Here is a 69,627-nt window from a genome sequence, read left to right as displayed (position 1 = left end):
AAAGCCCATTAACAGATTGTTCAAAGCCATCAACAAGCCATTATGTGACATATTATTTCACGATCTCACAATCATCATGAAAACGGCACCTTGAGTAAAATAAAAAATACTCAAAAGTAAATTGATGGTAAATAAATAGGCCTAAATAAATAAAAAGACAACTGAAATCCCTCCTGCGTTTGTCAGCCAATGGTAGCAAAGGAGCGCAGTAAAACTAACATTGTTAACCAATCAGAAGAAGAAGGGGGCAGGCAGTGTTGCCAAATTGGGTTGTTTCCCGCCCAATTGGGCTGCTTAGGATGGCTGTGTGCGGGTAAAAATGGCATTTAGCAGAGAAAACCAGCCCAATTTTTGCCATAGAAATCAATAGAATTGGGCGGGATTTTGTGCTTCTCGGCGGGTTTTGAGCATTTTTTGGGCTGGAAACCATCACCCTCATCTGGTCCGAGCAAGATACCAGAGATTAAGGGCGTTCATGACAGCGTCTTTCCTGCGAGGTTGAAAATTTGCTAGGCAGCGAGCATGCTCAGTGTGTCCGCGTGAAGGATCCTGGTTAGAATTTGCCGTTCACGATGCAGTTGAAGGGAGTGACCTCTGCGCGGCAGTCGTGTCACATGGCGTTGAACCATCGCGGGAACAAAAGTTTTGTCAAGCTGCCACGCAGTAGCTGAAACCAACTGCGCTGGGCAGAAGACCTCCTCCATGATGTGAGGAATCTGCCGTGATTGGTGTTCATAGCTCATGTGATTCGTGTGTGTGTAGTTGAACGTGCTTCATTTTCTACATGCTGAAATGCATTTCATGCTCAAATGCAGCATACTCAGAGTGGTATCATCCATATGTATGGTCGCACAACCCACTTACAACAGAAAAAAAAAAAGAAACAAACCACCCTGTCGTCAGATGCTCCATCTTCGCCACGTTAGGAGTGTATGCCGTAGGTTACAAAACCAGTATTATTCCGCGGGCCGCCTACTCGACGGTTAGAGTAGTGGTTGCGCGCCTGACTTCCATTCATGAGGTCCCCGGTTCGAAACTGCACCGAAACACGGGGAGGCTTTAGTTGCTGATGGTTAATGTGGAAACAGACCAGTTGCGAGAGACTTATCTTGTCTTTTATGTATGAAAGTGCACGAAACAGAGTGGCCTTTGTGGTTGGCGCGCCATGGTAAAGCTACATATTGAACACCTGGGTTCAATCCTCGCAGCATGGGTTGGCGCTGTTAAGTAATTTTAAAACGGTCCTATCTGAATGACGACTTTGGTCCCAAAACACAAAATGAATAGCCTAAAGTGAGCACTAATTAACTGAATTATAACATGGAAGTGAAGCCAAATCATCACAAATTTAACTAAGAGTTGTACCATGATTCACCGAGTAGTAACCTGTGTCTCTACCTCAAGACCATCCGATTTCTCTCCGAGAGGCAGAGAGTCGAGGATTTCACAAGCATGTGCCGACATTGGTAAGCACGTCATGGAATTAGTGCCATGATGATTTAATTCCACGAGAGGGCGCCCTGGTACACCCGCTGTCAAAAAAGGTAGATCCACCCACAGACCTATAGATCCACCTTCTTTGCCGCTGTTGAAATCTCGTCGTCCTGATGTGTCCAGCTTGATTGCGACGCAGTTATCCCCTCCTTTTTATGACCAAGCCAATCACGTTTTGATCAAATCTTTTGCTGCGTGGTTGCAAACGAGCCTATTCTTTAAGTAGCACGCTTTCCTAAGACCTGCCCCCTTCTTCTTCTGATTGGTTAACAATGTTAGTTTTAGTGCGCTCCTTTGCTACCATTGGAGGGACTTCAGTTGTCTTTTTTAAAATTTAGTTATTTACCGTCAATTTACTTTCGAGTATTTTTTATTTTTTTAACCCGGGCCGGAGAACTTTCATCCCTGGGGGCCCCTATCTCCCTGGGCCCGGGACATTACCGGTATGTTGTCCCCCCTGTCGGTGGGCCTGGTAGTTGTAGTAGTAGTAGTAGCAGTAGTAACTAGTGAGGTAGTTTTTACCCGTCATGTAGCATGAAGATGATGAAACAGCCAATGAGAGCAGCAAGACCAGAGTCCAATGCAGCAGAGCAGGTGCAGCCATCTCTCTAACTCCACGTCTGCCTGTGGTGACAACCAAGATGGTGGAGACTCACTTTCAATTCTGACCACTTAAGCTCAACAAATTTCATGTATTGGTCCACTGTGCAATTTTCATAGTTTATGTCCAAAATGTATGCGGCTCATTCACAAATCTGATCTTTTTCATAAATATTGGGCTTTTTTTTTCATTTTTGAAAATAGGGTGCTGGGCCCATCGGGAAATGCCTGCTATGCCAGATGGCTAGTCCAGCCATGACTGTGAGAGTGGAAATTGATTGGCTAGAGAGATGTGGATAGATTGTCCCTCCAGCATAATGGTACGGCACAGTAGCCCACTGGGCCACGCCGGCATGGGCAGAATTTCAGAATGGGCAGCATAACTTCTTGAGAAAAAAAAAAAACTTAACTAAATTACCTTCAGTGGTTCATTCAGCTATATTTACTGTATGTACCGTCTTGAAGTGCAAGATATATATATTTTTTAAATATAAAAAGTGAAATGATGTGTTCAAAATTCTTAAGCTATTTCAATCAAAAATATCATACAAGTCAACTTGCATTACTAGAGTTGTAGCTCTTAAGGGCACACACAGGTTTTACAGATAAAAGCAAACTAAGAATGGTTTCTGACCAATACATACAGTACATCAGATTAAGAGAGCATAAATACCATTACAAAGCCGCAAACAGGTAAAGCAGTCATTAGAAGCTGCTGGTACTGTAGCTCTGAAGTCCCGTCAACACCATGGAGTAGTTGTGTAAACCTTTTATTTGGCCAACCGTTAAGTTACCAAAGCAGAAAAGACTCCAGTGGGTCTAGAGACACATGAAGACCACATGCATACATGTAGGCTACCGTGCATCGGTACAGTATTTCTTGCAGCATGAGATGGCATTCATTCGCTTCCTGTCGCTCTTCACTATCCTATCTCAAATAAAAGGCGAAAAAGCCCATTAAAAAATACATTTAAAAAAATGATGCCATTATACAAATGATGGTTCTTATTTTTCTGTCGTGGAGGAAAGTGGTCAGTCATGAACTGCACATACAATACTTTCCAAACATTATCTTCACAGTTTTGGGTACCCTAAAGAAGACAACCAGGCCTCTACCCATGGTTCGGCCAGCCCAAATCAGTAGGCCCACTCTGCCACCCCTTAACTAATGTCGTGTCGCAGTCTTATTAGGAGGTGGTGGTCAGACATTCACCAATCCACCACTCCATTAACCTGGATTATCCAGGGTTGCAAGGGCATTTAACAGTGAACAAGACCGTTTGACAATAAAGACTCATATGTGAGAATGCTGTTCATTGACTTCAGTTCAGCATTCAATACCATAATACCACAACAACTCATCAGAAAACTGGACAAACTAGGTTTCAGCACCTCCCTATGCAACTGGCTGCTGGACTTCCTGATGCAAAGACCACAAGCAGTACGGGTAGGGAACAACACCTCGAGCACCCTGACCCTGAGCACGGGGGCTCCGCAAGGTTGTGTTCTCAGCCCCCTGCTGTTCACGCTGCTGACACACGACTGCACAACGACCCACAGCACTAACCATCTAGTGAAGTTTGCGGATGATACAACACTGGTGGGCCTCATCACCAAGGGCGATGAGACTCACTACAGAGAAGAAGTAGACCTGCTGGCCAGATGGTGCAAAGACAACAACCTCCTGCTGAATGTCAACAAGACCAAGGAGATTGTTGTCAACTTCCAAAGGGTCCAAAAACAACTGCCACCACTGACCATCGACGGCGATGCTGTGGAGAGAGTGAGCAGCACCAAGTTCCTTGGAGTGCACATCAGCGACGACCTCTCTTGGACCACCAACACTACATCACTGGCGAAGAAGGCCCATCAGCGTCTCTACTTCCTGCGCAAACTAAAGAAGGCAAGTGCTACACCCTCCATCATGACAACATTCTACAGAGGAACCATAGAGAGCGTCGTGTCCAACTGCATCACAGTGTGGGGAGGAAGCTGCACGGAGAAAAACAGGAAGACACTCCAGCGTGTTGTGAACACAGCGAAGAAGATCATTGGAGTACCACTCCCCTCCCTGCAGGACATTTACACCACACGCCTCACCCGGAAAGCACTGATGATCATCAAAGACACAAGCCACCCTGCACACAAACTGCTCAGCCTCCTGCCCTCTGGAAAGAGGTACAGGCGCCTCCGTTCCCGTACCACCAGGCTGGCGAGCAGCACAATGCACCAAGCGATCAAGATGCTGAACACTCAACCCACTCTCCCTCCACTGTCAGCCTCTAGCCAGCAAGGCCACTGACAACGCTCCCCCCCCTCATCCCCACCACCATATCTGCGACTGAACATTCCACCTGCACTACTATACTCGTGACTGAACTTTCAACCTGCACTAACTCAAAACATGCGCACACACACACACACAACACACACACACACACACACACACACACAAGCACACTGCACTTTCTGCACTAAACCCAAACATACACACACTGACACACAACTCATACTCACACACATACACACACACACACACACACACGAACACACACACAAGACGCACACCGCACCTTCTACCTGCACTAAACACATATACACACACACACACACACACACACACACACACACACACACACACACACACACACACTGCTGCTGGTGTACTTGACAGACCTTTTTTAATATTTATTTTCTTCAAAATGCTACTATTACCATGTCAGAACGCTATAAAGGACTTTTTTTAGGAAAAGCACAAAAGCACAACAGATACCTCTTAATGTATGTCCTCTACAAGTCTTCTGTTGTCCAGTCTTGCACTTTAAATGTCTGTATGAGCACTGTCTATGTCCATACTGTCTTAAGTCCATGTATAAGTACTGTCTATGTCTATACTGTCTATGTCCTTACCTAGATTAGTCTATGTCTAATGGGAAAGCAAGAAATGTAATTTCAAATTCTTTGTATGACCAGTGCATGTAAAGAAATTGACAATAAAACCTACTTGACTTGACTTGACTTGACTTGAAAAGATGGATGTTTTTCTATTTCTATTCCCACTGGAATCGTTTCTGCTTGTGAGCTGCATTGGTTAAGGATGGCCCAACAAAGGATTTATTCATAACTGCACACCGTAGCTACAACTTGCAGTTTGTGGGACTCCAAAGCTACCAGCAGCTTCAAATATCACTCATTTCACCTGGTTGTGGCTTTTTAAATGGTATTTTTAGCACGTTCTGTTATTTTGATGTATTTATCTCACAGAATCCTTTCTTCGTGTGCCTTTATCTGCCCAAACAGACACACATCAGCTACACATCCAGCAGGGTAACATGAACCATTAGATGTTTTTCATTTAAATAGATTTTAATATAATAAATTAAGACCTGTTAATGAACAAATGACTGTTTTCTTTTCTTCACAACAATACAAACTCTATCAGCATAATCATGTGGAACAGTGCATTCCAAGTTTTCATTTTCTGAAGAAAAAAAAAAAAACATTGGAAGGTTCATTCAAAACTAAGCATTTAATTTGTACCCTATTGTTTGATGGCTTAAAAATTATGATGGCTGTCTTTCCCCATGGATTATTTAGGGAAAGCAGTGAAAAATGTCATCTGCATAGTAATTTGGAATGTGGTGAATGGTAAAAGCCTAGATTGAAATGAAGATGCCGCTTCAAAAGTTAAACAAGAGATAAACCGCTGCAATGATTTTCTAAACGTTCTCGTACCACGGTAAAATATATATATATATAGTATTAGGGCAGCACAAATAATCGCGATTATTTTTTTCCCCCATAATCGTGCAGCCCTACACAGTATGTGGATGTGGGAATTATTAATTGCAATGTGACTAATAATTGTATTACTTATAATGATACCAACAATCAACTTGCAGAAATGCTGAGCGAGAACTCATTTGACAAGATCCATAGCAGCTTACCTTTAGTTTATCAGATGTACCAGTGCCGTTACACTGGATCCAAAATCTAAAACATTGGCATTGCCCATCAGCCTTATATGCAGTATATCTGGGAAAAAAATGTCTGGGAAAATCTGCTACAACTACTATGAACTTCTAAGAACACACCCTAAATAAAAGTTCTGCTTCTGTATTCCACAAAAAAGGAACTTAGACTGATTAACTGCTTCCAAAGGCAACTTTTTAACAATTGCAACATTTATTGACATTTCCAAAACAACAGTGCACTGCCTCACCTCTTACCCCATCCAAACAAGGATTTCACCATCATTTGACATTTACAATGTATTAGCTTTTCTTAACCATATTGTGTCATACAAAATCATAGGGGGGAAAAATAGCAGCATATTTTTTTCTCATTCACTCCAATGAGTAAAAGACATCAGAAATCATTTCTGAGATATCAGTTGGTGTCTGAGAAATCAGAGACATTTCTGAGACATCAGTGGATGTCTCTGATGGATGTTCACTTGATGATGACACGGCTTTCGCATGCCTTTTTGTCTTCTGTGCTTTCACCATGGGTGAAGGTGTACAGTCATCAAGAAGCCCCTTCAAAATTTCAGTCCATGTTTGGGTGATATTTCTGATGGTGCCTTCCCCAGTGCTGAACAGTGCACCAAGATGAAAGTCCTTGTAGTTATGCCTCATTTTCATCAGCGTCAGAAACACCTGCTCCTCGACACTCACACTTTTCACTTTCCAACCAAAGCGGTAGTTGAAGCGGTCAGAGCTTTCCAAGGCAATGGCGCATTCGACAATTTTATAGAAACACTCCCTGTCCGGGAGGGCCGTCTCCATCTTCAGCACCTTATCGCTGAGTCGAGAAGGTGTGTACTTAGTCTTAAAGCTGCTCAGCTCCTCCGTCAAAGCCTTCGTCTCTTCCCTGAGCTCTCTCAGCTGGACTTGCAAGAGAATGTTCTGAATACGCTGGAAGTTTGGAAGATCTGTCTGAGTGGCGACATGGGTACTTCGTAAAGGTGTGGGAGCGGCGAGTGATGATGACACGTTAACTGTCTGCGCTGGGAGGACAAGCTCGGTGGCCACGACTGATATGTCAGGATAACTGTGATCAAGAATGACCGACTCTGCTGGAAGTATGACCAACTCTGCTGGGCAGTGATCGCTGTCTGTGAATGACTGTGAATGGAGACCACCGTCTGCTGTCATCACGGCGGCTTGAGGATGATTAGTGGGGATGGTTGGTTGTTTGCGTGGCTGACTGAGAGTGGTTGATTCCGGGTGACTGCCTGAAACTTGTGCCGTCTGAGCACAGGGGACTTTGTGGTCAGGGCAGATATCCCCATCTTTGTTGATGAATAGAACAGGACCCCTTTCTTTCCCTTCTGGAAAATGACAGCTGCAGATTCTAGAAATGTTGGTAGGTTCTCGTTTATACCGCCTGAAGAACAAGAAAACAAAATGCAAACAATATTACCTTATTATCTTATTATTAACATGATAATATTTTTTTTTATAGAGGCGGTAAGCATGGAAGGCAGTTGGAACTGTTGAAAGTGTACCCACATCATTTTGACTCTGATTAGCCTAATCTTCATACATTCAAAAGAGCTAAATTCAGATTGGCTTTACAGCGATAGGCTACTGACCCGTAGGCCTACAAGCTCATGTTACACATGTCCTCCACTTAAATAATTGACTTTCACTTCTTCTGTTCAGTTCAGACATTCTCTTAGTCTGGTGATGCCTGCTACTTAGCCTATAATTATAAGATATTCAATGTCAGTGTCATTGTATCTGAAGGTAAATGTCCACTGCACAGCCTGACTCAGAACGGCTGGGAGTAGGCCTAGAGAAGGGAGAAAGGCAAAACTCCATCATTTAACTCAAGACCAAGCGGATGTGTAAAGGTTCCAGAAAGGTATTTCCAGAAAGGTACAGTATCGCTGTCATTTGCCCTTTAACTTAACGTCGTTTTTTAAACTTCTCACACAGTGAAAAGGGTTACTTGTCCTGACGAGCACGCGGATACTATCCAACCACATTATGACATTAACAACCAACTAGCACACATTTTAGTATAATCTCACCCTACTACACGGCTCCATCTTCGCCTCTTCAAGTCGTCGGCGGGAAATCGGTAAAATTTGCAGTCATCTTTACTACTGGAATGATGGCAACACGGTACAAAACACCAAACCATGCCAAACAGGAAAATACAACGCTTCTAGAGGTTTTTTCTTCGTATTCCTCCTTAACTTGCAACAACACCAGCAACAAGCAACAACAATATACGCATGCTACATCCTCATCCGGCCCTGGCATGGCGAAGGAATATTTCACACTAAAAGCCTAGAGCTCTATCCATCATTGTGCGTGAAGTCTCAACCTCTCTAGAAGAGCTTGTCGTTTAATTAGCATTTTTATTTGGTTTCCATGAAGGGAATCAATCTGCAAAGGCATAGGAACAGTAGGCCTACCAATGAAGGACTTTATCGTCTTTATTATTATTATTATTATTATTATTATTATTATTATTATTATTATTATTATTATATTGTGTTTTCTTTTATTTTTTCTTCGTTGTATTTTTTTCCCTTGAGTATAGGCTACTATGTAAATTCAAATGGAGCACACACACACACACACACACACACACACACACACACACACACACACACACACACACACACACACACACACACACACACACACACACTGTGTGTGTGTGTGTGTGTGTGTGTGTGTGTGTGTGTGTGTGTGTGTGTGTGTGTGTGTGTGTGTGTGTGTGTGCTCCATTTGAATTTACATAGTAGCCTATACTCAAGGGAAAAAAATACAACGAAGAAAAAATAAAAGAAAACACTGTGTGTGTGTGTGTGTGTGTGTGTGTGTGTGTGTGTGTGTGTGTGTGTGTGTGTGTAGCACATGTGCTAGTTGACAAAGCTGTAATGGCTTGATGGAATTTCACATTCTCCTGTTACTAGAGTGTGGCTTTTACATATCTGCCACTGTTGCAAAGCTACTGATGACATTGCTACATCACATGGCAGACATGCACACATTCTGCCTAAACAAACAGCTCAACAAAAATGTCACAGGCTCACAGCCAAATATGATCATCAGCCATTCCACACCTATTTGCACAATCTGTTTCCTACAGGCATTGCACTAAGCAGTCTACCAAACATATTTTGTACATGTGCTGTTTCTAGTTACATTATCGCCGCCATTTTACAAAACGCAGACGATGAGCTATAAAAACATCCAGTCACCTTCTTCTAAAACAGACACAGAACATTCATCATCTGTGTGGTGAGTATGCCATTATAGACCTCTTCCTCAGTGGAGTAGTCTACCATTTTTTGTGATGGGTATACTGTATATTTAAGCATTTTCTGAGGTGTGTATACTGTATATAGATACTGTATTTGTGCTACTCTAAATAATAGAACCATCAATTTTAGGTGAGTATATTGAAATCACAGATATTTTGAGGTGGGTATACTGTGTATACCTGCGTTCTACGTAGACTACACCACTGCTTTTCCTGCTTTCCTATCATTTATTCTTTGTCAATCCTTAGCTTTTCCTTTTAAACTGTGCTCTTCTTACTGTCCATAATATGTTGTGTATGAGGCAACACTTAGACCTCCGTTGTAGTTGGTGTCTCAGAGAGATAGATTTACATTGGTCTAAAGGAAGACGCAGGAGATGTTTGTTGACTAATGTTTTGATGTTACCACATCTTTTATATAGTCACTCACACCAACTATCTTGCACCAAAATGTTTAATGATGAAATGCTTTAACGTGCACGATCGTGATGAAGCAGTCCTGCTTTTGCTAGGCAGTGGGCATGCACACTTTGCCAGTTTGATGCATTCTGGTAAAAAGTTTCCTCCCTTTTCCTCCCTTTTGACCTTTGACCTTCTGTGAGGTTAGGTACCTGCCAGCTGGATGAGGCATAGGCTGTGTTCGTGACGGCGCATAAATGCGAAATTACGATGCATTCTGGTTTTAAAAAATTGATTCTAGCCAGAATACACTGAAATGGCGAAGTGCATGCACACTGCGCAGACTGCTGCTTTGATTGGAGCCTAAGATCTGGTACCCTCACTGAGGGATAGAATTTACATCCATGCTGTGTTTCAGAACGATTGTGCAAACCCAAAGCAGCGTGGGATTTACCTTCCCAGGCTACACCTTGCCTGAATTCGCATCCCATTTTACAGTTCCACGGACCTCCATTCATCATGTTGCTGCTGGGTGGCCGTGCTAGTCAGATGATCGTGCTGCTCTGCTCAGCGGCCCTTTTGCTGGAGACAGTCAGAGCAGGCTCCAGTTTTCTCAGTCCTGCAAAGAAACCTCAGGTAAGTTATGGCTTTTTGTATCTGATACCCTATATATTACTGTAAATGGCACCCCGTGCTTCCTGCATGCTAAGTTCATTCATCAGAGCTCAGTGACAAGTCAAAGAGCTACAGCAGCCAGACTTGATTTTGGCTCAGTGGTTGTTCAATCCAACCATGTACAGGCCTTTCCTGGTTTTCATGACTTTTCATGACTTAGCCATTTCAATGCATTCTGGTTGAAATGGCAAGATGCACATGCGCATGTAAATGCTTTTGCACTTTGAAAGGTTTTTTTTTTTTTTAAAATAAACACCTACTTCACAATGATACACTGTAAAGTCCAAGTGTCCAAGTGCATGTAATGTGAAGGACGGAAAGTTGATGTTGAAATGAGGAAGAAATGATGTTGAAACACATGGATGTCTCAGTGCAGGGGAGAATTGGGCAAGTTGTGTCAAGGGGCAAGTAGTTCCACTACCTTTTTCTAGAGAACCAGACAGAAGAAATGGAAAAAGGTCATATCAGGCTTCCCATCCAACATGGACAAATAGCAGTGTCAAAAGCCACTGTGGACTGAAAAGAAAGAACATGAAATACAAAACCATGCCAACTGAGAGGGTAGCATTGGAACCATTTCTAGTATATGTATTACGTTCATTATGGCTAACTGTTTAACTCAACACTTTAGATTTTCTTTAATTTAAGAAATGTAAAAGTTTTACTTAAATCAATGGCACAATTTACCTCAACAAACTCTCTCTCTTTTGGGGCTTTTGTTGTGTCTTTACTGATGATTGGACAGTTGAGAGAATGAGAGGAATAGAGTGGGAGAGAGAGATGGGGTGCCAGGGCCAGGGTTAGCACATGGCCGGGGCCAAACTCAAACCTGCGTCCCCATGGGCATATGCAAGCCCATATGTGGGGTGCATAGTGCACTGCGCCACAGCGTCCAACAAATCATATCTAATGGCACAACTTATCCTGCACATGGGGCAAAAATCTTGTTTTTCCAGAAACCTATATTTCTTCAATATACTGTATGTTCATAATGGCTTTGGAAGAATCACTATCTTGGTCGCTGTTTAAATACACTGTAAGAAAAAAAAAACGGACACGTCTTACTCCACTCTCCCCTACACATGAGTATGGCGGAAAGTAATGTGTTGCTATAATTCCACATACAGGGGAAAGGCAAGCCGCCAGCTCGCATGGGACGCAGAGATGTGATTGCGCAAGGCAACCCACAGGAGGATGTCCACTCCCTGGTAAGTGCACACACGCACGCACGTACACATGCACAAGTATTCACCATGACTAGCCGGGAAAATAACACTTTTCACCTTTCACATAAAAAGATGAATCTTCTCTGCGCTCGCCATTTTGATTTTCCATTAATGGATATCTTTATCAGCAAAACATACTGTAGTTTACTATGGTCAGACCACGTTTATTTCTTAATAGGCTAAATATTCATGAAAAGATCAAATTTGGGAGTGGACAGTATAGTTGCAAAGAGCAGCATCGTTGCAATGCCTACTCTGATCCACAATACTACACGCTCTACCTTTATTTCTTCAACTTCCACTTTGCAAATACCACACATGATAACAGGTTAATCGTTAGTATAATTCCATTAATTAGTAACAGTATTCACCTGTATGGTGAATGACTCTCATTTACATTTTGAGTTTGTGTATGTGTACCTCTAGCCTAACCTGTCTATCTGTTCTTCGACTTCCACTTTGCAAATACCACGTCATGGCATTAATAGCTGAGTCCTCCATTTCGGCTGGGCGTGACCATGACTGCTGCCGAGTACGAAGAGCATGGCCCAGGCCTGCAGAGGATCCTCGACACCATCCTGGGGGACACAGCAGGTCAGTAGCATGTGAAGACCTCAAACCCAATAATGAGTCCCCTGACACGGCAGGTCAGTAGCATAGCCTCATCATCTTCAAGTTATGTGGGTTGTATATAATAATGTACACTACCGTTCAAAAGTTTGGGGTCACCTTCATTTTTCCAGTTATTTGTTTGCAATTCAAGTCGCAAACATCTTTTGAATAGCTTGAAATGGAATAATGGAAAGTACTGAACAGCCACATGTGCAAAAAGGTTTGATTACCCATAAAATTGGTTAAACTGGACAGAAGAGTGAAATCTAACCACCATAAATTTTCACTCATTTATTACATAGAAATACGTGTTCTAGTCCATTTTTCTACCATCATTTCTTTGGTCTATCAGAGAATGCATGGAACTATTGGAAAGCTCAGTGTCTGCCCTTTCCAATGGTAGGTGTATGTTGAGTTGCCACCTCGTCCACAAATTCAAGTCAAAGTAGCTGCATGATTTTCTAGCCATAAGAATGAACCTACTTATGAATGTACGATCCATTGCCTCAACAATGTTTTAGTGTGCAAGCCAGTGCCATACATCGTTGGAAAGTGTAGATTCTCCTCTTTCAAATTATGTGTATATCATCCGGCATTGTATGAATTGACAGGAGCAGACATCAACTTTTGCATGCATGGGGCTCATGGGCAATTCTGGACCTCATCTCATCCAAGGAATGAATCTGTAGAACCGCAACTGGCTATTATTAATGCCAAAGGAGTCTACACTTTGATTAGTACACCAGACTAGACACTACCTTAGTAAAGGTACACTTTGATTAGTCAAAAGTTAGTGATACATTTTGGTTTGTCTATACAAGTAAATCCATTCAACAGTTACTTTTTCCAATATCAAATTGCTTATTTATTGCATGCATTATTTTCAAGGAACAATTACTCTATACACTGATTTTATACCAGAACTGAAATTGAAAAGGAATAAGCTTAACTGTCAGAAAGAAGCATTGTGGGAGGAAAATGTGGTGACCCCAAACTTTTGACCGGTAGTGTATGTATGCATGTATGTCTGTATATAAACCTGTGTCGTTTTGTTGTTGTCAGTTGTGCAATAGTCTTGTGATGTGATGTTATGTGTATGTCCTGTCTTAAATAAGTATTGCTCAGGGACGCAAAATGAATTTCAGTGAAAACTGACAAAGTCTAATCGCATTGTATCGTATGTGAAGACCTCACTCTCAGCCTCACCCAAAAATGATTCCCCTGATGAAGTTGTGCTATTGTGATTGGATGGGGGGCAGGTGAACTGAACTGAATAAATTGGCAAGTAATATATATAATAGTATTCACTTGTATGGTTATATGGTGAATGATTCCTATGTACAGTACATTTCCTATGTGTGTGTGTGTGTGTGTGTGTGTGTGTGTGTGTGTGTGTGTGTGTGTGTGTGTGTGTGTGTGTGTGTGTGTGTGTGTGTGTGTGCGTGCTAACCTGACTATCTGTGTCACAGGACGTGTAGGCCCAGGGGCTAGGAAAGCCAAACTCAATCCATTAAACTCTTTTCCCCTCCAGATTGATGTTACACTTTGCTTGAAGAAACACGTTACAAGAGGCTCCCGGCAACAGCATATCAGAAAATAAATCATCAATAAAAAAATAACACATGCATACAATCATCACCTGTGCCTGTATCTTGTCTTTCCCTTTCAACTGCAGCTACTGTGTGTTGACACCTGAGAGCAGATTTCAATGTTATGCTGTTCTAACTTTCCCAAAAGAAATACTTTTCTGGTCATTTCACTTCACTCCCATATCTCTCCCAAACAATTCTTGTCTTCTCTGCTCTTTCCCATCAAAATGAGGGCTAAAAAAGAGTACCACACTGCAACTGCGCTACACTATAGTACATGGCTATTCAATTAGAATTTCATCTGGGCCACATTTCGAAACCAAAAATGTTTAAGTCGGGTCGCACAAACACAGAAACGACACTTCAAGTCAGTACTCTACAAACAATTTTTAAACAGGTTCCTCTAACCTAAAACTTAACCACATTTAATGTGAATATACAAGACAAGCAGGAGATTCACAAGAAAATCAAGTGTTGTACTGCGGTATCAAAACTGAAATGTATACTGCTACAGTTGGGGGCCACGCCTGGGCCGTATGTGGACTGCATCTGGGCCACATGTGGCCCTCGGGCCTCCAATTGAATAGCCCTAGTAGACATTTAACTACTCACTTGGAAACATCCCTACTTGAAGCAAATCCCTCCACATTTCCTGCTGTAAGCAATGACAACACCACATGGAGGAAAATGGACAAAAGACCTGAGAAAGAAAATCACGTTTTATCCCAGAAAGGTCAATTCTATGAGAAGAACATCAAAGCTCTACTTATCACTCCAAATACTGCATCTAAAGTGGTTAAAAACATCAATATGCCGCACTGAGAGTAATGCCGATATGTAGTTGTCACAAGGATGTCTTACTTACTGTAGGCCTCATCATTGAGTTGTCCACATAAAAAAGCCTCTCTTAAAGCCCATTCTGTCAAAAAATGAGGGCTACATCAAAATTAGGGTGTTGCAAAGATTAAAACCAAGAAAAATACAGTGCCAACAGTGAAACATGGTAGGGATAATGCCCTTATGTGGGGTTGCTGCTGCTGTGTCAGAGCTGTGTTTATCATGTAATCATGAATACATAGATGTATCAATACTGTATGGATACCAAAAATGTCACCATCACTGTAATCCAGTGTTTCCCAACCAAGGGTACGTGTACCACTAGGGGTACACAAGCACACTGCAGGGGGTACTTGGAAAAATGTAATTTTAACAAAGGCATGGAGCATAGTCACACTGGAATAGAAAAGGTGATGTAAAACTAGGGGGTATTCATGGCATAACGAAGAGGCTTAGGGGGTACATGAGTCAAAAAAGGTTGCCTCAATGCCCTTGAGTATGATGTTCTTTTCCAAATCCTAAACACAAACCTATGGGCACTGATGATTTTCTGAAGTGGTGAGAGTGATCCAGTGATTCAGTATGAGACCGTACAGTGTATCTGCACTCATTCTAACATCCATAGGGAGTTTTGAAGACACAAATTGGGCATCGCTCTGGGGTGTACTCATTTTGCACCATCATACTTCACAATTGAAGAATTTCACAAAAATGAAAAAAAGTAGTAGAAGTTTTACTCTTAACCTTAATTTTCTGTTGTAAGCTCCAACTGATGTTGTATTTAACACTCTATACACATTTTGAAAATGTGTGATTAATGAAATAATGTTCAAAATACTATTTTTCAAAAGCGGCGTACTCCTTATTGCTGGGCACTGTACATATGTAGAGGTATATATTAGTACAACATGTATGCCGGTGGACACCATCATTTCCTTTGGGATCGATAAAGTATCTCTTCTGCACAAAATTGCCATACACACATTAAAAGCTGTAAATTAGATTGACAGAAGCCCAGATAGAGATGAGAAGAATGAGAAGGCAATGATAATGATTACCGGTACACTAATTAGCTAAAATCATGACAGACTCTGCTTGCAAAGCAAGACATCCATAATGTAAACCAGGCGAGGGGAACCTGTATATCAAGGGCCTTTCACAGTTCTTGAAGTTCAAGCCGTCTTATCCAGCCCCCAATATAATGTTAATGTTATGCAGCATCACATGAAATATGACATGTTTTGTAAAGGAATCTTATAAGTTGCATTTGCAATACAATTAAGTTGTATTTCAGGGGGCCTAAAGAAGGCCTGAGGTGAAGGGGAAAATCCTGGTTTGTGTTCATAGTACAGTACGGCCCTCGGAGGACTTTTACAGCCCTTGGAGGAATCTGAAGTGGCCCTTCGAATGACAAAGGTTTCCCAACCCTTGCTGTAAACCCTTAATATATTTTACCAAACAACACGATTCTAACGATTTGTTGCGAAGTTTTGAGTCCCTGGTAGAACCAAACATGGTAGTCTAGGTCCCTTCATGGAATCTTCAACGATAATCATTGTATCCTGCTGCTAGTATGTCCTTTTCAGAGTTAAAAAAAAAACATAGTGGAAACACAGATATTGATCTTTAATTTACACATTATAGTATACAATCATTATAATACAAATGTATTCCAATTTAGCTATTAGGATATCAAGCACCGTCAGCATTTTGCGCTAACACTAGAATAAAATGATCTGTCAATCACACCAGTGGTCCACTAGTGGCCGAAACTAGGAGATAAAAAAATAATAATAATTACAATAATAAAAAACAACAACAAAGCATATCAATTTCTCCTGTTTAATAAAATAAAAAAATAAAATCACAGCAGTGACAACAGATTGACCATAACATTTAGAAATGGTTCATTTTCCTTCTGAAGTCAATTTTAATGATGAACCACTGTCTTTTTGTTTGTAACAACAGTTGATCCCGGTGCAGACAGCGGTCTGCGGCCATCAAAGGTCCAAGCCATAGATTCTAGTGGTATTCTCACGGACCGTTTTCGAAACGGTGGCGAGAGATTCACCTTTCAGCATGCTGATCTCTTCTAAGATGTGCTTACCCATTCCCGGGTGGGCGAATCCACACACGCTTTTGCTAACCTGAGAAAGACAACAAACATACAACAATTGTTCAGAGGAAAGCTGCACTCCCAACTGTATTGCGTAACTGATACACCCTGATTTGTGTATCTAACAAGTCCGACAGGCAGACAACAGATGCGTCCATTAATACCAGTTAGCTCCACACCAAAACTCACCTCTGCCACCTTGTGGACACTGGAGGGAATTACAATTGCAAAACGCACCACGGACCAACAGACATGCAAAGCCTCATATCGAGATGCGTGGACAGACACATCTAAAAACTTTCATGCATAGATGGTGAGAAATTTTTCGATCTTCTTTTCAAGTGGCATGAAAATCAACAAACACTGGCACGAACTCACATATCTTGGCAAGAAGTAGGGAGCGTCTGTCTCCATGAGAATGCGATCCAGAGGGATTCTCCTCACCGCGTCACGGACCTCCGACACCCTGGAATACGTCACCAGTCCCGTGAAGCCCACACACAGGTTTGGAAACTCTGACAGAAATGGCTCAATCACTGAGAATTTATTTGTGAAGCAGTGCCTGAGGAGTAAATGCACACAAGCGCACACGCACACGCACACACACGTCAGGGAATGGATTTAGGCATTTTCCCCAGCAGTTTTATTTATTTCACCAAGATGGTGGCCAAGTGAGGTATAAGTACTTTGGTACTCCTCACCTGTGTATTTTGTAGTCTTTGGGGACGTTCTTTTTCATGATCTCCAGCAGGTGGTCGTCTGCGTCCCGGCAGTGGATCACCAGGGGCTTCCCCATGGAGACGGCCAACTGGAGCTGCCTCTCAAACACCTACAGCAATATGGACACACACACACACACACACATTAAAAAACGTACACACTCTGGCCCTGCTGTGGCCATCTGGTAGGGCACTCGCCTGCCATGCGGCTGACCCGGGTTTGATTCCCCGCCCGGGTCCTTTGCCGACCCCTCCCCATCTCTCTCCCCATTCGCTTCCTGTCTCTCTCATGCTGTCCTGTCCATAATGAAGTCTAAAAACACCAAAAAATATCTATAAAAACTAGGGGTGGGCATAGATTATTTTTTTAAATCTAGATTAATCTTACTGTAATTATGAAATTAATCTAGATTAATTTAGATTAATCTATATCAAAATGGTTCATTCAGAGTAGGCACGCTAGCGAAATAATGACAAAAAAATTGGGGGTTTCTTAAAGGGACACTGTGGAGGAAATGGTCAAAAAAAGGTACTGCAATTATGCTGCTCATTGAAACTGGGCTGCCTATTGCCAAATTTGATCTTTACATGAAAGTTTAATAAGTAATAAACAAATATTCCCTAGTATGGTCCAAGTAGAGTCATTTTTGCAGCTAAAAATGGCTATTTTTGGAAATTCAAAATGGCGAACCGTGGAGAAGATCCCCCTTTTCATGTATGAAAAGTGCAATTTTTCCAGTCATAATGAATACTTATAATTTGATGATGGTGGTAAGTATTCATGAAAAAGGTAACATTAGTGAATGGGCAGCATTAATTCTGGAAATAGACAACTAAAAATCTCACACAGTGTCCCTTTAAGACAGATTAGACCAGAGCTCATCTCTTTTTTCCAAAATGCATCTCATCTTCAACCAAATTGTCATGTTGATACTTGGTGTTGAAAAAATCACTGCAATATTTATAAAGTGTGTTGAATATGTTAGGAAGCATTCACAGTCACATACTGAAATTTCAAAATGAACAGCGCTATAAGTTGTAGAGGCAAATACAGATCTATCAAACATTTAGGCTATTTAAACAAAATGACCTCAACAATTCAGCATTTCTAATGGGCAGAGAGAGAGAGAGAGAGAGAATCTGCCACTGACTGTTAAAAAGAGCGGCGTCTCTCCCTTAAAAGAGGGACGGTCTGTCTGCTCACAGCAGAGCCAGGCTAGAATCTACAGCAGTGGCCCACAGCGATTTGGCCCAAACCTGACAGTTGTTCTCAGAGTTATAATGCCAGAGGAGTTAGTTACAACTCAAAATAAATTCAGTTTGCAAAAAAAAAAAAAATCAAGTCCGACAACTGCGAGGTTTATTACCGTCTGACATCTGAGTCGCAAATGCGCAACACAATTGCAAGACAAGCATTCAGCGACAGTAGATATTGACAGTTTCAGTCTGACATATCACACAGAATAATTTGCCATTAGTGCACAGGCAAGATTTCTGGAAGTTGTTTTCCATGCAATGTGTGAGGAAATGTAGGCAATGTCAGGCTGTTAGGCTACTCACACACAATAATGTCTCTCTTTGCTTCACCTCAACTAATAACGTCTCTCTAGTCTACCACTTATGAAAAAGCACACAAACAACACCAACCACGGCAGAGAGATTAATGTTTTCAACGTGCAAACACTGTTCATATTTAGTAGGTCTGCTGAAGCAACAGGTGGAGAGGAGAAGCGACTGGAGCGCAGTCTGAAAGCGTCTGTCAATCAAATACTATGGTGACGTGCATACCCAAAGTCCAAACCCATGTTTTGAGAATAGATTAACGTGCGATAAGAGTCTAACATTATCGCAGCACGTTAACGCCGATAACGGTCTACCACTAATATAAACGTACACACTCAATATTTGTGTTTCTCAACAGGGGCTCTACAGCTCCCAGGGGGCGTTGGGGAGCCCTATGGGGGAGTTGAGAAGGATGCAGCTGACAGATGATAGTGGTACTTTGTTGCCATTGGGGGCCATTTGTCCAGTTTACTCAAATGCCAAGGGGGGCGTTGGTAGGCCAATGATGAGGTCCAGGGGACGTTTATTCAAAAAAGAGTGAGAACCATTGCTCTATATGATGTTTTGCATATATTTCCTTTTGACGTAAGGGTCAGTGACAAATGAGGAAAGTGAGGAAATTGCAAAATGCATTCAATACATTATTCTAAACGCTTCCATCAGGTTTGCTTAAATGTACGTTTTGTACTCCTGTGTGGTTCATGCAATGTCAAATGGCTTTGTAACAAGCTTCCTCTTGCATCCAAAATTAATCCTGTTGGTTGTGGTTCATCCTTCTTGGTGGTATGCAGACATCACCTTAGATACCGTGGCTCTTGATGCATCACAAAGACTTGCTGTCTCGGTCACAGATGCACCAGTCTCCTTTTTGAGCTCTGATGTGTCACCCATAATGTTGTGTTGAACATTTTTGAGCAAAACTGTGCTCTTACCCTGCTTATTGAACCTTCACACTTCACCTTACTGGTGCAACGTGCAATTAAAGAAAATTGGCCAACAGGCTGGTTGACGTAAGCCATGAACCTTCCCACAATAAAATGACAGGTATTTCAGCTTCAGCCCTGTACGTGCTTGTTGTATGGGCTGCTGGGACAATAGATTTTTTTCCTTGAATAAACTCCATCTAATGTAATGTACCGGTAATCACATTCTGTTGTGGCCCCATACCTCTTTCTGTTTGCTGGACTGCGTGTTGTTCTTGTGGGAGTAGTCGAGGCCGATCTCTCCAAAAGCGACGGCCTTGGGGTGGCGCAGGCCGCGCATGATGATCTGCTCGTGCCTATAGTTAGGGGTGGGCGATATGGCAAATATGTCATATCACAATTTTTTTTATTCACGATCTTCCATCGCAAAAATTAAAACAACAAAAATCTGTATTTTATAAAGCAAAAATGGGTATTTTATATACTTGCAATTTATAATTTGCAATTAATAAAATACAAACACACTGATGACACTCTCATAAAGTGCAAAACTGGTATACAATAATGTAAAGAATAAAAGTGAAGACAACATCACCCTGATACTGATCCTGACTTTAAGACGATCTATACGATTTTTCCACTTTGGCAGATTCAAGACAATCTCGTATAGGGCTGCTGAATATTGAAAAAAATCAATATCACGATATTTTCTGCAAATATTGACATCACGATATTTTAAGCGATATATACGAAATTCCCAACCCCCGCCACTATTATCGTAGTAGAGTAGCACGCATAATGGCTTTCTAGTTTCTAGTGCTTTCTAGTAACATAATGTCTAGTAAGTCTGCGTGAATGTAGACTTGAGGAGAGTGCGAGACTTGAGAGGCGTCTATTTTTCTAGACATAGAGCTAGTTCTGATGTACCATTGGCTGCCATACTGCACTGTAGCGTTGCAAATGACAAATGACAAAGTATCACGATATATGAATTTTGATATTGATATCACGATATATGATGAATATTGATATCGCGATATAAATATTGCACAGCCCTAATATCGTACTCGATTTCATGATTCACGATTGAATATAGTCAAATCGCCCACCCCTACCTGTAGTTGTAGCTCTTGGAGAAGTGCGGGTGGCACCCGAACGCCCCCCACACCATCTCGTCCGCCAGCAGCCCCTCCCACAGCCCCTCCACCTCCGTCAGGCGTGGGTTGCAGAAGTTGGCCACGCAGCCGCGGAAGTCCGTCGGGAAGCTGCCGGCATAGCGGCTACGGAAGCTCTGGAAAGTTCCGTGGAAGCCCAGCTTCCCGTAAAGCATGTCCAGGTGGCAGTGGCTGTCGATGAAGCCCAGGGACTCCGAGACCCCTGATGACGACGTCCTCACTGGCGCAGTGGCAGCAGCAAGGAGGTCTGCAGAGCACGTGGAGGACACCGTTGGCGCAGATGATGACGCCCGGCTGCTGTTATTGAAGTCTGAGAAGGTGGAGTGATAGAGTCGCGTTGAGTTTGGGGAAGGGGTTGTCGAACGTAATGCAAACGGGTCTGGGGAAAAAGGGGAGCACATGTTGGGGTACTGTTCCCAGAAAGTCCACCAGGGCATCAGAGAAGGGGTCAAGGCGGGCGCAGAGGAGGAGGAGGAGCCGTTCCCCAGACGGGTCCCATCGCTACTACTCCCTAACCTCGATTGTCCAAGTGAAGGTGTTGAAGGACTCGTCAACTCGTCGTTTCCTGTCCACGGTTTCCAAGAGCTTCTACCGTCGTCCATCCACGACTGACAGGTGGGTGATGGTGTTGAAGAGGTCTGACGATATCCTGTCCATGACTGGTTGTTGTTGTTGTTGCTGTGTGATGTATTGTTTCCACGCTGTGGCTGCTGGGTTGATGGCGTTGGAAGACTTCCTATGCGGCCAAACCAAGTCTGCTGAGGTGAAGCGGTGGTAGGAGCGTACGATAAGTAGTTTGGTGGTGGACAAAAGTTGAGAAATTCAGAGACGGACACATCGGCCGTAGTGGTGGTTGACTGTTTCACTGTGCTTGCCACTGTTGGTGCCTCTGCCTTGCTTTTCTCTGTTTCAGTGTGGTCATCCTCCTGTGAGAGAACGCGGATCTCGACCTGGTCCTCCGCATCTGACCACTCGGGGGAGTTGTCACCGCCACGAACCTCAGTCTGAAGGAATATGGGAAATCAGAGGGAGTTCATGTAATTCCGTAAAATATTAACACAGGATTAGGGGGCCGAAGGCATTAAAAATGTCGATACACATTCAAATAAAACATTGTGATGATGGCCCAGCCGTAGCTTAGTCGGCTGGGCACTGGACTGCTACGCAGGCGACCCAGGTTCGATTCCCAACCCGGGTCATTTCCCAATCCTCCACCGTCTCTCTTTCTCTCACTCATTTCCTGTCTCACTCTTCACTGTTCTGTCTAAATAATGTTGAAAACCCCTCCCAAAATATTTCAAAGATTGTGATGATATGATTTGAACAGTACATAAACTGTTGAACACAGTAACATTCAAACACTTTCCATTATCCAGACCGCGGAGGTAGTTTAGAAGGACATTTTAATATATGGTACAACTGAAGTCTACAAAACGACCACCAGTACTATAAGATCTAATAACCAAATTAGAAGCACTGCTTCTTCCCACTCCTTCCTGTTTGTGTTGGGTAGATTTTTTGTTTATATCGTCTTGTTTTGACTTGGAGGCTGTTTATTTCTAGCCAGGCTGTGCCCTCCTAGTGACGCAACACTTTCAGCCTTGCAACTAGTCAGGTAAAGAGCAATGCAAGTACTTTCTGAATTCCCGAAAATACTGGAACTCCTCCCACTTTGTCAGTAAGCAAACAACCATAAGCAAGCCACGGGAGGCGGGTCAACCATGCCTTTTGGGAAATGTTAATTGTTATGGTCTTGGTCAGACCAAGTCTCGAAGAGATTTGAATGTCAATGATAAGGCTGGTTTATTTCCCCTTGAAACATCAGAGATAAATCAAATCAAAATCTCTGACATCATCATTGTGAAAGAAAGAAAGCCCATTGGGAAACTCCGACTCCCATTGTCATTGTGACACAGCACTCCACAGCACACAAGTGAACACACAAGTGAACACAACAAAATTGCAGTTATGCCTCACCCGTGCAAGGGGGCAGCCCTCAGTGGTGCCCCATGGGGAGCAGTGCGGTGGGACGGTACCATGCTCAGGGTACCTCAGTCATGGAGGAGGATGGGGGAGAGCACTGGTTGATTACTCCCCCCACCATCCTGGCGGGTCGGGAGTCGAACCGGCAACCTCTGGGATGCAAGTCTGACGCCCTAACCGCTCACCCATGACTGCCCATCATCTGTACAAAGTCATAACCTCACCTTTTTGCATCCCTCCGGTTCGCCCCAGTCGTCGTCCTCAATAAATAACAGAGGGACAGGGCCGCGGTTACTCTGGCCCTCCTCGGCTCTGGCGGGGCGCGACCCTGATATCCCCGCTGCTGAATGCTGCCCCCCAGTGGCCACTGCAGTAGGGTGCGGCTCCAGACTGGTCACAGGTGTAGCTGAGGGTTTTGGAAGTCCAGAGGCCTTCCTCTTATGTCCCCCACCTCGGGGACTACGCATGTTGTTGCAGTCCTTTGACCTTCCAGTGGGTACCGAGGAGCCAGCCATACTTGGTCCCATCTACAGTAGCGCAAAAACAAAAAGAGGAGGGTAGAGTAGAGTAACATGTATTAATCCAGGAGGAAATTGAGGTGTCTAGTAGCATACATAAATACAGAATACACAAGACATAACATACATTATTGCATTTATATTAAACAAATAACATAGCCTCTTACATACATTTAGCCATAGGCAGTTCACACACACACACACACACACACACACACACACACACACACACACACACACACACACACACACACACACACACACACAATCAAATGTATAAGCAATTCCCATGTCAGTTGCTTACAGTGCGTTCATATCTACTGAGATAAGGAAGAATTGAAAGGGCGAGAGTATGGGTGCTGAGTGCTATTATGTTCATAGAGTTGGAAAAATGAGAAAGCTTGAAGTGGTGTATGCCTTTGGTCACATTATGATACAGGCAACAAAACAAGGCCTGGGCATCTTTGCCATTAAGACTTCTCTTTTTTTCAGTATTTTTTGGGGCTTTTTGTCCTTTATTACTATAGGACAGAGTGAGAGTAGACAGGAAATGACTAGAAGACAGAGATGGGGCAGGGTTGGGAAATGACCCCAGCCGGACTCGAACCCGGGTCCCCGTGGGCAATGTAAGCCAAAATGTGGGGGGCTTAGCACACTGCGCCAAAGCGCCCCCCACCATTAAGACTTATCTCATACACATCTGCTAGCCATCATTACAGTCACACATAGACAATCCACTGTCAAGTAGATGTACTGCATCAGACAACTTAAGCGCTTCTAGCCTAATAAAAAGGCTGTGAAATTGATAGGGACCAAAACCTCTTTGGCCAGGTCAGGTCCTGTCCCGCGTTGACTACTGAAACTCACTCGACAGGTCTACCTGCTAGTGCACTAAAACTTCAGCACGGTTGATATTCAATCAACCCAAAAGGACCCATGTTACTCTTCTATTTATTGAGTTGCACTGGCTACCGATTGCTGCCCGGATCAAGCACAAGGCATTGACCCTTGCCTACAAAACCATCTCAGGAACGGCCCCATCTTATCTGAAGGACCTACTAACGCCTTAAGGCCCATTTATACCCTACAGAACCGGACGAAATTCGTCTTTCCGGGCCAACCATTGCTCCCGGAGTTGCATTCATACCTCCGTCCGTAAAATTGATGTTACGTAATAAATCCTCTAGAGGGCAGAGTCGGTTGGCTATGAATGGACAGTTGCTGTGGCAGATTTGTGTTCGTTTCACAAATTATTTAGCCCAAATAAACCTAGGATTCACGGAGATAACACACTGAAACAACTTTAAGATTTGTGTAATGAAGTTTAAACAAATCAAGGAGGCTTCGTGCTGGCCATTTAGGCTTGTTGTTGGGAAAACGAACGTCCTCGGAGCCCAAATGTAAACAAATGAGGCATGTTTTTAGCTTGGCTAGCATGGTAGTGGAAATATACCCTTTCACAAACTCACAGGTTATTTAATTTACTATTTGTATCATTTTTAGATGTGAAATACTTCTCTTCTTCGTTGAGTTTTGAAAATTGGTGTCTTTTTCACTATACTGCCACCCACGGATTCCTCTGGTATTGCTCCGTTTCATCCGTAGTCACCGGATTGCTAAGCACTCGACCAACGGACAAACGGACAAACTGACGGATGAAACGACCCCCGGAACCGGGTGAAAGCGTCCGTTTCCGTAATTACCGTAGGGTATAAATGGGCCTTTGTGTTACTGGAAGAGGACTGCACTCATCCAGCACAAGCCGTCTGGCTCTGCCATCCAGTCGCTCTAGGTACTCCCAGTCAAGATTGTTCTCCGTTGTTGGTGGAACGGTCTCCCAGAGGCAGCAAGACACATCTCTAGCAGCCTTCAAGAAACAAGTAAAGACCTTCCTCTTTCGAGAGTATCTACTAGACTAATGCTTGAGCTGGCCTAGCCCCAGGGCAGACTCTTGACATGATGTTTAGTTTAGTTTGTGTGTGTGTGTGTGTGTGTGTGTGTGTGTGTGTGTGTGTGTGTGTGTGTATGTGTTTGTGCGTTGTGTGTGTACTTATTTACTCTTTAAAAAAAAAAAAAATCTAATCACATCTATTTCTATGCTTTAACAGTGATACGCTTTAGGCATGGCTGCGTTGTGTGTGTGTGAGTGAGAAGAGAGGCCAATGCATGCATCACATGAGCTTGCCTCAGGGTTGTTGTCTTCTTTATCCTTCTTAAACAAATCCAATAATTTACGACTCTTCCTCCTGAAGCCCCGCAGCGATTTTGGAGTGGTGTTGGGTGGTGGTGGTGGTGGTGGGGGAAGAGCGGTTCCCCCGTCACGCTGGCTGTGGGTCTGTGCTCCGAGGGGATCCGCTGCAGGGCTAGTCACCCTGATGCTGGCCACTCCACCTGGGCGAGGAGAGACGAGATCAGAAGGGTAAACTAGGTTAGGTTAAGAGGTAAATAATCTAATAGATTATTTACATCTATTAGATTATTTTAAGATCTGAGATTGTTAAAACAAGATCATCCATTCAATGTGCTTCACAACAGTTAAAGAATAAGAACACAGCAAATTAAATAACAATTAGGCTTAAGGCTTAAAAATGAAAATCGAGTAAAAAAAAAAGAAAGAAAAAAAGGGGGGAGGATAGAAAACCTAGACTCCTGGCACCGTCAGGGCTGCCCTCGTCACCCCACTCTGTGGGTCTGGGTGTTCCAGAGTTACTCTTCTTCATCTTTCGTGGCGAGGGACCGCCAACTGTGCGCAGCCAACCAAACTTCAGCAGTTTGCCTTTCTTGTTGTTGTTGTTGTCGTTGAGGCTCATTATGCTCTAATGGGAAGAAGAGCAACAGGCTGATAAATAAATATTATTAATCAGGTAGATCTGGGGCCACTGGCGTAACGCAAGTACTTCAGGCCCCCCTGCAAGCTACCAAGAATGGGCCCCTGAACAAAAAAAGAGGGCCTAATATCATGTGGAGGGGCCACGCTTCTTCAAGTCAAGGGCCAATGTGGGTCCCCCGCCTCGTATGGGACCCCTACCTCGCGGGGGCTGCAGGGGTATACTTAACGCCCCTGTCTGGGGCCTATACTAGTTAAGAGGTATATCATCTAATAGGAGAGCCTGGAGTCCTCATTTTCTTAAGAAAAGCTTTTGTATTAGATGATTTACCTCTAAACTTAACCTTAACTAATCACCTAATAACCTTAACTAGCCAGCTTTGTAGTATTAGGCCCCAGTTTATTAGTGAAATCACCTGCCATCAAGACATCAAATAACCCTACACTTGGTCTGCAACACACCTCAAATAACAAACAGTACTATTATTTACAGTATTATATTATATTGTATTATATTATATTATCAATGCATGTATTTTTTGAGGCACACAACATTGAAGATAGCCTAGGCCTACTGTCCATTGTAAAACGTTTATCCTGATGGAAATTAATTTCTGCAATGAAGCACACAATACAAATTTTGTTGATTTGATCCATTGCTTGGTAATGTTCCTTTGACCCCTTGGTCATAATATTTCAGTGTATCAGAAAACATGTATCAAACTGCCTAAATGTGTGGTCGTGGCATTGAGTAGGCTACACAGCACGTTAGGTTAGTAACATTGTGTAGATCATGATAAAAGTGTGTTGTTAAAAAAAATAGCCAATAATGAAATAAATTGATTAAGGCCAAGGGAGGGCACAGTGGTGTGGTCTTCCAAGTGGCGAATATAGGAATCTTTTGGTATGAACGATAGTGATTAAAGGTCAATTGCCAGCCACACTGACAGCCTGTCCATTGAGTTATTGACTGATCTGCCTGCAATGGCTGCTGGCTAGAATCTGGAGCTACTCCGTAACGTAGCATAGAGCCCCAAGTGCATTCAACGATAACACTTCAGTTGACGTCCATGTGCTTTTTGATGGGTCAGAAGTTACAAATTAAAACCATAATACGTCATTGTAATACAACTGCAATGGCAACTCTAGGGGAATAGAAGTTATTAATAGTGACTCAACTCTTGCTAGTTCACCAACTGGTTAGCTGACTAGCAAACGTCGGGTTTCAATACTCAAAATAACTTGAATCACTAAAGAAGTTTTGAACTTTGTTTTACATAACAACGTGATATCGTTTACCCACTCCACGAGAAGATTAATTTGGTTTCACACCACTTACCGTTGAATTTTAGCAAATTTCCGCTTTTTCAGTCGCCCAACCACGTGAACTTCGAAGTCCACCGCGTGCCAATCATTGTGCATACGATGATAATCAACTCGCCTGCCGCAGGCCTAATGAATGAATGAAAAGTGCATGGAAGGAACGATCCATTTTTTGTATTGGATCAGTTTGGTGTTTCAATGTAACGTGTTCTGTCAAGTGATCAACCATTGTAGACATTACATAGATAAATAGCCTATTTGCAGATTTCCAAAGTACGGCTGACTTACTGAGAATTACAGTCCTAGTAGTGCAATTTTAACCCAATAATGTAGTCAGTAGGTTTGTAGGCAAAGTCTGGTGATAGCAACACATTCAAATTATCTTGCATCATTGCATCATTTCTTAAATCAAAGATAAAGAAAGGAGACGGTGATTTTAATCAGGCCTTTGATTTTTTTATTTGGTTATAAATGTTTTATATAAAGATAGACCTACAATAACATACATTGTCAACCATACACATATCTTCTCAGTAGGCTACAGTTTCAACCAATCACTCAGTCTCATGTTATAGCTCTTTCTCTCTCTCTCTCTCTCTGATTGTGCTTTCAAGTGCTCTGGTCACTTTTATATTGTCTCTTGCAGAAGTCTTTGCTTCGTAAGTCGATGCTCTCGATAGACGATGTTTCTCTTCTCCTTTTCTTTCTCCATGTGTGCGCACACACACATATTCGCGCGCACACACACATATTCGCGCGCACACACACACACGCGCGCGCACACACACACACACACACACACACACACACACACACACACACACACACACACACACACACACACACACAGAGAGATCTCATGAGCGCTCGTGTTGACTTGAGTGCACACACACACACACTCGCTTGCACGCACACACACACACACACAGGCCGATCTCATGAGCGCTCGTGTTGACTTGAGTGCACACACACACACTCGCTTGCACGCACACACACACGGGGCATCTCATGAGCGTTCGTGTTGGTGTTGGCTGGCGTGTTCTTGCTGCCTCTCCTGCTGTCGTTCCTGCAGCAGCCTCTGCTCCACGCGGCGTGCGATGCCCCGCAGGTCCCTCTGCAGGCTGGGCTTGTCGGCCAGGTCCTCCTGCAGCGTCTTGGCGATCTCCAGACGAGGGAAGTCCTCCGCCGACACATACTTCCTCACCACCTGCAGGCACCGCTCCCGCAGGGTCAGCACTGCGCGCACACACACACACACACACACACACACACACACACACACACACACACACACACACACACACACGCGCACACGCACACACACACACACACAGAAAGGCAAAGTCAAATCAAAGTACAAAAAAAATCTATGTAAAAGGGTTAACACTGAAGACTGAAATTGTGTTTGACCAGTCTCCAATGTGCAGTTAAACTAAATATATGTAGATAAGACATTGTGCATTAAATGCTAACCTACTGACACACACACACACACACACACACACACACACACACACACACACACACACACACACACACACACACACACACACACACACACACACAGTTGTTCTTCGAGCTGTATGCTACTAGAAATCACCTAGAGATCAAACATCTTGCAATTCTTGCCTCTTTCTATTTACATGGAAACACGATCATTTTCAGCTAATAGGTCTTCCCACAGTATGGGGTCAGTAGGATTTGGTGTAGCGATCAGAGTCCCAGTTTGGTACCCCAAGGGCCGGGTTTGAGGATCCGTGGGGCAGCTCTATTCTCCTTCGCTATAGGCTAAATGTCATTTCCATCACCATGTCTGGATTTTACCCTGGGCACAACCAGTAGAGGAGACTCTGAAGACCAGACTACATGCACACAAGAACAAGAATTACTTGTTTGGTAATCAAACCTAGTAGGTACCGGTAATCAATTTTACCTCTTGTCACCACACACAGGTTAGTTTAACTCGTGTGTGGGGCAATTTTCACTAAATGGGAATCCATTGAACACTGTTTCTTTGTCAAAAGTAGTCATGTCATGTAAAACAAGCACAAACCTGGTAAGGTGATGTTGACGAGTGACATCTGTGACCTGGCGTTCTGTTCTCGTGGAAGGTACAGCTCCTTCCCATTCACACGCATTGGATCATCTGACTGAGCATCACGGAACATCCACGGATGACCTGGGGACAGCAGTCAGCCATAGTTACAAGCTATCTCATTCCTATACTATATAAGAAGCTGGTTCAGGAGTAAACCAGGTTATGTTAAGACAGGGGTGGGGATCCTTTTTCTGCACTTACTGTGTTTAAGTTGGGTTTTTTGTCAACCTGTCTTCTTGTCCTATGGGGTGGGGGGTGGGGGGGGGTTGTCTAATGTGTTCTTGTTTATTGTAATGTCTTTGCGATTGTATCAGATGCACTGAAAATGGCACAGGACAATTTTCCGAAAGGACAAATAAACTCTATCTATATCTATCTATCTATCTATCCATCCATCTATCTATCAGTGCTTCATCATGAACAAGCTCAAGATCATTTTCAATTAGTTCTTCTGAACAATCACTGTGGTTCTCACATCTGGATAACTAGCCGCTGCGGGGAAACCAGACAGCTTTTCACTCCTGCATTGATATGACTGTATGACGTTTTGGGCTTTTGGGCTGACTTTTTTTTGTTTTGTTATTTGCTCTATCAACAACTGATCCCGAGTGCTCAGCTTGGTCCTTACAAACAACTTGATCGTCACGGGACTGTGTGTGCACACAGAGTCTATTTCAAGTCTGTAGCTACCACAACAGCTGCCTGGAGATGTGGTTGTGTGTTCCAATATGTGACATTGCGTCCTCCACTTGTGCTTGTGGCCTCGCCCTGCCTCCTGGCCCCTCCTCCGTGGAGAAAACAAATAAGTTTCCCTGCTGTCAGCCTAGCCAAAACAATTTTTGGGGGACTATTCTTCATTCACCATCCAATTTGCAAATGAGAAAATGACTTTACAATTGAGCTTTTGTGAGATATTGAAATGTAATGCTGTTGTCAGTGATGTCATCATGACATATTACTTCCTGGTTCAAGTTCACAAGCACAAGTGGAGGATGCAAGGTCACAAATTGGAACGCACCCATAGTGGTGTGTTCTAGGGGTGTGGGGAACATGGGTATGAGTATTGGTTTTGTGTACAAGGTTTCTGGATGCAGGTTGTGTTGTGCAGAGTGCTTATGGAATTTCTTCCCTTACATTTGGGAGCTGCTGGGCTGTTCTCTTTGGGCCTTGGGCCAAGAACACATTACAAAGACAACAGGAGCATGTCTGCACAGAGTCAACACAGAGCATGTGAACACAGAGGCAACATTAGGCTAGTTAAATAATTGTCCTCCTATTAGCCTGCTTTGAGAATTATTTGTTTTATGCCTAAAATGTGCAACGGGGCGGTGGTGGCTCAGGTGGTAGAGGAGCCGTTCGGAGGTGTCCTTGAGCAAGATGCTTAACCTCAAGTTGCTCCTGGTAGGGTGGTACCCTGCGTGGCAGCCACTGGCACCAGTGTGTGAATGTGAGTGTGAATGTGTGAATGTGAGGCATACAATGTAAAGCGATTTGAGTGCTCGAAGGAGTGGAGAGACCCTATATACCGGTACATGCGTTCATTTACCATTTTCTTACCAATGCACTATATAGTCTCCTCTGAGCATGACCCACTTGCCTGCATTGACCAACCGCCACTCTCTCCACAAGACAACCCCTCACCCCCACTGCTGCCTGCAGTTAACATCAAAGTCCTCATCCTAGTCTAACCACAAGCAACCTTGACTATATAACGATCAATTCAACACATTTGGTTGCAATTCAATGCTTTGAAAAAGCTTGCCTCCATTTTTGGGATGCAGCAAGTGCACATGCTTATTACACTGTGTTCAGAAGGCAAACAGGCCTGTTGACCCTATTGTTATTTATATGCATATTTTCCCAATTCCAACGTGTATGAACATGAACTCGTATTGGATTTCAGCATTCCAGGTAATGCACATTTGTGTAATGAGAGAGGGTTTGATCTAGGAGCCCAACACCCTAAATAAGGTGTGCATAATTATTAGGCAACTTTCTTATCCCCTGTAAAATGAGCCCCAAAAGAGATATGGGGTTGGGGAATGTGTATAAATGGACGATATGGCCAAAATACTTCCTTTCCCAATAATTCTGCACAGTGTAATTAACACACTGGGAAATTGCCCTCTGAAAAATGTGCCTCTGACACTGGTTAGATCTTATCTACAGGCATGTTACTGTTTGAATCAGTATTCAGATGGGGGAGCTGAAATACAAGGTACGTTTGGATGTTATTTTTGTTCATCGAGGTCTCGAGGATTTCTATTTGATAGGGGTTGTCTAGTTATTTACACATGACAGTACAAATAGCCTGCCCTACCGTCTGCGTCACGGTCCCCTTATCTGCTAAGACACAGAAGACTTGTTTTTTGGTGATGGATAACGAACAGGACAAGGATTTAAGAGCTATAGGGCTGACATGTCACACTTACCAACATAAGTAGTCATCCTTTGGCCAGTCCAGGGCTGTATTGGGCTGTAAGGCTGCGGTTCGCCGCGAAAGTTGATCCAAACAGGGAGAACAACGCGAGGACTTCGATTGCAGAAAACGACATGGCACGAGATTCCATTTGGCAAAGACCGCACAAGCGGAAGAGACTGCTCTGCTTCTTGTGGCATGACTTTAAATTTCGTTAATTAGGCTACTTGATGCTACACAACACCACAACAGGGCAATAACAACACAACTCAGGAATCCCTACATGACTGTTGATCTGCCAACTGCAACACCAACAGAGCACGAAAAATACAATAACAACTACACGCAGTGGCTATATTTTAGCTGGTCTTGGTTGTCTCTGAAAAAAATAAACCAACGTTTAGATTGAAAGAGTTGTTTCCTCACTACAGGCAGTTAGATTTGAGATTCTCATCAGGCCTTGTTTGATTACCTAACAGGGAAATATTTGTTCTGGAGTGCGAGTACTGTGCATGGGCGGGGCACTAAAAAAAAGTGTTATACTGACCCCTAGTGTCTGGGAGAAATATGAGCTGGCATGTGTCAACTGGGCTCTCCCCTACCTGTTTTGGCTCATGAGTGACATCCCACATTTCTGGGGACACCATACACATTTTTTGCACAACCCCCCCCAAAAAACAATCAACCCCACAACTAAGTTAACTTGTATGCAATGTAACATCTAGATATTTATGAAAATCTAAGGCTGTATGTGGTGTTCAGTCAGAATATGAACTGGTTTATAATATTAATTTGTAATATTTATCAGTGTTCTTTTTTCAAACCTAGACATTTCAGGGGACACTTTTGAATTCCACGCGACCCCAGTGTTGAAAAACACTGTTCTACAGGTTTCTTTCATGAATGCAAACATACCGACTGGCTACTGTGCCTAATCAATATAACAATATAATAATTTGCCATCAGATTACGTGCCACTTGTGTTTTTGTCTGATCTGTTCTGTTATACTATATTTGTTTTCCATCAGATTTGTGGTTTGCTGTCAAACTGCTAAATGTCTAGCCTAGAAATCTAGACGCCCCTAGCGACCGCAAATTGAATTTGCTCCCGGGTCTGGCTCGCTAGGCTGCTAAATGTCAACATAACTATTGAATTCAATATTGCATTGCATAACTCTGTTATTAAAATACATTGTTTTGTATTGAGAATGTCTTATTTGTTTTGCTCCATGATGGTGTAGGCAACAAGTAACTACTTTTCGACAAGAACACCAAATTCACAAACATTTCAGCATAGGTTTATGACTTTTTCACACACAAAAATCAGACACAATTCAACAGTGAAGCATGAGTCTGTGATGCAGTTTTATGACGTGAGTATCTGTACCACATTCTTTGTGTACACATTTGTATTTCAGAGTTGATTCTTGATGCTCCTTCAGGATATGTATTAGTATGGTGCTGGCCAACTATTTGTCAAAGTCAATCAAATTGGCTCTAATGAACACTCATCACAGAAATACAAAAATAGAATAATTACAGAAAAGACATCATCCATATAAAAAAGCCCAGTCTGCTGCAAGTCCCCCATTTGAGCAAGGCCTATAATAGGCCTCTACTAAACACAGAGCTCAGCTGTCCCGTCCCATCCCACCCCAATCCCATCCACGCCTAACCTTCCTCCCACATTTCTCTGGACTGCCCATCACAATTTGTCCTTAACATCATGACAGAAGACCAAATCACGTGATGTGACTTTAACTAAATGGCAAAGAGTTTGGGTGGATATGAGCATGGCACATCCCTGACACGCATGCATGCATGTATATGGGTGGGCTTACTAACGATCCAATAAGATGATCCAATAAGTGGTACTGACCAAGGTAAGGTAACTTGGAGTGAGTCATAAAGTTACTAATAGTGGAGACTTTAGTGTGACTTATATCCCCAATCAAAACTCGTCAGAGGGCTCCCTCTGATAGGCCTATTAAGTTTACCACTTTCTCTAAGTTAAAGTTAAGTTACTAAACCCGTTTTTTTTAATACCCCATGAAGAGTGTAGAAGTATGATGGATAAATAATCCACTGCATGTCTGATACTGTAGTACGGTAAGTTTCACCAAAATACTAGCAATCCTGGGGCAGGTGGTGGATTAATCTATGTCTATGGGTGGAATACTGTAGCCTGGTTTTTATACGGCTCTGGTGTGTGTGTGTGGCGTCGGCGCCCCCTGGTGGACACACACACCGTCTGGTGAAAACCAGGCTAGGAATACTGTGCATTATCTGATACACTATAAATCCTCCCCCTTCTATCTTCCTCATTGACTTCCCCTTCACTCAGCACTCACACCGATTTCCCTCTCTTCATCCTTACAAATCATCCCCCTCCCCTCCTCTCCCTTCCTTTCGTCCCAGTGATACCGACTAGTTCTGGTCTGAACTGTACACTGATTGTCCTCACGATAATGGAGCCATCTTAGAGAGGTGGAATGAGATGTGGAGGGAGAGCTACTGTACTGCATGTGCAATGTGGCCATTATGGAGTTGTAGGCTGCAAGTCAGTATAGTTCCTCCCATCCTTTCCTGCGGCCTCTGTGTGCCTCCTCCGTTTTGGGATTGGGGCTGCCCCCACATTCAAATCATAAATGAGAGAATAACTTACGAGTCATGTTTTCCCAAGATAATAAATAAAAACTTCAGTCATCAATGGATGTCATCAAGATGCACATCACTAAGCCAAATAAAAGGGGTGGGACTAAGTAACGACACTGATTTGCAGACGTGCATGGGAGGTCAGCGGGTATGACGGTAGGCAGGGTCACAGGCAGAGCACGCGGGAGCCCTCCAGGCCCTCCTCGCCCTGCGGGATTGTGGGCAAGAGGGCGGAGCGGGTCAGGCCCCAGAAACGTGCGGGGGTCAGGTCCTTCTTCACCGCCGTGAACTTCCATCCCATGTGGGAGCCGCACGTCCGGCACTGTGCAATGGTCCAGGCGTACCTAAAATGCACGTTCACACACACACACACACACACACACACACACACACACACACACACACACACACACACACACACACACACACACACACACACACACACACACACACACACACACACACACGTCACAATGTCTGTGAAGATATTCATTAATCCACGTTCGGCACTGTGCAATGGTCTAGGCGTACCTAAACGCATGTCAATCAGTTTGTGCGCACACACACACATTTTACTTGTTTATTTGGATTGACAGTTAGTCGTTTATCATAGCACAAGGCAAATTTATTGAAGTTCTATTAAAAAAACCTAAAAGGATCTGTTCACTGAGTCTCCTAAGATACATGTGACACACACACACACACACACACACACACACACACACACACACACACACACACACACACACACACACACACACACACACACACACACACACACACACACACACACACACACACGCTGTGAAGATTCACATTCATCCAGGTCACCGTAGTCTGAAACAGTGCAGAGCAACTGAACGTCTTTTTATAGCTTCAAGCTTCATGCTGCAAAAAGAAGCCTGGTTCTCGACACACACATGGAAACAATATTGTTCTTCAAACTGAATGTTCAACCCCTAGAGAGGTTGAACATTCTTTTATATTCTTCTTTCTATGGTTTTGCATCATTTATTTAGAACCCCTGGCAAAAAGTATGGAATCACCCTTCTAGGAGGATGTTCATCCATTTGTTTTATTTTGTACAATACTTTTGGTAATATCATTAACATTACCATCTCACGGTAATATTTCATCATCTTCAAACATCCACTCAATTTATGGATAAGAAAAGTGCCTAAAATGTTGAAGTAAACTTGTGCATTTATTGAAAATGTAATGCAGCTATGACTCCACAGTGCCTTCACAGCATTAATCGCTTAAAGCCAGCCAGTTGCCATTTGAAATTACTTTCGTTTCATAACATGTCTGTGATCTTTTTTTCTCAGCAAAATCAAACAACTGAATGAATGAACATCTTCCAAGACAGGTGATTTCCATACTTCTTTATCAGGGTCTGTGGAAACACCAGTCCCGAGACCAGGGGCACCACCAGAAATGTTGGGCCCCATGAAAGATTCAAATATTGGCCCCCATTAAGGGCCCCTGTCAGCGCTTGGGCCCTTAGAATCTCTAACACCTTTCTCCATCTAGCGGCACCGATACCTGAGACCGTATGCAGTTAACACAAAACTTGCTTCCATTTTGCACAAAGCCAAATATGTTATCACTGTACTCAAAGACAAGATTTAAAGCTTACCCGGGGAACCAGCTATGCAGGGTGGAGGGTCGGCCAGTCAGGTTAAGGTTGCTGGCTTTATAGACGGTCAGCGTCTCGTGAACGTAGCCATGGGGGTTGACATATGCTGCCATGGGCCCACACAGCGACAAACTGCACAGACACAGGGAACAGACACAGCATCACAAGTGTTTAGAGTGTGGGTTTTTGAACATTCTATAAAAAGAATGTGTTCTGTAAAAATGCAAGATTCTAAAATTCCAAATTGTATTGTATGGCGCCCAGAATTCTATAGAACATTCACTGCCCGAACATCCCCGTCACACCGTACACTCTTAAAGGTTAAAATGCAAATAAACCATCACATTCTCTGTAAACACTCATACTACAGCTACATACTTTTGTTATGAATTTGTATCGCAAAAATATTCACAATTCCAAAAGGGGGTCCCCACTGAAAAAGTTTGGGAACCACTGGCTTAAGCCATCAGTAAGAGATGTCCTACTGCAGCATTATTTCATGTGAAGTGAACAGCCAGCTCAGCTCACCTAAAGATTTCACTCTTGGTGGTGATCTCTGTGTCTTGGCACTGCTTACAGCAAAGAGATGTGCACTGCAAGGGTGATACACAATTAACTTTCATTAAAACACGCACATCAAAAAAAAAAACCCCACACACGCGCGTGCACACACATACACACACGCACACACACACACACACACACACACACACACACACACACACACACACACACACACACACACACACACACACACACACACACACACACACACACGTACAAATGCACACACACACGCAAATGCACAGACAGAGGCACGCACATACACACAGGCACACAAGAACTGGGATATTGCCAAAACAGCTACTGAAATAAGAAAACAGATATTCTGGTATGATTTCGAGAAGTAGCAGAGGCAGCAAAATAACAACAGCAGAAACAAACATGTGCACACCACAGACAGACAGACAGACAGACAGGTCTCTAAACAAATCATTGCTTTTCTCAGTAATAGTCAAACACCCCTGCATCCAATGCAGTTTGGGTTTCGCCCTAACCATTCTACTGACACTGCACTGGCCATGTTTATGGAAATGAACAAATGCCATCTAGATAAAAATGGGTGTGTTGGTGCCGTGTTCTTGGACTTAAAACGAGCATTTGATACGGTCAATCACAATGTTTTATTATCAAAATTAATTCATTTTAATTTCTCTGCTAAAGCTAGATCATGGTTCCATTCATACTTAGCAAATAGAGAACAATGTACCATGGTCGAAGGTTCAAGGTCCACCTTCATCAACTGCCCAGTAGGGGTCCCCCAAGGGTCCATTTTGGGGCCTCTTTTATTTTCTCTCTATATTAATGACTTACCTGAGCATTGTCCACATGTTAATATTCAGCTCTGATGACACAGTCATCTTCACCCAAGCTAAAACCCCTGTTGAAGCAGCAAGTGTACTCTCTACAGCTCTTACACACATACGAACATGGCTAGAGAAATCATGCCTTATTCTGAATGCAAAGAAAACGGTTTGTTTGTATTTTTCTAAGCAACCTTCCCCTGGACTGTGTCAGCCTGGGGTTACTCTTGGTAGTGAACAGCTAGAAGTAGTCACAGATTTTAAATATCTAGGAGTCATTCTAGACTCCAATCTTTCTTTTAAAAACATATAAAAATGATAACAAAAAAAATAAAATTTAATCTCTACAACTTCAGGCACATAAGAGGTGCTATGTCAAATAGTGCTGCTCTGACATACTTGCATGCAATGATATTTTCTCACCTAAGCTATTGCATTACTAGCTGGACCATGGTGGGATCCACTACTCTCAAACCAGTGGAGAGTTTATTTAAAAAAGCACTTAAAATTTTAGATAAAAAACCTCTTTCATACCATCATTGTAACATTTTAGATAAGTACAACCTATTGAGTTTTGACAATTTCTGTAAATTCTCCTATAGCTGTCTTCTTTATAAGACTTTGCATGGCCTGGCGCCACCTTGTTTACAGGATTTTATAAAATATCGTCAAACACGAGTAACTCGAGCAGTGGTCAATAAAGATGTAGAGATTCCTTTCAGGAAAACCTCTTTCAGTCAAAACGCATTATCTACTAAAGGCGGCATATTATGGAACTCTATTCCTCTGCATATAAGGGAATGTCCCTCTTTAGCCACCTTTAAGATGGAATATAAAAGGTGGCTTCGAGCCCAACAAACATGTTCACACTGATGGTCTGAGCCTCTACACAGCGTACACGCACACACGCACACACACACTCACATAACACATGGCCCTATTTTTTGGGACCTTTTTCTTTTCTCTTTTCCTTTTATTTACATGCATGCCTTTTGCTTCTGTAGTGGGTTTTATTTCTTTTGTTACTAACAGTCTGTCTTATCTTAAAGTCTATTGCTTGTAAACATCTAGCCTGCCTATTGGACACCAGATGGAAATTAGCCCTTGGGCTACAATCTGGCATGTTTACATATATGTACATGTATGTATATGTTCATTAATGTGCAATGTCCTGAACAAATAAAGTAAAGTAAAGTAAAGTAAGTACACACACACACACACACACACACACACACACACACACACACACACACACACACAGACACACACACACCCTGTCCATGATGTCAAGTTCACAGCGTAGCCTCTGAATGGGGCTGCCGATCTTCAGCAGCTGTAGCCGCAGGGCGTCATCTATAGGCAAACAAGCAGCCACTCTGTAGGAGAAATCTACACAAGAAGAAGGGAGCATGATTAGCGCTTTTGGTGTGTGTGTGAGTGTGTGTACGTGTGCGCCCCTGTGCGTGTGTGAGTGGTGTGTGTGTGGTGTGTGTTTGAGTGGTGTGTATGTGTATGTGTGTGTGGTGTGTGTGTAGTACCTATAGCATTTGTAGGCAAGGATTCGTCTTTGAGGTTCTCATCCCACTCATGAAGCTGCCTCTTTACTCGGGTCATGAGTGTGTCCTGCAACACAGCACAGAAATACATGCATAGGTATGGGTTCCACAAACCAATACAATACAAGACACCAAATACATGCAATACAATTCTAGTTCCCAGTAATAAAATAAAATAAATTTAGGGCCAGAAATATTTGGACAGCAACACACTAATCATCCTTTTCCACCCTATACCCCACCACAATGGATTTGAAATAAAACAAACAAGCTGTGCATTAACTGTAGACTCTCAGCGTTAATGTGAAGGTGTTAAAATCCATATAGCATAAACAGGAATGAAATAGCAACGCTTTTTTGTGTTGCCCACTTTTCAAGGGATCAAAAGTAATTGGACAGTAGGCTTCTCAGCTATTTTCCAGTCAGATGTGTGTTATTCCCTTACTACACCATCACCAAGATGTCAATACAAGGTCTTAGAGTTCATTTGAAGTGTTCCATTTGCATTTCCATATATTTTTACGGAATATCCATGAGATCCAAAGTCCATCTGTCACCATCAGTGATGCAAGCCATCATAAGGTGGAAAAAAATCAAAACAAACCCATTTGAGAGATGGGGAAACATTGAATATGATTAATTCAAGAGTTCAGAATGTTGGAAAAAAGAAATACCAGAGCAACACCAAATTACCTGGCAGACATGGAAGACAAATGCTGTGGATGACAGACAATATTCTGTATCTGGTTAACAAAAACCCATCTCCCAACAGTTGGCCAGATGTAGAACAGTATCCAGGTGAACGGTGGAGACATGTCCAAGGCAACAATCAAGAAAAAGATCAAGAACATTGAGGAACACTTCACCATAGGAAATACAGAGGGTTCACTAAAAGATGTAAATTATTGATTGCATCAGAAATACCAATACCAGATTTGGCTTTGCCAAACAACGTCTTAAAAAGACTGTATAGGTCTTGAGTTACATCCTATGGGCAGAGGAGACAAAAATCATCTTGTACAAGGGTAATGGGAAGAAATTAGTATAGAGAAGGGAAGGAACTGCTCATGATTCAAAGCATACCACCCAATCAGTGAATCATGGTGGTGGTAGTGTCATGGTGTGGGCATGCATATCTGTCAATACGATTATCCCCTTGTATTTATTGATGATGAGGACTACCGACAAAAGCCACAGGATGAATTCTGAAGATTTTCAGGCTATATTATCATGTCATATTAAACCTAATGGTTCTGGACTCATTGGACAGTGCAGATGGACAATGACCCAAAGCTTCATCTGAAAGCCACTAGCCATTTCTACCCCAAAAAAGTGGAATATTATTCAATGGCCCAGTCAATCACCTCACCTGAGTACGGTTGAGCAAGCATTTCACTTGCTGGAGGCAAAACTGAAGGGAAAACACCCTAAGAATAAGCAGGAACTGAAGACTGTTGCAATAGAGAGCTCACCATAGCATCACCAGGAATAAAACCCAGTGTCTATTGATGTCTATGGATTGCAAATTACAGGCTGTAACTGACTGGAACCAAATTTGCAACCAAATAATTAAAAATTGAAAGTTTGATGTATAAATACTAGACTGTCCAATTACTTTTGGTCCCTTAAAAATGGGGTAGCACTGATAGAAAATGTCATAATTCCTTCACAGTTCACTCGATTTGGACGCAAACACTTCCATATTAAAGCTGAAAGTCTGCTGTTAATGTACATCTTGTTTGTTTCATTTCAAATCCATTGGGATGGTGTACAGCACCAAAAACATGAAAATTGTGCAGATGTCCAAATATTTATGGCCCTAACTGTATATACAGTATAAGTATATACCAAATAAAAACTATGTATAAACAAATATACAGTAATAAAATACAATACAATACAATACAATAAATATAATATAATGTATGATGTAACATAATAACACAATATAATATAATATATTATACACTATAAACAGTTATGGTCATAAAGTGCATACACCCATGGAGGCCATAGACTGGAAATACTCGTTCTATTATATTGTATTGTATTGTATTGTATTTTATTACATTATACATCTACACTTGTAAGCACTTACAGAGTCATAAAGTGCGTACACCCATGGAGGCCAAGGGGTCATACTGGCACAGCGTTTCTTCTTCAGGGACAAGCAAAAAGAAATAGGTTACACATTACATTGAACTGCATTACATGTCATAACACTTAGTTGATGCTTTTAATTTTATCCAAATTGACTTAATATTACAGTGTATACAGTCCAAGGAGCAATGTGTTGTTATGTTCCTTGTTCTCACGTACTTTAGCTTGTGTGTGTGAGTGTGTGTGTGTGTGTGTGTGTGTGTGTGTGTGTGTGTGTGTGTGTGTGTGTGTGAGTGTGTGTGTGTGTGTGTGTGTGTGTGCCTGCGCATGTACATATGCGTCTGCATATGCGTGTGCGTGTCAGGGCTTGACCTTGGCACCTGCCAACCGGGCCAAATGCTGGTAAAACTCAGCTGTGGCTAGTACAGGGTGTCTACAGGTTTGACCAAGTCAAAATTAAGACATTTTAAGACTTTTCAATACCATTTTCCAAATAAAATTAAGACCAACTCGCGGCGTTTACAGGTTTTAGCAAGTCAAAATTGAGACATTTTAAGACTTTTCAATACCATTTTTCAAATGAAATTAGGACCAACTCACATGAGCATACACAGGTTCAAATGAAGCACAAAAACCAATTGGTTATTTACATTAACGTAGCCGTTTGAACACAAAACTATACATGATGAAACTTTACACTAAATAAAATTCAATAATGCGTTCTAAATTACACTACATGGCTACAACTCCCGATTTCCGTCGCGAAGTTCATCAAATGGCTGACATAATTATTCCTCCCTAAATTAAGCTCCACACATTTAAGACAAAATAAGACTTTTCAAGGCCTTTATTGGCGAAAATGACATTTAAGACTTTTTAAGACTTTTTAAGGACCCGCGGCCACCCTGGGCTAGTATCAATTTGTCAGTAGCCACTTTGACAGGTCATATTAACACAGAAATTGCATCAATTGTTTGTATTTAAATGCAAGAATATTCTAAAGAGAAAAACAGACAACAAAACTCTGGCGAGCAGAAAGGCTAAATGGCTTGTGACTCGGGGAAAACCACTAACCACAGTGGCCGGTGAGCAAAAGAAGTTAACGTCGAGCTCTGGTGTGTGTGTGTGTGTGTGCACATTTGCTTAGCTTACTTGTCTACTGCTGGCAAAATGGTGGCTCTGCTTATGTATATGAAGACGCGTCAGGAACTGGAGCGCACACAGGGGATCAGGAAGGATTCGTTCCGGAAGGATCTGCACCCTCGCTTGCCGAATCCTGCAACAGAAATATACATCAGATATATTACTTAAACCAAAGAGGAAGGAGATAAGTGAAGAAGGATGCATGGATCGAGAATGACGGACAATTAACTGTGTGTGTGTGTGTGTGTGTGTGTGTGTTCTTCAGATACGTTTAACAGGGAGGTAAACTGATGGATGTTGATCAAGGTGTAGTGTTACGTGAATGAATGAATGAATGAATGAATGAATACTTCATTCCAACCCACTGCTTTAGTTATAATTACATGCTATGGTCTGGCAACATGCTATCGTAGGATAAAATGGTTCCCCCAGGAAGCTAAAAGAAGCTTACAAGAAGTGGACAAAAAAGGGGTGGCTTTGTAACAGTGTATGAAAATTTGCTTCACCAGTGACTCTGTGTGTGTTTTAGTGTGTGTGTGTGTGTGTGTGTGTGTGTGTGTGTGTGTGTGTGTGTGTGTGTGTGTGTGTGTGTGTGTGTGTGTTTTAGTGTGTGTGTGTGTGTGTGTGTTTGTGTGCTGACCCGTCTGCCTGTGTCCTGAGTTCCTGAACGCGGAACCGTTGTCGTCCGACAGCCTTCAGCTTAACGGTCTCTATGCCGTACTCCTGCTCCTCTCGGAAGGCATAGATCTCCGCTGTGGTTCCAAACTCCGCCTTCTGCTCACCAGTGCCGAACTCAGCATCCACCTCACTACTGTGAACATGCACACACGCATGCACGCACGCACGGACAAACACACACACACACACACACACACACACACACACACACACACAAAAGCAGGGGAGTCATACACAAATTGGCTCTTCATACACACACACAGACTTTATTACTTTTATTTGGATCCAAGAGACAAGCATTAGGTACAAGGTACAAGATCCAAATATTATGGAATAGGCTTTTGACAGGCTGGCAGACACACACACACACACACACACACACACACATACACACACACACACACACACACACACACACACACACACACACACATCGTCGATGTGACAAAGAACTGTACAGGACAGAGCGTACACTGCACACAGCGGAAATGGCATTTATGCCTCATACATTCATGGGGGCAGCCCAAATGGCATCCCAAGGGAGCAGTGCGATGGAAGTGTACCATGCTAAGTCAGGGTCCCTCAATAATGGAGGAAGATATGGGAGAGCATCATGGTTCAATTATAACTCCAGCAAACCTGGCAGGTTGCGTAGCGATCTAACAACTCTTGGGCCTGACCCCCAAGCCCAGGGGTGGGAAACCTTTTTCATTTAAGGGGCCACTCCAAATTTAATTAAGTCCTCCAAGGGCCGTACTATGAACACAAACCAGGATTTCCCCCTGCATGTTAGGGCTAGATTGAAGGCAGCCACCTTTACAACAGACCCCACCTTCACTCTGTCCCCTGAAAATAAAACTTACAGAACTGTATTGCAAATGTAATTTGCAACATCATGTCATATTTCATGTGAAACTGCATAACATTGAAATAATGTTGGGGGCCAAGTAAGACGTCCTCAAGTGCTGCAAATGGCCCGCAAGACATCATTTCCCCACCCCTGCCCTAGCCACTGTGTGTGTGTGTGTGTGTGTGTGTGTGTGTGTGTGTGTGTGTGTGTGTGTGTGTGTGTGTGTGTGTGTGTGTGTATATGCATGTATGTGCGTCTTCTCATGTTGGGATAGCTAGGCTGGCTGACGGTGGCGGTACCTGTATGCGAGCATTGCAAAGGTTGCCCATAGACTACCTGCCCTAGCCACTGTGTGTGCGTGTGTGTGCATGTCTTCTCATGTTGGGATAGCTAGGCCAGAGAGAGTAGAGAGAGAGAGATTCCGTTGGCCCATTGTTTCCGGGTTCTATTATTGCAAGGTGGGGGGGACCTAAGGACTGTTCTATTCAATGCTAGGAGTATTATTATGACACGCCCCTTTAGGCAGACCGGAACCTGGTCATGTTAGGTGCCCATAGCAACCTATTACATTGGCATATCTCTATATATTTATAGAATCTCTGGCTAGGCTGCCGGTGGCGTGTATGTACTGTACCTGTATGCGAGCACTGCAAAGGTGCGGTCCCTGGTGATGAGGTTGCGGATCATGCTGACCTCGTGTGGCCGGAAGAGCTGCAGCGGGACCGTCTGACCTGGGATCAGCATGAGGGCCGAGTGAGGGAGCACGGGCAGCACCTGCACGCTCTCCTCGTCATGCAGCGTGCGCCCGTGGAACTCCTCCATGTCAGAGCCCAAATACTGTTGAGGCAGACGCAGACACGCAGACACACACACACACAAAGACACACACCAATGCCACAAAGGTGTCATTCCACAAACTTCTTGAACATCAATGAGACAATTCCACCAAACAATTCCATTGATCTCACTCACTCACTCACTCACACACACACAAAGTTGCAGTCATTCCACGCATTTCCTCTCCATCAATAACACAATGGTTGCAATCTTTCCCTGGCACACATACGCACACAGAGAGAAAGAGAGATTGAGAGAGAGAGAGAGAGAGAGAGAGAGAGAGAGAGAGAGAGAGAGAGAGAGAGAGAGAGAGAGAGAGAGACGCATGCACACAATAAAATGCTGAAATGGTTGCTCACTGCATGTGATGTAGGCAGACTGGGGTCGAAATTAATGATGTTGGGTTTTTCTGCTTCATCACTGTCCCGATCCTCCATATCCAAGTCATCCTCCTCCTCCTCGTTTTCTACATGGAAGGCGACACTGGTGAAATGCATTCCACACCCTGGCCTGGTAATTTCACTTTCGTTTTCAAAATTCGAGAAACTTTACCCTTGTGACCATTGTAATGTGAATGCACTGCATGTGATTAATCACACGACATGGCATAGCCGTAAAACAAATAACAACGTAGGCTAGCCATCACAGACTTCCCCCTCCCAAACAATGACGGTTTTCCAGGTTTACAGATGAAAATCAAGCTTTTGTTGCGTTCCAAAATTACTTGCATTCAGCGTTCTTTCAACAAGTAAAGGTTAGCTCTGCTGCTAATCTTGCGTGACGTCTGTGTGGGTAACAGCCCTCCAACGTGCAAACAGCAGATTTGACAATTGCTGCAATGACAACACCTCCAGAGTCTGAGCATTAATATAGCAAGTAGAGTTATATTTGCTCCGTTACCTGGCAGAAGTTGTAGTTGGTTTCCCATATTATCCTCAATGTTGTTGTTGTCGCCTCCACCTCTCTCGTCAGCCATAGCCGAATGTTTACACTTTGCACTCTTGTTCTCTGGGTTTTCTTTCGATGGCAAATGGGTAATAACATCAAAGTAACATTACCGCCACCTAGCGTTTGGTCAGCTGGCTTTCGTTTTGCGCACTTCCATTTTGACGCACCAATCACAGAACCAGAAGCAGTCTACTAGTTCTACCAGACAGTGGTCTCCAATTATTTTTTTCTCCAAGGGCCAAAATTACGGCGGGCCAAACAAACGCTCCAACCCAATGAAAAACAATATATCTCTAACCTAGATGTTTGGACAGAGAACAGATTTTCGCTTTTCCATTTTCACTTCTTGTCAGTCTCTGTTATGAGACTTGGCATAAGATCTAACTCTCTGAATGCTTTGTAGAGATATGAGCCACAAGTTTTAGTGATCGAAAATCACACACATTTATGTTTTCATTTGTTCTGACCTCATAGCAGGTAATGTTTGTCGGTCCATGCCCGGGGCGGATTTGGCCCACTGGCCTTTGTTTGGAGACCAAGATTCTACACTGAATGAGACTTTAGTGATTCTAAAACTACAAGGAAGACAGTCAGTCAGTCAGGAATAGTCTTTGATTGCTGTGCACATTTTTTTATTGCATAAAGTACAAAAAGATGAGGAAAAAACATTACATTAAGCACAGAAAAGTTAATAGCATTTGTGTTACTTTTACTCACAGCTCTTTGAGGCTGGCTGTGTTGAGGTTCTTAAGTTTGGAATGTCCAATCAACAGTACAATGAAAATAAAGACGGCAAAAAACATGACACCTCAATGGTCTCTTTCATTCACTCGCTCTCACGCAAAACACACACACACACACACACACACACACACACACACACACACACACACACACACACACACACACACACACACACACACACACACACACACACACACACACACACACGCACGCGCACACGCACACACTTTTTTCCCCCAACAATCATAATCACCAATCTTCGCATAGATACATTTACTTGATATGCATGGTGTCATACTGTTATAAAATGAAAAACAAAGGAAACTTTTACACATGCATATATTACTTTTGTATATATAAAACAGACCACAGTCTATGTGTATGACATTTTACAAGCCTGTCCTTGTAAGTACCTTTTGCGCGTCAGAGTATCCTCAAAGGTCTGAATGGGTGAATGGGCAGGTGTGTAGGGGGAGGGGTTTGTGATCATAAGAGGGGGAAATAACATTCTTATTCAACATGACTACTGTTCGCACAAGCTATTGAAACACTGGCCAATATCACAGTGCTGGACTGGCTTGACAGACTTCAGCTGAAGACTGTAGATAGGAGATGAACGAGAGCATGGGACTTAAGGGATTGGTTATGATGGTTTGCGACTGAGCAACAGGTCAACTGGACATCAATGCGCTGGGGTGGCAAAAAAAATGGTTTTGAGAATGAATAATGCTCGATCCCAGTTGGCATCTCTGATGCATGTTGACGAGTAGCTTAGCTTTGTTGGAGGCACCTGGTACAGTATTTCCCCATACTAATACATGTTGGGCATCACTTGGCCAGCATGAAGACTGCATGTGCACTCTTGCTGTGCTCAGAACTGTGGAGGGGGAAAGAAAAACAACCAATCATAATCAAATAGAAAAGATAAACAAGATGAAGGAGATACCCACAAAGCTGTGTGGCACCAGCTCCCGCTGGATAATTCTCATCTCAGCTGGTAATCAGGCACTAAAGCCTGGTTCAGACTCCTCCTTCAGTTGCAGGACATGTACTGTCAGCGGGGGGTGGTGGCAGATCACATACCCAAACAGCCACCACGCCCCCCTCTTTAGAGCTGAAACAACCCCTTGCAGCGCTCTACGTATATTTCTCCCGGGCTGAATTGTCCGTAATATGCTGATACTCCCCCGCTGACAGTATCTGTCCTGCAACTGAAGGAGGAGTCTAAACAGACCGTTATGTGGCGCTTTATTATCCTTAGGGAACCCCGGTTCATAAAAGTATGCTATAGTGGTTCCTTGGTCTGGACACAGCTGTAATTTCAGAATTGTCAGAGGGTGTACTTAACCTGCGTCTATCAAATGCCCCTATGCTACTGGCAGAACATACAATCAGTCACACAAGTCTTTCTGCTGACTTGGCTGCCAAATGCGCCATTGATAGAACTTGTGCGTCTTCTTCACCTGAAATCTGTTAAATCTTTTGGAAACGTTGGATTTTCACTGGCTCACAGTTCTTGTGATGATTTGAAACAAGAAAAGATCACCAGGTTGGTCAGACTGACATGGTAGCGAAATTTGGTGAAGTATCACAGAAGTGGGCCCAGAGAAATGTTTTGTTTCTTTTAGATGGAAAAAAAAACTTGGACGCCACCCATAAATCTCTTACATAGCATTGGCTGAGTGCCAAGTGCTACAAAACAATTAGGTAATCTTCTGTTAGCAAAATCAGGGATATTTGGCAACACCCATTTGAAAACAGTCCTCAAGAGTTTAATGTTGCCAACAGCATACCCATGGGTAGTGATGTGGCATTGTAGAAATATGGGTGACCAAAACGGTCCAAACACAATGAAAACAGATTAAACTTTCAAGGGACACTGGACGCAGACATCTTGGATTCTGTCTCGGAATCCCCAGAATCTTTTTTTTTCTCTCTTCTACTTCATTTAATTATTTTTTGTTTTTAACTTTGTTGTAAATCTATCTGTTAAGCACATTGAGCTCCATGTCATGTAGTTATTATTATAAACGGCACATTTGGGCACTGACAAGCCAAGGGTTTGAGTGAGCAATACAACTCCTGGTTGACATTGGCAGTAACCTTTACCAAGAAGCCAGGGGTCCATTTCTCGATTCTTGTCGTTGCTATCCGTCTTAAGACCGTCTTACCATTCCCTTGGATTTAGTGGTGAGTGTCGCTGTCGAGAGACAGTTGAGTCGCTCTTACGAAGGACATTGTTAGAAAAGACGCTTTCGAGATACGGACCCCAGAAGCCTGAAGACAGATTGGTATACTCACGTTCTTAAGAAACTCTTCCGCGACGATGCGAGCACGGGCATTGACGGAGAGCTTCATCTCGCTGATCTCCTTGTCGATTTCCTCCATGAAATGAATGACGAAGTCCACTAGTTTGTGCTTGTACATCTGCTCTGTGTGGAAGTTGGTGATCAGGAAGCTAATGTCATAGCCCTGCAACAATGACAAAACGGAAGAGTAATGTCAAGTAAGAATACACTTATAACATGCATCATGAGGCAGAGATGGAGAAAGAAAAACACTTTGATGGAGCCAAACCCTGATCAACATCTTCTTTATTTTATTTAAAGCATTTCTGGGGGGCATTTTGGCCTTTATAGGACAGTGTGAGCGCAGACAGGAAATGACTGGGTGAGAGAGATGGGGCAGGGTCGGGAAATGACCCCAGTCGGACTCGAACCGGGGTCCCCGTGGGCAATGTAAGACCAAATGTGGGAGGATTAGCGCGCTGCGCCACAGCGCCCGGTGATCGCCATCTTCAATGTTAAATCTGAAATGATGTGTAATTGACTCAGATAATGCATTACGACTTCATAGGAGCCCATCTCACCAATAGAAATTGAGTAACTTTTCGAGCTTCTTCTTGAGCTTAAATACAAACAATTGAAACACAAGGGGAAAGCAACAGAGTATAGGCTATGAAGTACCATAGAATGAGCTACCTGTAACCTGCCAAATTGGCTATTGACAATGACATTATTACCAGCCACAGCCAAGTTTTACCAGCATTTGAAAAGTCATCTAAACCAGTGTTGCCAGATGTGTCTGATCAAATCCCGCCCAAAACGTTATAAAAAATGTGCTAAATTCCGCCCAATTTCAACAAATTGCATTGATTTCTATGGACACAAAACTGCATTAAAAAACGCCAAGTGGCCATTTTTTCCCGTTTTGACCCACAGACGGCCATCCCAAGCAGCCCAATTGGGTGGGTAACCACCCAATCTGGCAACACTGATCTCAACCTCTCCTTCCACACCCACCTCCACAGGTTTCCTCCGCAGGATGAAGAAGTTTTCTGCCCTCATCATCATGAAGCGCATGAACTTGTGGCAAAGGATCTTCTCAATTTCATCAGCCTACACAGCACACACAGACACACATGCAACATTTAACAAGCAATAGGTCCTGTTCCATTCTGATTTAACAGCCTACAAATTACAATAAACATGACCAACCTATAGTAGGTCAAGAAGAAATACATTGCCATCCTAACTAAACTAAACAAGTTACTTAGTTTAGCCTCTTTCCAGATTGTACTCTGTGTTGTTTTAGTAGGCTACATATGCTAAAATACAATTACACAAAACTCAAATTACTTAAGCATATCATTCACCCATTTTGCTCCCAAAGTAAACCAACCATTCAATGAACAGGTCTACCATATCTATTTCAGATGTTCCCCATAGTTCTTCCTCTTTTTATTAGTGATTCTCAATGTGCTTAATTAAATGTTTCTCCCACGTACCTGTTTAACAGCAATGCTGACCCGAACAGAATTGATAGACCCTTCAATCAAAACCTTTTCTTTCTCATTTCTGCTGATGACGACTGGCTGCAAAAGTAGCTCTTTGCTGCTCCTGTAACAGCAGAGAGAGAGAGAGAGAGAGAGAGAGAGAGAGAGAGAGAGAGAGAGAGAGAGAGAGAGAGAGAGAGAGAGAGAGGTTATTAACAATGAATGTACCTCTTCACTTCAACCAAAATGCAATACAAAATATTTTCCGCCATGCTGATAAAGCTTATGAATTGAATAGAGAGGGGGGGGGGGTACATGGGATGCAGCAGCACGCACCATTATTTGCTAAATTGAGCATCAAACTAACCAACACTTACCGAACTTCCACCTCAGGCTTGTTGTGACGTTCCACTACTTGAGAGGAAAAATTCTCTAAACATAGGGCGGCTTGAAGTGTAGCACGCACAGCGTTCAAGTACGGACGCAGTGTTGCAGTCTGTAAAAACAGGAACACGTCAGGTTACAGCATATCAAATCATGGCCGTATAATATGGGGTTTAAGACATCTCTGGAATTCAGTGTTGTAGAGTCTCGAGTTTCTCAACTGTAAGTGCACAACGACATAAACCAAACTAGAGTTGAAAATCGAACATCTTTTATGCCAACTAGTTTGGAATATAAGGTGAAGAAGACTGTTTTGAGCACTGATACAGCTTTATCTAGCCTGTCAAATGATATAATAGCTGTTAGCTGTTAGCAGGATTTGGGTGTGGGATGCTTAGACCAGCCTTAGAAGCAGCTAATTCCGTCTTTATTTTATCTCCCTGGTATACGTGCAGCCTGTGCATGCAATTACTTTTTCTTAAAATAAGAAACCAAGTCCGTTATGATACTCAAAAACACAACGAAAGGTTGTTAATCTTACCATCTCTGTGTTGTTCACTTCAAATCCAAAGGCGGAAGTACAGCAAGAGCAGGAACTTCCGTAAACGCTAAGAACGTACCATGTTACTCACTCTCCTCCGAGAATGTGTAAACGTTGGAAATGGTCATCCAAGTGAGTAAATTGACAACAGTTTAATTACTGGCCAAAAATAGTGATGGCGATATAGAAATATTGATCATTTCAAATTGTACCTACTGCAGTTGCACTCTACTAATCAGTGATCACATGAATCCCCCCGCAAATGTGATTTGCGGACCATTCCATATATGGTAATGGCTCGCTGACACACCCCTTTTTTTTTTTTTTTTACAGAAGATACAAGATACAAGATATTTTATTTGTCATGTGTATATATATGAAACATATATATACAATGAAAAGCTTCCCTCCTCTGGGAGTCCCAAAAAAGGTTAAAAAGAATGTTAAAAAGGCAAACAAAAAAAACAAAAAAAGTAGGAAAAAATTTGATCAGATGTGATGAGTGGATTCCTTCCTATGTTGGTGTTTTTGAATTCAACAGTCTGATACATTGGGGGAAGAAGCTGTCCCTGAGTCGGCTGGTGTGAGTGCGTATGCACCTGTATCTCCGGGCAGATGATAGAAGGGTGAAGTGTGTGTAGCTGGGGTGGTGCGGATCAGCTATAATTCGTTTGGCCCTCCTCAGACACTGCTGATTGTAAAGATCCTGTATGTTGGGTAGGTCTGATTTGATCTGAAAACTATGCTCAGAGAGAATAGTTATGCCTTTGTTGATTTTAGACAGTGGTGTGCATGCAAATAATCACATTCAATGAAGTATTTATTTATTTATTTATTTATTCATTTATTTATTTATAGAGTTCGGCCATAAGGCCTTCCCCTTTGTTTTGCTATACTTTTCAAGCCCACCTGCCCCCCCCACAACGAAATTACATCAATGCCTCACCCGTGCAAGGGGGCAGCCCCCAATGGCGCCCCAAGGGAGCAGTGCGGTGGAACGGTGCCATGCTCAGGGTACCTCAGTCATGGAGGAGGATGGGGCAGAGCAATGGTTAATTACTCCCCCACCAACCTGGTGAATCGGGAGTCAAACCGGCAACCTTTGGGCTCCAAGTTTGACGCTCTAACCTCTTACCCATGACTGCCTTAGATGGCAATGCAAAGTGATACAAGCGACGATTTGTTGAATTAGGTTACATAATGGGAAAATATATCTCTTTTTGTGTTTTCATTACCGATATTTTGAAAGGGTGCTTTACAAATTGGGATTTGCATGTCTGTCATTTAATCTTCTTTTAATGTGTTACACACACACACACACTAATATAGTGCAGTCAAAACATGAATAGCTAGCGCCCTCTGTTGGTTTACTGCTTGACTGGATGGGTGTAGACACCAGGCCCAATTTGATGTACACTGACCTACATTCAAAACACATCTAGAACAGTGGATGATGAGCATTAGACTATTTAAATCCTATAGAATGACCTCAGAAAGCATCAATGATGCTTTGCTATTTGTAGGCCGAATTTGTGTATAGGCTACAATTAGGGATTTATCTAGTGAGCCAATGCCTCATAAATGGACTAATCAGAATAGCAAATCTCAGATATTAATGTCGCTGCTTAACACCTATTGTCACAAACAGCCTGTTGGCCAGGGGTGGAGAACTTTTTTCAGTCGAGGGGCCACTTCATTGAGGGCCATAAAAGTCATCCGAGGGCTGTACTATGAACACAAACCAGTATTTCCCCTACACTTTAGGCCTATACTGAAGGCAGCCACCTTTAAAACAGACCCCACCTTCTCCTGGTCTCCTTATTGCAAATGTATTTTCTACCATTCCATTACAAAATATGGAATATTCATGTGATGCTGCATATAATAAAAGTACACCAGACTTCCCCACCCCTGCTGTAGGCTCTACACACTTACATATAACCAGCTGAACTAAAAGAAGAACTCTCTTCAGTTCAGTGAATAACTTTGGTACATTAGGCCTGTCTGGAGTCACGCCCAGAATTTGGCTCTCCACCTATCAGGATTGAGTTATGTTTTGAACGCGTGTAATGCAACTCGCTTGATTCAAGAGTCTTCAATGTTGGCCATCGGCTGCCTGCTACAAAGAAACCTAGAACTAGGGCCTCCCTAAAGCATGATGGCATTTCAGACGTTTGAAAGGGACAGACCACAAGTGTAGAAAGTTGTCGAATTTATTCACAATTCGAGTTGTTCATATACCAAATGGCACTGTTTAACGAAAATAAAGAGGGGGTACAGATCGTTTATCGCGTAACACAGTCACTTAAAAAAACAAAAGGACGAAAGCTACCGGTATACAAGACACTTTTCTTTATCATGAGAATATTAAGGCCATCTGGAATCAATACTCGCGCGACGTAATGTCCAACAACGAAAACCGGATTTTCTCTCTCTCTCTTTTTTTTTTTACAAAAATATATTTACAAAAACAATAATAGCAAGAACAAGTAAACCTATATATACACATCAGTTCATTTCACCCTCCTCGGGTTCACTTCTTTGTCTTCTTTGCCGTTGCCTTCTTCGCCGGCGCTTTCTTTGCCTTGGGTGCAGTCTTCGCTGCTGCGGGCTTCTTGGCGGCGGCTGGTTTCTTGGCGGCAGGTTTTTTGGCGACTTTTTTCTTGGGCGTCACTTTTGCGCTGGCTTTTTTCGCAGGCTTCGCAGTCTTCTTCGCAGGCTTTGCCGTCTTCTTGGCTGCTGGTTTAGCTGCCTTGGCGGGTTTGGCGACGGTCTTCTTTTTAGCAGCAGCAGCCTTCTTCTCGAACTTCTTTTTGTTGAGTTTGAACGAGCCGTTCGCCCCCGTCCCCTTGACTTGAATTAGCGTGTCATTCAGCAGCAGTGCTCGCACCGAATACCTCAGATACATCCTCCCGTTCTGCTGGTCGAACCAATCGGTTTTCTTGGCTTCCTTGTAGATTTTGACCAAGGACGAGCCATTTTTCTCACCGAGTGTGCGGACGGCGTCGATAACCAACTGGCTGTATTTGCCAGGCTGCCCCTTCTTGCCACCCTTGTTCTTTTTCTTCTTCTTGGCTCCTTCAACAGCCGCCGGTTTAGCTGCAGCCTTTTTGGGGGCGGCTGGGGCAGCTTCTGGAGCAGTTTCCACCTTCTCTGTTGCCATTGTGGATGTCGAAATTCTGGTCAATGCAAGCACAATCTTCGCGACTAGACTGCTGCCGAGTTGCACCTGCGGAAAGGGGGGCGGTTACCCGGTTTTATGCAGGAAGCGCGGACGTGATTGAGAACAACAACATGGATAGTCGGGGCACATAAGAAGTTGTGCTTTCTTGCTGCACTTTGCGAGTATTTTTTACTAATTCTGGTCATTTTACCCAGCACCAAACTTATCCTAGTTATGCTTACAGCGATGCTTTTCAGGATAGTACAGTGCTCCAGTTCATTTGTTCCTCAAAAATCGAAAAAACGGTGTAAGTAAAGAGCCTGCCCCGTGAACGCAGCGATAAAATGGGTGGGGGCTCTGGTTTTCGGCAAGAATAACTCCGATCTTAATGACTGTACAGTAATATGCATTGTCTTACCGCAAAGAGGAAAGGATAGACTACAAAATAGTATCCTATAGGCTGTGCATATGCGCTGTATTACTTAGTAATCATTTGTTTAATTTCGGAAAACTAACACATAAAACGCCCTCGCGTGGCTGCGCCATGGCAAAAAAGCCAAGTTTGGCTTCCTGTTACTCGTGGGCATTGAATCATTGATTTAATGACTTGACAGTACAGTTGATGTTTTAAAAAAAAACAGTAGGATTTCAGATCTCTATACAAATTCTGGGTTTTATTTCAATATTGATAACTTTATAGGCCTATGCGTCCATCACCACTATATCTTTGTTTTTGTATCTACAGCAGGGGTGGGGAACCTTTTTCATTCGAAGTGCCACTATGAACACAAACCACGATTTCACCCTGTACTTCAGGCCTATTGAAGGCAGCCACCTTTACACCACCTTCTCTAGGTCCCCTGAATATAGCTTAATTGTATTACATTCTAATTGTATGTACTTTCTAAGATTCTTTTTTCAACATGTCATATATTTCATGTGAGTCTAACATTAAAATTGTGTCGGGGGCTGAATAAAACTACTGAGACATGGGTTCCCCACCCCTGATCTACAGTAGGGGAGAACGGGGTAAGATGTAGCCTCGCGAGCCATCCTACGTACTTCCGCCAAAGGATTGGCTCCAAATACGAAATGAAATGGTAGTATTATGGGATGGTCAGGACCAGGCTAAGTAAGATGAGACACTTTTTACATTTTTTCGTTACAGCTAAGCGATGAAGGCGTATTTGGTTAAAATGTTCACATCATACCAAATTTCAAAGTGTCCTGTTACTATTAGAGAAAGAATTAATTGATAAACTGTCATGGTTACAATGATATTGCCTTTTAAAAATATATTTTTCAGGTGGCTCATCTTACCCTGTAACTAATGAATCTATGAAATAAAACAACTAAAGCAACAGAAATATGCCCAAAAAATACATATTGTGGGCCCTTACAGCTTTGTTTGAATACAATGGCGAACAATGCAGAGTGCAATGTAGAAGAAAGTTAATATTATTGTTTGAATTGGCTGAAACATGCATAAAGTCATTCACCTCAACTCACCTGGGTATGATATGAAAGAAATTATCTGATTATGCTGAAATATCATAACATGGTGTTCAACCATTATACATCCCATTAGGATAAGAGGCTCATATTACCCAGATACCAAAATTATGTAAATAAATGCTCATAAAATTATCATATAAGTGCAAAAAGACTTAAAATATCACTCATATAGTAGCTTATTAAGTAACATGTCAGACATGATGAGACAAAAATTGTTCTATTTTTGTTTTCTCTAAATAATCCATGTTTTGAATATACATGGAATTCACTTAAAGGGACACTGAGAGATTTTTAGTTGTTTATTTCCAGAATTCATGCTGCCAATTCACTGTTACCTTTTTCATGAATACTTACCACCACCATCAAATTCTAGTATTAAGTTCTAGAGTATTAAGTATTAATTAAGTATTAGTATTAAGTTCAAATTCTAAGTATTCATTATGACTGGGAAAATTGAATTTTTCATACATGAAAAGGGGGATCTTCTCCATGGTCCGCCATTTTGAATTTCCAAAAATAGCCATTATTAGCTGCAAAAATGACTCTACTTGGACCATACTAGAAAATATTTGTTTATTACTTAGAAAACTTTCATGTAAAGATCAAATTTGGCAATTGGCACCCCAGTTTCAATGAGCAGCATAGTTGCAGTACCCTTTTTGACCATTTCCTGCAGTGTCCCTTTAAAGAGCAAAAAAACACCTGTTTTCACAAATATCTCTCTCGCCAAATTTGGCGCATGCTTCACTTTTTCACAGGTGTTAAAGCGATGGTTCGGAGTAGAATCACCCTAATGCCATTTGAACCGTGACACCCATCCACCTTTACACCCGAAGTGTTTTCTGCCGCAGACTTACATCAACAGAGTTGCCGTGTTATTCGATGTTTATTCCGGTTAGCTTGACTCAAGCGCATATGGATACTGGGCACCGTCTCCAAACTTTCCCCACAAAAATAACATGTCATTACACCAAACTTCTGCAGTAGCACAAATATGGTCTGTACTCACGAAACGAAGCATTTGGAAGTTTGGAAATAGTCCAGGAGTTTAGTATTATCAACACAAGCTGAATAGCTTCTCTGCTGCTAAAGCTGTGCCAACGTTACTTCCGTCATATGAGACAAGCCCGTAAAAGTCTTCAACAAACTTCCAGACGAGAGTGTTAAAAAAGTTTTCACTGAATTGTGATTAAGGCTTATCTTTTCAAGGCAATACTTAAAAGATATTTCAAATCGTACCTACTATCAATTAGACAAGGATTTTCGTTATCAATACTGATGCTGAATTCACTTTTCATTGTGCATATTATGAGCTTCGTTGAGGACTCTTACATGCTTGTCTTAGATGACGGAAGTAACGTTGGCGCAGCTTTAGCAGCAGAGAAGCTATTCGGCTTGTGTTGATAATAATAAACTCCTGGACTATTTCCAAACTTCCAAATGCTTCGTTTCGTGAGTACAGACCATATTTGTGCTACTGCAGAAGTTTGGTGTCATGACATGTTATTTTTGTGGGGAAAGTTTGGAGACGGTGCCCAGTATCCATATGCGCTTGAGTCAAGCTAACCGGAATAAACATCGAATAACACGGCAACTCTATTGATGTAAGCCTGCGGCAGAAAACACTTCGGGTGTAAAGGTGGATGGGTGTCACGGTTCAAATGCCATTAGGGTGATTCTACTCCGGACCATCGCTTTAAAGGATTTCCACCACCTTAGAATGTGGTGACATGTTAAAATGTATTCACCTTTTTCGAGAAAAAGGGGGTGGCTCATCTTACCTCGTGGCTCATCTTACCCCGGTCTCCCCTATGTCTTGTATCTATGTATCTGATGTAAACTGTCAGACACTTTAATTTCTCTCTACTAAATCAGCAGTAAGCCTAAGATGTATCATACTACCATACCATCAGCATTAACATCAATATTAATTTCAGCCTGTTTGAAAGAAGAAGGAAAATATGTGTGTGTGTGTGGGTTTTGGGGGGGGGGGGGGGTGGCATAAGCACTCAGTCATGATTCTGGAGCCATTTCTTTGCTGGAAGGCCTATTTGGCACTGCTGCCTATGGAAGATGACGACCAACGGCAGAAAGCAGTCACGCAGCGTTACAGGAACATACACAATAGGTGAAGCACAGTCAGTCACGAGGAAATAATCAAGGTTTTAGAAAAGCAAAATATTTTATTAAACCTAACTGATACATTTCCATTTCTATAAAAATATATACATCAACATGTGACATTAAAGAAAATACACTAGGAAGAGAGATCCTTGTGTGTTTATATAAAAAAATATATATACATCAACGTGTGACTGAGACATGAGACATTACAGAAAATACACTAGAAAGAGAGATTCTTGTGTGTTTGATGCGGATATGTAAGATTGTCAGATTTGGGGTTGTTCAAATGTGCAATATTCATGTGTGATTACCAACATTTGACATAAGCTTACACAAGTTAGTCAACTCCATGCTTTGACATTCTCGTATTGTCTGAATGAGATACTAATGAATGATTATGATGGAACAGTGTCACATGATACACAAAATATGTACAGCTCAATGATGTGTTGGGGAGGGGGGGATACTAAGAAGCTGGTTCTGTGGTATACGAGGTTAAGTTAATCTTGTAGTAGGGGTAAATCATCTAATAGAGGAGCCTGGAGTCTTCATTTCCCAAACTAAATGATGCCTGCAGGTCGATCTATTAGTAGGTTTACCACTTCCTGTAGCTGAACGAAGTCTGGTTTATCATTCAACCATGTTCTTAGTATACCCCACAGCTCTTGTACGTGAAATGTACAACGGTGGTGTAGTTGGACCAATTGTTTCTACAAGCCATTCAGGCGACCAAAGTGGTTTTGTCTGAGAATGGTTATATAAACAACACAGGCAAATAAATGCAGTTGATCATTTTGGGGCGCAATCACTATCCAACACTCCTGTCTATTCATACGTACATTCATACTGACATGCATGCGCGAGCACACATACGCGCAAACCACTGGGGGTGACCTTGTGCTGAAGAACAAGTCCATGGGGTATGCTGTGGCCATTTTCCACCTCTTTTAGAGTGAGGAGTCTGCACACTTAAAATCCTTTTTTCTATCTTACTTTATTCCAAGGCATGATGGAAACGCCATCCTATCCTGCCATTGAATAAAGAAACAGAATACAGAAATAAGGATTTTAAGTGTGCAGACTCCTCACTCTAAAATTACTATCGTCAGCCTTTGTCCTGCACCTTTTCCTGGGATGTGCACAATCTTCAGCTTCAACCAAACATGTCCTTCCTCTGCCCACTAGGACTGGGTACCCGCTATGCTTAGGCGGCCTTCACTCCAGGAAGGCGTCGAGGGTCATGCTAGCCGGCAGCTTTCCCATTGGTGGACGCGAAACCTTCTTCCTCTTGACTGCCTTGACTGCCAGGGGGCGGATCTCTGACAGCGGCGACTGGTGCGAAGAGCGGAAGTTAGGGAGAAAACATTCTTTGCAAGAGAAGCCCCTAACTGAAAATGTGCATGCTAAGAAGGCACACTGTGGCGACTGGAGAAAACGTAAGAAGTCATGGAGCGAGCATTCAGGAGACCACCAGAGCTAAACCAAAGACCAAGACGAGGCCAGACTAAAGCAGCTGGGTAACTTCTTTGAAGTTGAAGACGATTCTCTCCTCATCCAAGGAGCATCTTCAGTCCTGCTGATACTTCTCCAGACCCCTCCCTTTAAACCCAGGTGGTTTTCAGGCCGACCAGATCGGAGTCTGTGCCGGTGCCGGTGCCCGCACCAGTTCCGTTGGGCATGAAAGTGTTTATCTGCCAACCGCCCATGTTCATAACGGGCTCTGAACTTTATCCGCACGTGACTGTCTAACCAGGATGAACCTGCTGACTGCCACGTTGTCCTCACGGTTCCCGGAGAAAAAACAAGTATTTTGCGGTTCACATTAGAAAGCAACTTTCCGGTTTGCCAAAGCTCAGATCTGTGGCGATTAGGTGCAGGAGTGGGCACGGGCACGGGCACGGGCACGGGCACAGTTCTCAGTCTGCCTGAATGCGCCACTAGAGGAGTAACTCCAAGCATTTACCCATCTCGGCAGAACTGAAGATGCTTCTTGGATAAAGAGTGAAATGCATTCAAACTGAAGTCAAGAAGCCATCCAGTCGCTTACAGCCAAAACTCTTGGGACCTGGATGAATGAGGATGTTCGCAGGCAGACAGTGCTAAATGAAAATGGGCATGCGAAAAACCAAACAGTGGGAACTCGAGTAAATGCCAGAAGATACTGAGAAAGATTCTTTAAATGTGCACCATGTCATATTTTTAGTAGTTCATGTCCAGAATCCATGCTGCCCATTCACAAATGTTACCTTTTTAAGAAATACTTACCACCACCATCAAATTGTAAGTATTCAATATGACTGAGAAAATTGCACTTTCCATACATGAAAAGGGGGATCTTCTCTATGGTCCGCCATTTTGAATGTCCAGAAATAGACATTTTTAGCAGCAAAACTTGTACTTTGGTCATACTGGTAAATACTAGTTTGTTACTTTGTAAATATTAATGAAAAGATAAGATTTGGCAAAGGCAGCATAGTTTCAATGAGCAGCATAGTTGCAATACCTACTCTGGCCACAATCTTACACGGTGCACCTTTAAACGTGCAAACTTGGCATTTTTGCACTAAGCCTCTTCCGATTTATGTGACGATGCCAAAAGGATACAGGCTGGAAAAACTTGGTCCTTCCTCCAAGGCCATCATACCCAGTCCTCACCTGAAAACACGCAAGTGCACACACACACCATTTTTAAGAAAATGTGAGATAAGTGAGTGTTCAAATGAACGTGAACAAGAGCAGAAGAAAGTGACGAACCACCACAAACGAATGTACCAACGAACAGACGTACAGTACAGACACACAACAAACTTGGACGATCACGTAACCTCCTTGGTGAAGGTAATAAAAAGCACTGACCCAACATGGTATTTGCACTTATTGTTCTGTATATTTAATTTGCTATATGTGCAAGTGTTGTGGTATGCGGCAATTCTGTCCTCAATTGTACATATAAGTCACTTTGGATAAAAGCACCTGCCAAATGTGGTGTGTGTGTGTGTGTGTGTGTGTGTGTGTGTGTGTGTGTGTGTGTGTGTGTGTGTGTGTGTGTGTGTGTGTGTGTGTGTGTGTGTGTGTGTATTAATGGCTGGTCTTACAGCGCCAGGTTTGCTGTGGGGATCCAGCATGCTGCCAAAGGCTTTCCTCCTGAACAGATGAGAATTCCTTAAAAATGGATCCATAGGGTCCTCCTTAACTTGGGATTTCTGTGGATTCATGTAGACATGAGAGAAACACACACACACACACACACACACACACACACACACACACACACACACACACACACACACACGGAAACACACACACACACACACACACACACACACACACACACACACACACACACACACACACACACACACACACACACACACACACGGAAACACACACGGAAACACACACGGAAACACACACACACACACACACACACACACAGTATTTACGGGGTCAGGGGAAGGCTCTGGAAAATGTATTGGATGGAATCAACCTCCGGTACAAAACATTGTTCCATTTTCAAGACGGGAGAAAGTACCTTAGCAGCATCAGACGTGTTGCCTGAGTGGAATGGGGATGCTCTGTGTGATGGGGAAACAAAGAGGTTTTATGTCAACATTTACTTTCTTCAGACACTTCCAAAATCAGTTCATTTGACCTGACCATTTGATGGAAAACATTCTCACAGCAAGCTTAGTTAACAGCATTTTTTTCATGACTATGAGTGTACATTTTGAGACAGGCCTGCCACGGGCAACGCGCTAACTACGTAATCCTACATTGTGCCCCTTTAAGGGGCTACAAATGCATCAAAAGTGTGTGTGTGTGTGAGTTGAGGGTCACCCTGTGGAGTCCAGGCGCATCTTCTTGGCAGGGGCCTGACTATGAGAGGGCTTGTGCTCCACCGGCTCAGGGGTCGGAACATCAAACGTCAGATTCAGGTCGATGTCCTGCTCGTTGTCCGGGCGATGGAGGCGGGGTTTCAGTTCCAAGGGGGCGGGGCTGCAAATGGAAAAAGAGCCGGTTTAAGACTTAAACATATCAAATTTCGGGGCGTTTTCATGTGTTTTACAGTAAATCCATTTCCACAAACAAAAAATATTCTCCTGTGAAATTAAATCAATCAACACAGTATGAAGTGTTATATTACGTTGCGTTATTGTGCAGGTGGGGCTACTGTATGTTTGGCATTTTGTCACCGCACAGGATAAGAAAAATAACTTTTAAAGTGGGTGGGGCAGAATAAGGATAAAGAGTATTCAGATGTGATGTGTATTCATCAGACATACCTTTCAAATACCAGTCTGCTAATAGCGTCATTGGTGCGGTTAGGTGTGCTGAGGGTCTTCTGTAGGATCTCCACTTTCTTCTTCAAACTCTAAAAAACAAGCACACACACACACACACACACACACACAGGACTTAAAGCCTATATTGGTGTATTTTTTATTAATATTATGATTTTTTTAGATTTGTTTTGGTCTTTTTCGACTTTATTTGATAGGACGGTGCGAGAGGTGGACAGGAGACGAATTGGGAGAGAGACGGGGAGGGCCGGGAATCGAACCCGGGTCAGCCGCATGGCAGGCGAGTGCACTACCGGTTGGCCACGGCAGGGCCGGCGTGGCTTTATTATTAATCAATAACAACACACAGAAAATGATCTTCAACATTATGGGGCAGTCATGGGTAAGCGGTTAGGGCGCCAGACTTGTAGCCCAATGGTTGCCAGTTCAACTCCCAAACTTCCAGGTTGGTGGGGGGAGTAATTTACCAATGCTCTCCCCCATCCTCCTCCATGACTGAGGTAACCTGAGAGAATGGTACCGTCCCGCCACACTGCTCCCTTTGGGTGCTGCCCCCTTGCACGGGTGAGGCATAAATGCTATTTCGTTGTGTGCAGTGTGCAGTGAACACTTGTGTGCTGTGGAGTACTGCGTCACAATGACAATGGGAGATGGACTTTCCCAGTTGCGCTCGCTTTCTTTCAGATCATGCAATTAGGTGGAGGGTGATGACATGCTCATGGTGAGATCAGGAGGCATTTCTTCCACAAATGTAAAGGTTTAGAACCACTGATATGCCAGCTTTGCATAAAGTCAGTGAAAACAAACATAACATGGATAAAATGACAATTACTCGCTCAATTCAATAGTCCTGCAATGGTGGCAGTGCGTGATCCTCCTACCGTGATTTCTTTGTCAGCATTTCGCAGGTCCTTCTGAGTAGCAAGCATCTCCTCTTTCGCGTGGTTCATCTCATTGGTTGCTTTCTGCAACTACATGTCAGACAAAACTACATTTAAAAAATCTTTAAATGTTACAGAAAAGCAAAAATTGTTTTGCATTTGAACTACACGTGCACAGGTTAGAAGCTACTGGGACAAAAGGAACAGCTCATTTACAGTAATTACACAGAGAAAAAAATGTTCGAAACAAAAAGTGTGGATTGAGGAGCTTCAGACTTTGTTTGCTACAATCAGTGTAACACAAAAGGTTGATTTGACAGTGATAAATTCGGATTTTTTTTTAAAGAATAGCCAACAAGACACACATTAATATTACATAACATTATATTACACTTAGCTGACGCTTTTATCCAAAGTGGCTTACAATTAATTGCAGGGTATTGATTACAGTCCCTGGAGCAGTGTGGGGTTAGTTGCCTTGCTCAAGGGCACTTCAGCCATGGATGGAGGTGAAGGGAGAGGTTATGGTGGGAGTTGAATCTGTAAACCTACGATCTTACCTTGTTGTTAGACATGAAAACTTCTCTTCTGAGTTTCTCACACATGTCATTGGTGGAGCGGAAGCTGCTTTTCAGGTTGTCATATTCCCTAACACACACACACACACACACACACACACACACACACACACACACACACACACACACACACACACACACACACACACACACACACACACACACACACACACATCATTTTGTTTGTCATCATTGGGTGCTACAAACATAAGGCATGTCATTTGTGAAAAGAAGTGTGTGTGTGTGTGCGTGTGAATGTTTACTTCTTGAGGGAGACGCAGTAGATGGAGAGCTGTTCCACGGCTGATTGTCCGACTCCTAAATCGGTAATCATTGCTTCCACTTCAGCCCTCTGACCCTGCAACACTGTATCTAGACTACACGGGAAAACAAACAGACACAGACACAGACACAGACACAGACACACAGACAGACAGACACACACACACACACACACACACACACACCTCAATTGATAAGATACAGAAAACATTACAATAGACATTGATGCATACATTGCCACTTTTACCCAAAGCGACTTAGTTATTTACAGGCTATTGGTTTCAGTTCCTGGAGCAGTATGGGCTGAGGTGCCATGCTCCAGTGGAAGGGTGGGATTTAAACCTGCAATCCTATGATCTAAAGCCCATCTCCTTAACCACTAGACCACAGCCATGGTACAAAGCACCCATGCCTCGTCACAATTTAAGAGACACATATGTATCCAGTGGGGGAGTGTCCACATTGAGCAAGATGACAGGTGTGTGGACATTAACCTGCAGCAGAGCAGGAGTCTCTGTATTTCCAATGTGTTTCTCAAGCGTTTCTAAAGTGTGTGTGTGTGTGTCTGTGTCTGTGTGTGTGTGTGTGTGTGTGTGTGTGTGTGTGTGTGTTCAAAGTTGCTAAGTACTGCTCAATCTCTGAGGACATCTGAAGAATGAGGTGCCAGAGTCCGACCATTCCTTACTGGCTGTTGTGAAATTACTTCCATTATCAATATTTGGATCTGTAATGGCTTCCTCCGTATTGAGATCCAAATAAAAGTACTTAAAGCGATGGTTCGGAGTAGAATCACCCTAATGCCATTTGAACCGTGACACCCATCCACCTTTACACCCGAAGTGTTTTCTGCCGCAGAAGCTGGGACTGTCCACTTATTGTAAGGTTTGTGTTTTAGTCCACAGCCAGGATATATGCACGAGTGTGGCATCGTCTTCTATTTATTAAATGTGGTAAAATTTAAATCCGAAGTGGTTAATTTCAAGTTGTAGCGCAAGCTGTCTTTTTGAGTTTTCCGCCTTCCGGACTCACGTGTATTTGTTTCCATCAACAAAGTCCCAGCTGGAGGAAGTGACGTCGACGGATGTTTAGCAGCAGAAAAGCTAATCGTCTCGTGTGTTGTTACTAATAAACTCCTGGACTATGTACAAAGTTTCAAATTCATCTTTTTGTGAGTACAAACCACATTTGTTATACTGTAGAAGTTTGGTGTCATGACATGTTATTTTTGTGGGGAAAGTTTGGAGACGGTGCCCAGTATCCATATGCGCTTGAGTCAAGCTATCCGGAATAAACATCGAATAACACGGCAACTCTGTTGATGTAAGCCTGCGGCAGAAAACACTTCGCGTGTAAAGGTGGATGGGTGTCACGGTTCAAATGGCATTAGGGTGATTCTACTCCGAACCATCGCTTTAAGTCTGTGAGTGAGTGTATGGGTGGCAAATGCATGCAATAACACAGTATACGTATAGGTGCATATTCTGCACTTTCAGTCAACTTTATAGTTGTGACATTGTGATATATACAGTGTAAATGGGTGGTTGACGTGACGCCTTGTTTTTTCGTAACATTGGTTAAAAACCTACAAAACTGTTATTTTTCCTTTAAAAACAAATGTCAATGAAAGAAGATGTGGTACATTATGTTTCATATTAGTCTTAGATGAGAAGAAACATTTTTGTTAAGATTTATGTAAAGGTTTATATGTCAAATATCCTGCGGTGTGACTGTAACATTAATGAAACCTGGAATATAATATATATATAAATTAACCAACAACATTTTGAATAATGTATGAAGCATTTGGCATGATTGCATAAATATTCTATTGCATAAAAAACTCAAGACAGTAATATTAACTAGTCTACAAGTTCAATTTCGTAACACAAATTGCATCCTGTGGGGTGACATGTATGTCAATGTTTGTGAACGGGCAGCTGCAAGGCCAACTACAAGGGTCTTAAAGACTGGCTCCTTACCAGTCAGTACCTCAGTTATTGGAGAGTGCTGTGGAAGTTTAAGGTGACTATTGACCTCTTAATATGTCTTCATATTGCAATGTTTTTGTCACGCAATGCTTAGGTTCATTTTATGGTGTCCTGTGGTGTGACTGCTCTTATAGAGGGAAAGAAAGGTTTTTATAAATGAAAGCACATATTAAGATAAAACACAATATCATTATCAAGTTAGCGTGAGCTCAGATGTCAGTCATGTATACAACAGGATTAAAATGGCCATAATGCAGTGAATTTCCTGCGGTGTGACATGCCTATGCAATGTGTTGATGCAGGACACATTTTCCCAAAAATGGCTAAAATTGGGCGAAATTCCACGGACCACTAAGTGCTTTATTTTTTTCTAATTTTCTTCCATCAATTTTTTCAGGAATTGGAATAACTTTTTCTTTTAAATTGTGTTACGCCCTTAAACGTCAACCACCCAAATACATGTGGATGATCATGATATTAATATCTTATATGTGTGTTGAGTGTCTCCATTTGGAGTGAGAATCTACCTCTCGTAAGTCTTGAGTTTGACTCGAAGTTGTCGAGCTTCCTCTTTTGCAGCCTTGGCATCATGATGCTGCTTCTCCAGGCTCCTCAGCTCGTTCTGTTATGGCCCATTCAAATCCATTACATTACACTTTGCTCACAATTAGTTATTTAGGTACAGGGTATTGGTTACAGGCCCTGGGGTTGGGGTTTGGTGCCTAAGTCAAGGGCACTTCAGCCATGGATGACAGTGCTGGCTGGTCTTTGAACCTGCAAGAGCTGTTACGTGTATAAATGAAGCTGCTCGATTTTGTGTCAAAATACTTAAGAGATTGATAGTTGGAACGTAACCGCCTTGAATGTAGGGTATGAATGGGCTTAACGTGTGCCCGTCATGGAGCAGCCGTGGCCTTATGGATAGAGCGCTGACCTTTAGATCAGAGGGTTGCAGGTTCAAATCCCATACTTACCAGCACTGTCATCCATGGCTGAAGTGCTCTTGAGTAAGGGTGGGATATAGACTATGCATGGGCCGGGGCTTTACACATACAGCTAAGTCAGAGATGTCAAACTGAAGCCCCGGGGGCCTAACTTCATCAGCAGAGACAATGCTGTGGTGGTGATCTTATTTGCCTCTTGCAGTAATAGTCCAGTGATGTCACATTTGAGTGAATGTGGAGGTGCTTACCTTTAGTACCGTGCAGACCATTTCTTTATCTCCAATGTCCTTCTTCAGACGCTCCAAGTCAACCTTCAGCTTCTCCACCGTCAGCTTCAAACTCTCGATGAGCTTCTGCCTGTCTCGACAATCTTTGTCTTCACCAACAAACACAGAAAAATACATGAATGGCATGGCACATTATCAGGGTAAAAGCAGCAGCATTTGCTTTGAATAGAAGTGATGTTCAAAACTTGAGCATGTGTCACCTCTGGAGCTTAGTACAGCCTTCAGTCGATTCAATTCATTCTGAAAGATAATAAGGACAGAAGGCAATACTTCAATTCAGAAATCAAATCTTTATTTGTGCATGTTCTAACACTCCGATAGAAAAAAACAATATATAAGAACAATCTTCTACTACACAAGATATTCAGCAACCCTCACCTGTAAATTTTCTGGGTCCACTTCAGCCCCTTCCTCCTCTCCTCCGATGTCAAAAAAAAGCTTGCTGATAATGTGTCTTGTGCTGACCTATCACACAAATACACGTATTTAAACTGTCATGTTCAACACGGATAGTCATTTAATATAAGAGGCACTCAAGTTCAAAAGCATATTGTGTTTCAGTTGGTACTATACCTGTTTCCTGCATTGTGGACAGGTTTTGTTGGGAGCCGTCTGAAACCACTGCTGCAAACTGTACACATAACATTATACTGAACAGACTTTATTATCCAAAGCGACATTCAATAAGGACATTCACTGTAAAATTAAGTGTATATAGGAATACAAAGTAGGCTACAGCATCATACCTACAGGAAGTAGTACAAAGCCCAATGTCAACATACAGCATGGCGGAGCTGTAATACACCGGTGATGTTCGCTTACCACTCGTGGTGAAAAGTGTGCCCGCAATGGATGGCAGCAACATCTCTTGAGTGGTCAAAGAAGTCCGAACAGATGGTGCAGTATGCCCTAATAGGCATTCTCAGAGCGATAGTTCACTGCAGAAACACACAATCAGCTACATGCGTTAGCAACCATAGGTTGTTTACACGACAAAGTTGTCAATGGGATAGGTCTTTGTCTTCACATATTGATTCAAGAATGTCCTTAATCACAACTGGTTAATAATTACCAATACTGTAGTATGGTATGATAGTTCACGATGTTGGTGCGGGTGCCAACAACAGTAGAGCTCTAAATGCAAAATTGCATAAGAGCTGGTTGGAATTCTCGTTCGCATACTGACCTGGCGTAATTCGTTAGTTGACTGTAATATATCACCGTAATCCTGACGCTGTTAAGTATCCAGCATTAGCATTTAATCACAAATTTTATCGTTTCGTTTGATAATAACAACTGCCAGGACATTTTCGTGTATTCGCTTTCGTAAGTATGCCCGCGTTCAATTCAAACTACCGGTGTTAGTCCGGAAGTTGCGTAAAAGTCACTTGGACTTGATGAGCTAAAAGTCCCAGCCAATACACCAGCCAGGTCCAAACCTGCTGCATCCACCTTGTAAACAGACTGTTTTATGAAGAGAGCGACTTTTGTAAGGTCCTACAATATAAATAAATACATTAAAATAAGTAAATACATCAATAAATAAAGGTATACAAATTAGTAAGATCAAGTTTGGGTTTGCTGTTCTTATCACCATACCAAGACTTCAAGAAAATGAAGAGAGGAAGAATAAGGATGATTTCTTTCTTTCTTTCTTTCTTTCTTTCTTTCTTTCTTTCTTTCTTTCTTTCTTTCTTTTATTGCTTCTGAGGAAGAATCTGGATAGCCTTGAAATAAGGAGCAAAGTCCAATATGCACACTGCCGTCCTCCCCTTGTGCGTGTGGCCTCGCCCCGCCTCCATGGACAAAACAATAAAGTTTCCCAGCTGTCAGCCTAGCCACTTTTGGGGGACTGTTTTTCATTCACCATCCCAATATATATATATATTTTTTTAATTACATTAGAATTGTTTGTGCTTTTAAAAGATATTTAATATAGTGTATTAAACATAGTGTGAATTCCAATATGC

General features: G+C 42.7%; 8 protein-coding genes across 12 annotated transcripts in view; 1 reads left to right on the top strand and 7 right to left on the bottom strand.

Annotated features, from left to right (window-relative positions):
• Positions 1–8,375, bottom strand: part of LOC134462286 (uncharacterized) — a 16,262-nt gene extending 7,887 nt beyond the window's left edge. The window contains exons 1-3 of the mRNA XM_063215221.1: positions 8,132–8,375; positions 6,042–7,482; positions 2,017–2,118 (exon numbers count right to left, since the gene is read on the bottom strand). Coding sequence (XP_063071291.1) covers positions 2,017–2,098 — 82 coding nt within the window. The 5' untranslated portion in view covers positions 2,099–2,118; positions 6,042–7,482; positions 8,132–8,375. The remainder of the gene's footprint in view (positions 1–2,016; positions 2,119–6,041; positions 7,483–8,131) is intronic.
• An 861-nt stretch (positions 8,376–9,236) lies between these two features.
• Positions 9,237–13,928, top strand: ghrl (ghrelin/obestatin prepropeptide). Of its 3 annotated transcripts, XM_063216414.1 has the most exons (5): positions 9,237–9,356; positions 10,276–10,413; positions 11,580–11,660; positions 12,167–12,325; positions 13,822–13,928. In XM_063216414.1, exons 2-4 carry the CDS (start codon positions 10,297–10,299, stop codon positions 12,278–12,280), a joined length of 312 nt encoding a protein of 103 aa, XP_063072484.1. In that variant the 5' UTR covers positions 9,237–9,356; positions 10,276–10,296; the 3' UTR covers positions 12,281–12,325; positions 13,822–13,928. The 3 variants fall into 3 exon arrangements, with proteins under 3 accessions (XP_063072484.1, XP_063072483.1, XP_063072485.1); XM_063216413.1 differs by lacking the exon at positions 9,237–9,356 and having other exon boundaries at positions 9,960–10,413; XM_063216415.1 differs by lacking the exon at positions 9,237–9,356 and having other exon boundaries at positions 9,963–10,413; positions 12,167–12,272.
• Positions 13,929–16,544: 2,616 nt separating this feature from the next.
• Positions 16,545–27,988, bottom strand: tatdn2 (TatD DNase domain containing 2). Of its 2 annotated transcripts, none has more exons than XM_063215216.1 (9): positions 27,880–27,988; positions 26,355–26,529; positions 25,899–26,104; positions 23,420–23,722; positions 21,153–22,216; positions 20,282–20,393; positions 17,534–17,661; positions 17,211–17,394; positions 16,545–16,863 (listed from the first exon to the last, which is right to left on the bottom strand). In XM_063215216.1, the coding sequence occupies exons 2-9, from the start codon at positions 26,521–26,523 to the stop codon at positions 16,717–16,719; spliced, it is 2,313 nt and encodes a 770-aa protein (XP_063071286.1). In that variant the 5' UTR covers positions 26,524–26,529; positions 27,880–27,988; the 3' UTR covers positions 16,545–16,716. The 2 variants fall into 2 exon arrangements, with proteins under 2 accessions (XP_063071286.1, XP_063071287.1); XM_063215217.1 differs by having other exon boundaries at positions 26,370–26,529.
• Positions 27,989–28,297: 309 nt separating this feature from the next.
• vhl (von Hippel-Lindau tumor suppressor) lies at positions 28,298–32,878 on the bottom strand. Its single transcript, XM_063215218.1, has 3 exons — positions 32,394–32,878; positions 29,917–30,042; positions 28,298–29,099 (listed from the first exon to the last, which is right to left on the bottom strand). Exons 1-3 carry the CDS (start codon positions 32,578–32,580, stop codon positions 28,870–28,872), a joined length of 543 nt encoding a protein of 180 aa, XP_063071288.1. The 5' UTR covers positions 32,581–32,878; the 3' UTR covers positions 28,298–28,869.
• A 784-nt stretch (positions 32,879–33,662) lies between these two features.
• Positions 33,663–46,258, bottom strand: crbn (cereblon). Of its 2 annotated transcripts, none has more exons than XM_063216411.1 (11): positions 46,103–46,258; positions 45,562–45,668; positions 45,000–45,202; positions 43,478–43,648; positions 42,847–42,970; positions 41,693–41,752; positions 39,577–39,661; positions 39,312–39,427; positions 37,203–37,267; positions 36,675–36,806; positions 33,663–35,379 (listed from the first exon to the last, which is right to left on the bottom strand). In XM_063216411.1, the coding sequence occupies exons 1-11, from the start codon at positions 46,176–46,178 to the stop codon at positions 35,202–35,204; spliced, it is 1,317 nt and encodes a 438-aa protein (XP_063072481.1). In that variant the 5' UTR covers positions 46,179–46,258; the 3' UTR covers positions 33,663–35,201. The 2 variants fall into 2 exon arrangements, with proteins under 2 accessions (XP_063072481.1, XP_063072482.1); XM_063216412.1 differs by having other exon boundaries at positions 43,478–43,645; positions 46,103–46,256.
• A 497-nt stretch (positions 46,259–46,755) lies between these two features.
• Positions 46,756–51,884, bottom strand: arpc4 (actin related protein 2/3 complex, subunit 4). The gene is made up of 6 exons (XM_063216410.1): positions 51,595–51,884; positions 51,047–51,165; positions 50,682–50,793; positions 50,197–50,292; positions 49,196–49,366; positions 46,756–47,771 (listed from the first exon to the last, which is right to left on the bottom strand). Exons 1-6 carry the CDS (start codon positions 51,595–51,597, stop codon positions 47,766–47,768), a joined length of 507 nt encoding a protein of 168 aa, XP_063072480.1. The 5' UTR covers positions 51,598–51,884; the 3' UTR covers positions 46,756–47,765.
• Positions 51,885–53,791: 1,907 nt separating this feature from the next.
• LOC134462280 (histone H1.10) lies at positions 53,792–54,841 on the bottom strand. Its single transcript, XM_063215215.1, has one exon. It carries the CDS (start codon positions 54,755–54,757, stop codon positions 54,128–54,130), a length of 630 nt encoding a protein of 209 aa, XP_063071285.1. The 5' UTR covers positions 54,758–54,841; the 3' UTR covers positions 53,792–54,127.
• Positions 54,842–58,437: 3,596 nt separating this feature from the next.
• Positions 58,438–68,992, bottom strand: traip (TRAF-interacting protein). Its single transcript, XM_063216409.1, has 16 exons — positions 68,844–68,992; positions 68,480–68,595; positions 68,231–68,288; positions 68,036–68,122; positions 67,858–67,897; positions 67,619–67,746; positions 66,954–67,048; positions 64,420–64,533; positions 64,139–64,226; positions 63,579–63,668; positions 62,680–62,768; positions 62,234–62,392; positions 61,929–61,971; positions 61,492–61,599; positions 61,001–61,051; positions 58,438–59,728 (listed from the first exon to the last, which is right to left on the bottom strand). The coding sequence occupies exons 2-16, from the start codon at positions 68,575–68,577 to the stop codon at positions 59,612–59,614; spliced, it is 1,365 nt and encodes a 454-aa protein (XP_063072479.1). The 5' UTR covers positions 68,578–68,595; positions 68,844–68,992; the 3' UTR covers positions 58,438–59,611.
• Positions 68,993–69,627: the final 635 nt, after the last annotated feature.

This window comes from Engraulis encrasicolus, chromosome 14 (assembly GCF_034702125.1).
Source record: "Engraulis encrasicolus isolate BLACKSEA-1 chromosome 14, IST_EnEncr_1.0, whole genome shotgun sequence".
NCBI lineage: Eukaryota > Metazoa > Chordata > Actinopteri > Clupeiformes > Engraulidae > Engraulis > Engraulis encrasicolus.
Note: the sequence above shows the minus strand (reverse complement) of the source record. Positions and strands in the feature narration are given on the sequence as shown.

Coding starts and splice junctions, on each gene's coding strand:
- crbn (XM_063216411.1), bottom strand. CDS start 46,178: ATGGCTGACGAGAGAGGTGGAGGCGACAACAACAACATTGAGGATAAT. Junction 39,428..39,576: donor CTTGCCTACAAATGCTATAG/GTACTACACACA, acceptor CTTCTTGTGTAG/ATTTCTCCTACAGAGTGGCT. Junction 36,807..37,202: donor ACCAAGAGTGAAATCTTTAG/GTGAGCTGAGCT, acceptor GTGTCTGTGCAG/TTTGTCGCTGTGTGGGCCCA.
- traip (XM_063216409.1), bottom strand. CDS start 68,577: ATGCCTATTAGGGCATACTGCACCATCTGTTCGGACTTCTTTGACCAC. Junction 67,747..67,857: donor GGCTGTACTAAGCTCCAGAG/GTGACACATGCT, acceptor TTGTTGGTGAAG/ACAAAGATTGTCGAGACAGG. Junction 63,669..64,138: donor TTTTCATGTCTAACAACAAG/GTAAGATCGTAG, acceptor TCTGACATGTAG/TTGCAGAAAGCAACCAATGA.
- tatdn2 (XM_063215216.1), bottom strand. CDS start 26,523: ATGAGCCTCAACGACAACAACAACAACAAGAAAGGCAAACTGCTGAAG. Junction 26,105..26,354: donor TGACGGTGCCAGGAGTCTAG/GTTTTCTATCCT, acceptor CTCCTCGCCCAG/GTGGAGTGGCCAGCATCAGG. Junction 22,217..23,419: donor AACCGGAGGGATGCAAAAAG/GTGAGGTTATGA, acceptor ATATTCCTTCAG/ACTGAGGTTCGTGGCGGTGA.
- vhl (XM_063215218.1), bottom strand. CDS start 32,580: ATGCCACAAGAAGCAGAGCAGTCTCTTCCGCTTGTGCGGTCTTTGCCA. Junction 30,043..32,393: donor AAGGATGACTACTTATGTTG/GTAAGTGTGACA, acceptor TGCTGTCCCCAG/GTCATCCGTGGATGTTCCGT. Junction 29,100..29,916: donor CGTCAACATCACCTTACCAG/GTTTGTGCTTGT, acceptor GTGTGCGCGCAG/TGCTGACCCTGCGGGAGCGG.
- LOC134462280 (XM_063215215.1), bottom strand. CDS start 54,757: ATGGCAACAGAGAAGGTGGAAACTGCTCCAGAAGCTGCCCCAGCCGCC.
- ghrl (XM_063216414.1), top strand. CDS start 10,297: ATGTTGCTGCTGGGTGGCCGTGCTAGTCAGATGATCGTGCTGCTCTGC. Junction 10,414..11,579: donor GTCCTGCAAAGAAACCTCAG/GTAAGTTATGGC, acceptor TTCCACATACAG/GGGAAAGGCAAGCCGCCAGC. Junction 11,661..12,166: donor AGGAGGATGTCCACTCCCTG/GTAAGTGCACAC, acceptor TGGCATTAATAG/CTGAGTCCTCCATTTCGGCT.
- arpc4 (XM_063216410.1), bottom strand. Junction 50,794..51,046: donor AAGCCTGAGGTGGAAGTTCG/GTAAGTGTTGGT, acceptor CTGCTGTTACAG/GAGCAGCAAAGAGCTACTTT. Junction 49,367..50,196: donor TGCGGAGGAAACCTGTGGAG/GTGGGTGTGGAA, acceptor TCATTGTTGCAG/GGCTATGACATTAGCTTCCT.